The following is a 56,190-nucleotide window of genomic DNA, read 5'->3' on the forward strand; positions in this document are numbered from 1 at the left end:
AAGTTGAGGAGTGCTCATCAAACACTTATTAACAACATCCCACAGGTGGGTGCCATGATTGGGTATAAAAACAGCTTCCTAAAAAATCCTCAGTCTTTCACAAGAAAGGATGGAGCGAGGTACACCCATTTGTCCACAACTGCGTGAGCAAATAGTCAAACAGTTTAAGAACAACGTTTCTCAAAGTGCAATTACAAGAAATTTAGGGATTTCAACATCTAAGGTTCAGAGAAAACACTCCACGTAAGCCGCATGGCCGGAAACCAACATTGAATGACCGTGACTTTCGATCCCTCAGATGGCAGTATATCGAAAACTGACATCAATCTCTAAAGGATATCACAACATGGGCTCAGGAACACTTCAGAAAACCACTGTCACTAAATACAGTTCATCGCTACATCAGTAAGTGCAAGTTAAAGCTCTACTATGCAAAGCGAAAGCCATTTATCAACAACATCCTGAAACGCCGCCGGCTTCTCCGGGCCTAAGATCATCTAAGATGGACTGATGCAAAGTCGACATTGTGTCATCTGGACCAAAGGGGAAGCGAATCATCCAGACTGTTATCGACGCAAAGTTCAAAAGCCAGCATCTGTGATGGTATAGTGGTGCATTAGTGCCCAAGGCATGGGTAACTTACACATCTGTGAAGGCACCATTAATGCTGAAAGGTACATACAGGATTTGGAACAACATATGCTGCCATCTAAGCGCCGTCTTTTTCATGGACGCCCCTGCTTATTTCAGCATTTCCGGCTTCGGTGTGGAGGAGTACCGAACGAGTTCCACACGAACATATGAAGTCTTAACAAGCTGCTCCGCTCCATTCTGCCTCCGTCTCTGTCTGTACACAGCACCCTGCATTGTCCCTCCCACACAACCATCTGGTTGGTTACAACCGTAACGGTAGCAAACCAATCAGCAGTGCGTATTCAGACCGCATGTTGTCAGCGCTTCAGCGTCGAGCAGATAGGTCTTTAGCAGGGGAGCAACGGACTCTCCCCAAATTATACTAAACAAATTATACACTTCCAAGTCAACTACTTTCTAAACATCACTATGAGCCCGTTGACCTTCTAGAAACAAACTGCAGCTCAGCTCACTCGCAGTCCTGGTTTGAGGTGAAGGCTAGTTAGCTTTCAATCAATCAATCAATCAATAAATCAATCAATCAATCAATCAATGTTTATTTATATAGCCCTAAATCACAAGTGCCTCAAAGGGCTGCTTTTAGCGTAACGTTAGCTCATTTTGCAGTGTGTGCGCGTGTGTGTGCGTGTGTGTCTGTGTGTGTGTGTTACGGTCAGTGTTGATTGAGGTGTGTTGAAGCAGCAAAAAAGGATATTAAAATAAATGAAGAGTTTCTGTCTCTGATAGTGTATATAATAATGTAAGTGCATCATAAAGCCTACATGAACTCCATGGTGTTCAGCGATGAATAGTCTCTCCTATTGCTATTGTACTATTTTTTGAGCAGTAGTTACATTAATCATTAGTAATGTAGCAGCCTGGTTTTGAATGGCAGGGTCCCTGCTATCACATGTTGATACAAATATAACATTTAAATAATAAAAATCAACTACAGGCTTCCCCAATGCTATAATAAATTAAGCATGATGAGTTGACTTGAAACTGTTTAATGTTGCACTTTTTATATGTAGAAGAAAAGTTGTGTCATTTTATTTAATCTAAGCAACAACTTGAGGCTGTTCAATGTGTATTAACGTGGGCAAAATTATTATAGTGTTCCCAATGTTAAAAGGATCAAGCCATTGTTTCCAAATTTGGTAAATAAATAACCAAAAAATTTACATCTGTTGTTTTCTTACTGTACCGAAAATTAACCTAACCGTAACCTCTAAACCGAGGTACGTACAGAACCGAAATTTTTGTGTACCGTTACACCCCTAATAAATAAATAAATAAATATATATATATATATATATATATATATATATATACACACACACACAGCGTGCATATTAAACCTTGATGGAGGTGTTTGGATGTTTTTTTAAGCGATTTATAGGCAGAATAGGGCCGACTATATAAGCAGAGTTTTGTTCCCATTTATTTACTAGTTAGAATGCATAAAAAAGAAATGTGCACTTGTCTTACATAAGGATTGTGAATGATAGGCAAAATTTAAAAAAAAAGTGCAGTGCTCCTTTAGAGGCCTACTGAAATTAGATTTTCTTATTTAAACGGGGATAGCAGGTCCATTCTATGTGTCATACTTGATCATTTCGCAATATTGCCATATTTTTGTTGAATTGATTTAGTAGAGAACATCCACGATAAAGTTTGCAACTTTCGGTGCTAAGACAAATGCCCTCCCTCTACCGGAAGTCGCAGACGATGACGTCACATGTTTGATGGCTCCTCACATATTCACATTGTTTTTAATGGGAGCCTCCAACAAAAAGTGCTATTCGGGCCGAGAAAACGACAATTTCCCCATTAATTTGAGCGAGGATGAAAGATTCGTGTTTGAGGATATTGATAGCGACGGACTAGAAAAAATAAAATAAAAACGCGATTGCAATGGGACCAATTCCGATGTTTTTAGACATATTTACTAGGTTAATTCTGGGAAATCCCTTATCTTTCTATTGTGTTGCTAGTATTTTAGTGAGTTTAATATTACCTAATAGTCGGAGGGGTGCCTCCACGGGTGTATTGACGCGCAGTATCTCAGGGGAGTCGACGGCAGCTATGGACGGCACAAGCTCAGCTTTTTTCCGGTAAGAACTGACTTTTTAACCACAATTTTCTCACCGAAACCTGCTGGTTGACATGTGGTCGGGATTCATGTTATCTTGACCGCGCTCTGATTCATAGGAAAGTTTCACATCTGTGAATTTTAAACAAGGAATCACCGTGTGTTTGTGTGGCTAAAGGCTAAAGCTTCCCAACTCCATATTTCTACTGTGACTTCTCCAATAGTAATTGAACAAATTGCAAAAGATTCAGCAACACAGATGTCCAAAATACTGTATAATTATGCCGTTAAAGCAGACGACTTTTAGCTGTGTGTGTGCGCAGCGCTCATACTTCATAAAAGCCTGTGACGTTTTGCGTACACGTCATCATTAGACGACGTTTCGAAGACGAAACTCCCGGGAAATTTAAAATTGTGATTTAGTAAACTAAAAAGGCTGTATTGGCATGTGTTGCAATGTTAATATTTCATCATTGATATATAAACTATCAGACTGCGTGGTGGGTAGTAGTGGGTTTCAGTAGGCCTTTAACTCTGTAGACCGTAGCTTTGTAAGCTACCAGCCAAACGAGCTATAGTGGGTCTCGATGAGACATGCTTCCGCCCCATACAAGTTTAACCAAGGAACCCTGATTTAGTCAACTCCAATAGAGGTGAAACAAAGCACTAAGAGCACTTACTGTTACCATATAGACCTGACGAGATTCCATTGAGATGTTTCTCTTAAACACCTGCTAAATGAAGGAAAAAAGTATGATTCCAACCAACCCAGCTGAGCTTTGAATCAAGAGTCCCTGATTAAGAGGCAGCAGTGTGAACCACTGAGCAATCCGGGAACACGTTTAATAAACAAGGTTCCGAGGATTGATATATTTCTTCCGATCACCTAATAACCTTTGATAGCGGTGAAACCAAACAGAAAGTTAATCAAGCCGACTGCAATTTGAAATCAAATCCCCTTCTTTGGAGCCAAAGGTTAACCACTGAGCCATCCGGGTCTTGATCATACAAAATTCCACACCATACACAAAGTTATGAAAATAGAATGTTATTTCTGGTGAAATGTTGTGAAATCAGAATCAGAATCAAATGTATCATTTGTACGATCAAGCAATTAAGTATTCATAGAAATACAAATTGATTTGATTCATACCCAGTTATTTTTTTTGTCATTAGGAGAAACAATTATTGTCTTTCTGCACATCGTTAAATATAAACTAAACAGGTGTATAGTTTTTATCCGCAACTTAATGAATTGCACAATTTATTACCTGCCTACGACCCATACTTGCCAACCTTGAGACCTCCGATTTTGGGAGGTGGGTGTGGGGGGCGTGGTCGGGGGTCAGGCGAGGGGCGTTGTTGGGGGAGGAGTGTTGTTGGGGGCGTGGTTAAGAGGGGAGGTGTATATTTACAGCTATCCATCCATCCATTTCCTACCGGTTATTCCATTTGGGGTCGTGGGGGGCGCTGGTGCCTATCTCAGCTACAATCGAGCGGAAGGAATTGTACACCCTGGACAAGTCGCCACCTCACCGCAGTATGTGTAGAAATCTTTATTTATAATTGAATCACTTATTTATTTTTCAACAAGTTTTTAGTTATTTTTATATCTTTTTTTCCAAATAGTTCATGAAAGACCACTACAAATGAGCAATATTTTGCACTGTTATACAATTTAATAAATCAAAAACTGACGACAAAGTGCTGTATTTTACTTCTTTATCTTTTTTTTCAACCAAAAATGCTTTGCTCTGATTAGGTGGTACTTGAAGTAAAAAAATGTTCACAGGGGGTACATCTCTGAAAAAAGTTTGAGAACCACTGCTCTAAAAGCCGTAGATGTTATTGTCACATATGCATGCACAGTAGATGGCAGTATTGTCCTGTTTAAGAGTGTCACAACATTGCTGTTTACGGCAGACAAACTGCTTTATGGTAGATGAAAACGTGACTGCTGTTGTGTGTTGTTGCCGCACTGGGAGGACGTTAATGGGACTGCCTAACAATAAACCCACATAAGAAACCAAGAACTCGCCCTCGATCATTCTACAGTTATAACGTGATTGGGCGGGCTCTCTGTTTATATTGTGGGAAAGTGAACGTGAAAACAGGCTGTCGACACGTCACTCGTGTCCGCATGAAGCTGGAGGGGGCGTGGCCTCAATCTACGCCTGAATTTCGGGAGATTTTCGGGAGAAAATTTGTCCCGGGAGGTATTCGGGAGAGGCGTTGAATTTCGGGAGTCTCCCGGAAAATCCGGGAGGGTTGGCAAGTATGCTTTGACCTGCTCAGTGGTTAAAATGTCTGCCCTGAGATCGGTAGGTCGTGAGTTCAAACCCCAGCCGAGTCATACCAAAGACTACAAAAAAGGGACCCATTGCCTCCCTGCTTGGCACTCAGCATCACGGGTTGGAATTGGGGGTTAAATCACCAAAATGATTCTCCAGCGCAGCCACTGCTGCTGCTCACTGCTCCCCTCACCTCCCACGGGGTGAACAAGGGGATGGGTCAAATGCAGAGGTTAATTTCCCCAAACCTAGTGTGTGTGACTATCATTGGTACTTTAACGTTAAGGTACGAATAATGAACAATATCTTAACATAAGGTTCAGTTTTGTAGAATGTCCTGCTGTATTTTAGTACATAGCCTAAGTGTTAAAACCAAACACCATTAATAGTTATTTTTCAAGGAATAATTATTTTATGAAGGTGTGCCTATATGTTTTGGTAGGCAAGTGTCTATACACTAACTTCAGCAGTTAGCCCTTTTGATAACTGACTGGCACTTTATGTTCAAATGTGTTGACGGGTTTTTGATTGATTGATACTTTTATTAGTAGATTGCATAGGTCAGTACATATTCCGTACAATTGACCACTAAATGGTAACACCCAAATAAGTTTTTCAACTTGTTTAAGTCGGGGTCCACGTTAATCAATTCATGGTACAAATATATACTATTGGCATAATACAGTCATCACACAGGTAAATCATCATAGTATATACATTGAATTATTTACATTATTTACAATCCGGGGTGTGGGATGAGGAGCTTTGGTTGATATCAGTACTTCAGTGATCAACAATTGCATCAACAGAGAAATGGATATTGAAACAGGTAGGATATGTACAGCCAGCAGAGAACATAGTGAGTTCAGATAGCATAAGAGCAGGTAAATACATTAGAAGTACATTTGATTATTTACATTAGGTTATTTATAATCTGGGGAGATGGGATGTAAAAGAAGGGTATTAGTAAAGGGTTGAAGTTGCCTGGAGGTGTTGTTTTAGAACGGTTTTGAAGTAATATAGAGATGCACTTACTTTTATACCTGTTGGGAGTGCATTCCACATTGATGTGGCATAGAAAGGGAATGAGTTAAGACCTTTGTTAGATCGGAATCTGGGTTTAACGTGGTTTGTGGAGCTCCCCCTGGTGTTGTGGTTAGGGCGGTCATTTACATTAAGGAAGTAGTTTGACATGTACTTCGGTATCAGGGAGGTGTAGCGGATTTTATAGACTAGGCTCAGTGCAAGTTGTTTTACTCAGTCCTCCACCCTAACCAGCCCATTTTGGAGAAGTGGGTTGGAGTGAGGTGTGATCTGGGGTGGAGGTCTAAAAGTAACTAGACTAGCTTATTATGGGATGATTGGAGTCAAGATTTGAGGGTTTTGGAGGTGCTGGGGTACCAGGAGGCGCAAACGTAATCGAAAAAGGGTTGAATGAGGGTTCCCGCTAGAATCTTCAAGGTGCTTTTGTTAACCAGAGAGGAGATTCTGTAGAGCAGGGGTCACCAACGCGGTGCCCGCGGGCACCAGGTCACCCGTAAGGACCAGATGAGTAGCCTGGTGGCCTGTTCTAAAAATAGATCAAATAGCAGCACTTACCAGTGAGCTGTCTCTATTTTTTAACTTGTATTTATTTACTAGCATGCTGGTCTCGCTTTGCTCAACATTTTTAATTCTAAGAGAGACAAAACTCAAATAGAATTTGAAAATCCAAATGTTTTAAAGAGTTGGTCTTCACTTGTTTAAATAAATTCATTTATTTTTTTTACTTTGCTTCGTATTACTTTCAGAAAGACAATTTTAGAGAAAAAATACAACCTTAAAAATGATTTTAAAATTTTTAAACAAATATACCTTTTTACCTTTTAAATTCCTTCCTCTTCTTTCCTGACAATTTAAATCAATGTTCAAGTTTTTTTTATTATTGTAAAGAATAATAAATACATTCTAATTTAATTATTCATTTTAGCTTCTGTTTTTTCGACGAAGAATACTTGTGAAATATTTATCAAACTATTATGATTAAAATTAAAAAAAAAAATTCTGGCAAATTTAGAAAATCTGTAGAATCAAATTTAAATCTTATTTCAAAGTCTTTTGAATTTCTTCAAAAAAAATTTGTTCTGGAAAATCTAGAAGAAATAATGATTTGTCTTTGTTAGAAATAAGCTTCAAACCGTAAAAGGAAAAAAAAACGTACGACGGAATGACAGACAGAAATACCCGCTTTTATATATATATATATATATATATATATATATATATATATTTATTTATTAAAGGTAAATTGAGCAAATTGGCTATTTCTGGCATACTAAGTGTGTATCAAACTGGTAGCCCTTCGCATTAATCAGTACCCAAGAAGTAGCTCTTGGTTTCAAAAAGGTTGGTGACCCCTGCTGTAGAGGAATCTCGTTCTTTGGTTGACCTTTTTGATTACCTTGGTTGCCATTTTATTACAGGAAAAATTTGCCTCTGGAATGGAACCTAGGTGGGTGACCTCATCTTTCCTGGTGATAATGTCACCCACTTTTACAGTGAAGTCACTGACTTTCTTAAGGTTGATATGGGACCCAAATATGATGGATTCTGTTTTACCTAAGTAAAACTTTGGTTTTATTATAAATGTTGAATGGGAGGTTGTTTTTTTTAATGTTTTGCCTCGTGGATACTGGCACCAATTATACACGAAACTTTAACAACTGTTGGCTTCACATTGTAGCTTATGGTGGACATTTTAAAATGAAAAGCTTTTCAACCAGCCCAGTCACAATAACTGTCGTGTTGTAAAGCAAACGAGTACTCACGTATGGCACCGACCTGTGTTTAGGTGACTGGATGTTGTCGTGTAGATCTATTTTTATTCAGAAATAAGATTTACAGAATGTTTTCGACTGCAGACAAGCGACACACCTTCACCTCTGTTTACCCGCCACTCAATCAAGCGAAACGAGGACACCTGATAGACAGGACTGAACCATTTGATAAAAAAATGCGGGGTGACCTATATTAAAAACTCTCCGAATGTTTACTTCTCCGTAATAAAGACTAATATTATCACTCGGTCTATTTTTTACATAAGTAATGGTTCATTTTGTGGTAGAATTCCAAAATATTAACTGTATTTTATTTTACGACGTATTGTTAACACCCCATAGGGACAGTGTAGTGTTCCATTACATTGCTCCAATGACCAAATTGGTATTTTGATGATTTGTAAAGAAAACATTTTCATAGGGTTAGGATTTGAAATGAACATAAAACACAAACCACCATTTTAGTCAAGCAGAACAAGTGATTTAATTGGTTTGAGTGAATGCTTATGGAATGGATTGTATTATTAAATGTATCCATAAACATCTTTTTGTTGGCCTTGATGCCACTGAACACACCCGCTTTTGTAATGTATTAATGAAAATAGTTTTGAAAATTAAAAGCCAAATAAAGGAGATTTTAAAAGTCTACCTGACCTTCAGTTCTGTGCAGCATTTGATACCAAAATACAAGGTGTCTTCCTTTTTGACATCTCCCAGTGCATGAAAAACACATAAAACTGGATGCAGTGACAATGTCCTTTGAGCTCATTTGGTTTGCTGAAAAGAAAATATTTTGGCAAGTTGACAGACAGCTGGAGAGCTCATTCACAAGCAAAGACAACAAATATGCATTTGAAGGCCCGGCAGCAAGGAAGTCTACCACTGCTGGAGTCTGACAGTGGCTCAGTTACTTTAATTAAAACAATAAAACAAATGATCACCCCGCATGCACTGCTGTCGCCATTTGTGTGTAAAAGGAAGCTTCCAGGGCCTAAAAGAACATACTACAGGATGAAAGTGAAACTTGTTTTTGCATCACATAACCAAGAGTGTGTATATTATCCAATTGTTTTTTTTTTCAACACACAAAATAAGTAGAAGCAAGAAAACAAGTCTGTGGAAGAAGCAAAGAGTTACACTACAAAAAAATTGATTAGATAGTTGACATCCAGGATGAGCACAACAAGGCGCAATCACAACACACACTCTACACGCACACAGATTAAAAAGGCAAGAGAATAATCGCAAAGAGGAATTTGTCTTAGTTACCATCTCAAAACGGGACACAGCTTGTTTTAGGTGGTTTGGACGCCATCGTTCAAATGGTTGAACATTTAAAAACATGTCTATACATACAGTGAAGGAGGTGTATTTGTAAAGGGGCATTGATACATGGCAAAAGTAAACACCCTATTATTAAAATAACATTTGACATTTATTTAAAAAAAAAAGATTACAAAATATAAAATTAAATAATTTCGGAGTATAAAGGCACACATCTTGCACAGTGTAACAATGAAAACAAATCATGGTGCGGGGTGTGGGGGCTATAAGACATAGAACAGCACACATAGGGACACAAAAAAGAACCTGAACAGGCAACAACACTGACTTGAGAGATAAGGAAACTCAGTCCCGTGACATGCACATTTTTTTCCATAACTTTTTTTCTAAGCACATTGTAGAAATTCAAGCATGATAATTCTTCATTTACCACAGCACCGCCAGTCATCCCAAAGCTTGGCTCCATTTTTGTCATTCTTTTAAAATACAACTTTATTCATGACTTAAATCCAATGTAAAAATATAAAATGTGAATATAATCTGATATCTACACAAACATATTGTGATGGAAGCTTTTGGTGGGTTAAATGTAGGTCAAGGACATTACTTGTTTTAGTTGGTTATACATTACACAACGTCACACGCACAAACCACTTTTCTCACACACACACAGACACACACGCACATACAGTATATATATTGCATTTCCCTTGATAAGACCGCATTGAAATATTGGGCTTGTTGTTCGTAACATTTGGTTCCTTTCCTCTTGTGCAAAATATATAACATGGACAAAAACTAGACAAAAACTCCCGTATTATTTCACAAAAACACTTTCAAGAGAGGAGAAGGGCAATATTACTGTAACACAAATGTGTGAGGGCTGCAACCGTATTTAAAAATCACCACAACCATTGGGAGTAAACGGTTGTCTCTCACATGCATTGTCATCTGTACTGTGTTATGTAAATCAAACTATTGCAGGAGTGGATCATCAATTTTCTACTGTATTGTGTAGAGAAAAGTAGATGACAGCGTGAGTTGGGCAAAGTGCTGTACCAATCTAACTGGTACTGTTTTGTGTCATTTGTTGTGTTGCCAACAAACCTCAAATGTTTTTGCATAAAAAGTGAGCATCTTGCGAGGAGAACGCGGCCATCAATTAAGGTTTTTCCTGCTGTTAGCGAACATGCAAGGACGCAATGTCGTTATTTTGTTGACAAACGGAAACCTTCTTTTTCCAATCTAATACTTTGCTGGTTGGTCCCCACATGGAGGTAAAGCCCTTGCAGCTCTTCTACATAAGCGAGAACATGTGTATATGGACTGCAACGACAAATAAAAGTGCAAGATTTTTGTTTTGTTTTGTTTTAAGGTGCTGATGGCAAAGAGCCTGTTCAGGGCTGCAGATGACTCCCAAAAAGAATCTAGACCCAGTTACTTTTTCACGGCTAATTCCCTGTCAGAGGACTTGAAAGATACTTCCCTTAGTTCTACTTACTCAGCCCGCAAAAAAAACAAAAAACAGTTAAGGACAACATGCGTAGCGCGCGGCAAGAAGAACAAAAAGCTGGGCTGAGGTGGTGGTGTGTCAATGTTGGTTCTTGCCGAGCACCGTTTGGAAGACTGTTGCTTACTTTCTAAAATGCAGCATCGCGCTGCTTTTAACTCCCCCGCCTATCAGTCCAGACTCACACTCCACCTCCAGCCCTTTGTAGGACGAGTCTGACGTAAAAACACCCAGAATGACGTGCGAGGCGCAAAACAAATAAAAAGCCACATTTCCACAAAAACTTCCATAGAAACAAATACAACTCATAAAGAGAAGAGGTTAACTGTAAACGAACAATGTTTTTAGCTGCTGCGACGCGTGGCACCCTCACTGTTAAAGAGGGCAAGGCCCAACAGAGACGGGGGAGCAAAACGGGCAAGGACATGGCAGCACCTTAATTCCCTCACAATTTCCTTCCTCCGCCCTGAAACCCACTGCGCTTCTTCCTCCTTTCCCTGCGAAGCTGCGCGTCTCCCGGTGCTCGTGGGGGCTATGACAAAATAGTGTTGATGAAGTCGTAAAACCTCTTGGAGTACTGCTCTGGGTTCACGGTGGAGATCTCCGCTCCAGCCTGCAGAGAGAGAAAATTTGAATAAAATGATTTATCGTGTTTGTATTGTAAATTATACGAGGCAATCAGGGGCCCAAATGATAATATTTTACTTAATTGATCAAAAAAGTATTATTTATTTAGTAGAAATAATTGATCTGTTTACCAATCAGTACCCACAGAATTTTGCAATGTCACTTTGGTGCCAATTCACCCAAATTTAACCAATTTGCGCAAACTATGTGAGGCCTAACAAATTTAATGTCTGCAGCTTTCTTGCACATTTTGGACAACCGGCATCATTTTCACCAATTGAATTGGTTTCTGAGCATCGCTCAAACTCACACTTTGACTGTATGATGAAAATGCATGTTTGTTTCTTGCGTAGATGAAGAACGGACAACAACCATGTGTCTTTATTGATCAAACAACACAATTCTCATTTTATCGCGCAGGTCAATGCTAATTATTTGCCACTAATTTTATTTCTAGAAATGTTCTTATAGTTTGAAGAGCTTATTACTTATTTTAGTCATATTCGTAATTTTAGCATGAATAATTATTTTTGTCGATTGTGGTTTTAGAATTTTAATATTGAAAAAGTAACTATTCAAATAAGATATTTTTGATTTCCATCCATCCATTTTGTACCACTTGTCCCTCTGGAGGTACGGGGGGGACTGGAGCTTATCCCAGCTGCACTAGGGCGGCGTACACCCTGGACAAGTCGCCATCTCATTGCAGGGCCAACACAGATAGACAACATTCCCACTCACATTCACACACTAGGGCCAATTTTGTGTTGCCAATCAACCTTTCCCCAGGTGCATGTCTTTGGAGGTGGGAGAAGGCCGGGGGAGAATATGCAAACGCCACACGGAAAGACCCAGGATCTTCTTATTGTCAGGCACACACACAAGTTCCTGTGCCACTGTCCTGCAGCATCCCGATGATGCTTAATTTAAGAAATGCAAGTAATTGTTTTCCGAATAAAATACTTATTTATGAATATACAAATCTCAATCTAGGATGTCTTATCAAGTAAAATTAACTGGCCGCTTGGAGAGACAATTTCACTAGTTTTTAGTATTACCGTATTTCCTTGAATAGCCGCCGGGCATGTGATATGCGCCTGACTTGAATTACTGCCGAGTTTAACTCACTCCACAAATTGACAAGCACATGCTTACTTTAACCGCCGGGTCAAATTCAAGATGTCACAAGTTACGCTTCCCCTGCCATCTTTTTTAAAATGGCGGAGGAGTTCTTGTTTGCTTTTACCGTGTGTAAACCAGGGGTCTTGTTCTACAGCCATACAGATCACACTAACGGTTGTGATATAAAACAACTTTAACACTCTTAGTAATATGCACCACACTCTGTGAACCCACACCAAACACATTTCTGGAGAACATTGGCTCTGTAACACATTATAAACGCAACATAACACTTACCCAGAATGCAATGGCATCCATGACTTTTGGCTATATTATACACGCGCTAGCAACAAACTAACAAAAATTTGTTAATTTACATGTATTAGCAATTCTGACATAACAAAGAGGTAGATAGATAGATAGTACTTTATTGATTCCTTCAGGAGAGTTCCTTCAGGAAAAGAGGGAGCATTTACATCTTAAAAGATGTGTATCCATCCATCCATTTTCTACCGCTTATTCCCTTTTGGGGTTGCGGGGGGCGCTGGCGCCTATCTCAGCTACAATCGGGCGGAAGGCAGGGTACACCCTGGACAAGTCGCCACCTCATCGCAGGGCCAACACAGATAGACAGACAACATTTACACTCACATTCACAGATTAGGGCCAATTTAGTGTTGCCAATCAACCTATCCCCAGGTGCATGTCTTTGGAAGTGGGAGGAAGCCGGAGTACCCGGAGGGAACCCACGCATTCACGGGGAGAACATGCAAACTCCACACAGAAAGATCCCGAGCATGGATTTGAACCCAGGACTGCAGGAACTTTGTATTGTGAGGCAGACGCACTAACCCCTCTGCCACCGTGAAGATGTGTAATAATCTCTTATTGTCTTTCATTTATTAACAATAATTAGTGCTATAGATCACTCAAGATTTCGCAAATGCTTTTAAATGTGGTAAATGTGTTAGAACATAAATACATATTTAGATGGGCAAACACTTTTCAAGCGTAAAATACAGTTGTGGACAACACAGGAGACAGCAAATTAAAATGAAACCTTTGGTGGTGTTTATTTCTGTAATTATAATTAATTATTCTTTTGTAATTATTACCAATATCAAGTATAATTAAAAAAATACAGAAATTTGACAATGAGCTCCGAGTATGTGCTTTTACTGCTGCCCGGTGTCAACTTTATAGTCTGTGGTATAAAACAAGTAAAACATCAAGATAGTATTTGTTTACATGTTTTTGTTGAAATGATGTGCTTTTAAGGTTAGGGTTAAAAGGAACACTTAAAACATTGATATTAAATTTGAAAAATCACAAGTTGACGTAATTGTAAAGAAAACAAAATAAGCCTCAAATCAAAGCATTGCATCTTCTGCCATAAATTTCTAAAAAATTCTGGGACAACAATCCCTCGAAAGCAGTGAAATGCTAGTGGCGTATCGTGACAGGAAAGACTCAACTGCATTGTAGCTACCTTAAGTTCTGGACTGTAAGCCGCTTCTTTTTTGCTAAGCTTTGAATCCTGCTTATAAAACCGTGCTGTTAATTGGTGGATTTTTCTTTGCTGACAATCATAATGCAAGTAGTCCAAACAATACAAAGAAGCAAAAACATTGAAAAGGTGTGTTGTTTTTTGTTATTGCGCCATCTTTTGGACAGGTTTGGTCACAGCACGTGTCTTTATTTAGAGCTTTCAATCAGAAGTACAAGTGCCGTCCATCTTTTAGTCCATAGCGTTTCTACTCATATGGATTCTTCATCACTCCAAGTAACGTTTGTTAGTTTTACGATACAACAAAAACTATTTATACTTACAGAACCGTCCCATGTGTGGTATAGGAGTGTTTTAATTATTATTTGTACGTGCTATCGTAAAGTAATCGAGCGCTGCTTGCACTAGCTAATATGCAAACACGTTTTCGAGTGTCTGTGGCATTCATTTTGTATTGTTTCAGTTTCACAAATGTCTTTGTAAATTCACCAAAACGTCACCGTGGAGTAATTGAGTCGGTTTTAGCTGATTGGAGAGCTAGCTTCCGCAGATAGTAGGTCCATGATGATGACTTACATGTTACTGCTGTGTTACAGGCACCGTTTGGAAACAATCCAGGTAGGTAAATGAATATTAGTGAATTAGTGTGAGAGTCACTAAATTCAGATTTACCTAATCTTTGTGTGAAAATAACTCATTTTGCAATGTATATATATATATATATATGTGGCTTAAAGTCTGGTGCAGCTACTATATGTAAAGCTAGTTTTCCTTGTAAAAGTGTAGTGGGTGCCATACTCAACAGAAAAACACAGCACATTAAAAACAAAGGAAAATATGTGCTACAGAAAGGTTGAGATATAATGAGCTAAACAACTTGAAAATAAAAGCTTGTTGATACTAATGTTGTTGGATGTTCTGGAAACATTGGTGCTGTGTTACAAAAAAATTGTCTTACGCCATGTTTAACTGTCTTTGCGGCATGGGCAGCCTTCTTCTTGGCATCGTAATGTTGCAGGATGTCTATGATGGCCATGAAGTAAACTTCTTTCCTGGGAGCAGCTGCAGGACAAAACCATTTCATATCAGTACAGTGTCCACCAGGGGGAGCTCTACCAGCACTGTGGGAGAGGAGAGCACAGGGACACTCACTGTCGCTGCTTTTGATGGCATAGACATCAATGGTGGGATCAAACTCTCCCGGCGACAGGGGCTTAGTGCTGTCCAGGGTGTTGCTGGGACTGTCAGGGGGAGTCCCGATGACTCCCCCGTCGCTCTCCCCGCCCTCCTCTTCCGCCTCGTTGTCCTCGCTCTCCACCTCCTCCTGCTCGGCTCGCTCAACGTCGTGAATCCCGACCAGCAGGCTGTAGTCCATGAGCTTTAGCTGTGCCAAGAACTAGGGAAGGTGGAACAAGCGAGGCATCAGGGGATTAAGGATGAAAGGATCAGAAGGTATGTAGTCATTAAAAAGAAAACGCAATGTCCTCAAAGCAGGAGCTAATCGTGCAAGACATGGACAGACATACCTCCACATCTTTCCTGAGCTTTTCAAGAAACATTTTCTTGTTCTCGTCATCGATGCAGATCTTCTGCCCGTCGTTGATGAAGTCATTGTCCTTGTAGGTCGGCAGCTCCTTAGCCTAACAGTTGTAGCATGGGGGATTAGTGTGACAACAATTAGAAAAATACACTTTAATTCATGGATGCATGCAGCAGAACTGGGCGAAAACATGGCAGAATGCTGCTGCTATGGAAAGTTTAATTTTCAACATACGTTGGGATATTTTAAAGAAACCAGTTAAAAGTGACAGAAACATCAGTATTCTTGTGTTTTCCCCAGTGTTTTACAACATCACAATATCATAGTTTTGAAAACAGGTATTTCAACATGTGCATTTCTCTTTGAATGGTAACAAGAAGTGCAAAGATGGAGCATGTTGAAACACCTAGTAGCACTATAACCGAGGCTACTGTCAGTGGTTTGTAATATAGGTCTGCCCATCCAGCAGAAGCACAGGCAGTCCTATCCAACCCAAGGCTGACCTCGTTTTAAACTACATTGATTTATGCAGTGCATGCAGCATGCGCATAGGAATGTACAGATCCATCTGATGCAGTATTCTTAAAACACCACATTTTATTTTTTAAACTATGACCTCAAACAGATATACAGTAGATCCCCGCTATTTCAAAGGCTCACATTTCTTGACCTCTCCCCAAGATAGTGAAAAAAACAAACAATGTTTTTTTTACTATTCGTCTTATTTTGTAACTTCTGTAGAACCAGCATCCTATACAGTAGACATTAGTTTGTAGTTGTGGGTGTCTGGAACAGATTTATTGGTTTTATATTATTAGGGGAAATCGTTTTTGTACGATTCGGTCTTCCTAACAAAAAAACAAGGTATCATTGTATTCATTTTATGCGGTAAAGCAAATGCCGTTCTGTAAATAGGCTGGGATCTGTTGTATTCATTTAGCGATATTGTTTTGATTTTACACATTTTTAATGCATCTGTTGGATCCATACACTGTTGAAAAAATGTTGGAATCAAAGACAAGAAACGTATTTGCTATCTGCACTCTAAAATAGATAACTATTTAGGTGTCTAAAAATGGGAATACTGTTAATTGGGGACAAGCTACTGCAATCCTGCCAGGAGCCTGTAAGTGGAAGAGGTGTTTTTGTGAGAATGGGGGTCCAATATTTAGCAGGAAATGAGGTAACAAGGGTGGCAACAACAGCAGTTTGGCTACAACAGCGTTTCTATGGCAGCAGAAGAGCAGCAACACAATTGTAGCGGTAGCTCAGACATCATACAGACATACATACACACATTTATAGATTACACCTTTACACAGATGGAACACATAAAACACCGGACAAAAGAGGACATTTGAGCACATATAAACAGACATGGACCTTAAATATGCAATAAAAGTTAGGTGGATAGTTGGCTGCAATACATGCAGAAGATGCACGTTATAAGACCTCAGCAAATGACTTGAAAAACATCTGCTCAGTAAGCATCCAAGGAGTATTTTTCGTGATTTTTTTTGGCAAGACTTATACCTATAAGATCATTGCTGATGTTACATTGCAATACCGTGGAAGATATCAGACATAATTCAGTGATCATCAAAGACTAACTGTACCTCTCTATTGTTTTTTAGGCTTTTGAAACACAAAGGGCATCATTGAATGTTTTTTAAAGATCAAGAAATAAGATTTACAGCGGACACACATTTCTTGATGCCACAGCTAAGGTAAACGTTTTTGTGGCTAACTATTGTATTACACATAGTCACTGCTTTTAAAATGACCTTTGTTTGAACCCAAAAATAGGAAGAACTACACCAGCAAGGATTTGTTAACATTACCAGTAGTTATCTCTACAGGATTTCACGGGCCTTTTCTGTGATTGTTGCAGTCTAAAATGTCTGAACTTGTGGATTTTAATAAAAATTGGAAAACACAATGATAATGTTTTACTTGTTTTATTCCACACAGCCTTGAAAGCATACCTACTCAGTGGCCTAGTGGTTAGAGCAGGGGTCTCAAACATGCGGCCCGCGAGACGTTATCATGCGGCCCGCACTTTGATATGACAATTTAATATTGGTGCGGCCCGCGAGTTTAATATGAAGGCCGCTTGACAGCGTCACAAATCTTAATTTACAATTGAATCACTTGTTTATTCTTCAACAAGTTTCTTAGTTATTTTTATATCTTTTTTACAAAATAGTTCAAGAAAGACCACTACAAATTAGCAATATTTTGCACTGTTATACAATTTAATAAATCAGAAACTAAAGACATAGTGCTGTATTTCACTTTTTATCTCTTTTTTTCAACCAAAAATGCTTTGCTCTGATTAGGGGGTACTTGAATTGAAAAAATGTTCACACTGAAAAAAGGTTGAGAACCACTGTTGTAGAGGACGTTAAAGGCAGTGCAGTCACGGCAGCCCTTAATGTCGGCCGGGTGAAAATTGGGACAAATTCGGGAGAATACTTTCACCGGGAGATTGACGGGAGGTGCACTGAAATTCAGGAGTCTCCCGGAAAAATCGTGGGGGTTGGCAAGTATGTTGCTAGGGCGGGAAAGCCATTCATAGAAGGTGATTTCATTAAAAAGTGCATGTTACATTTTTTAAGAAATCTTTTCTTGCTGCCCAACCTCACCCAGTTTCTGTATCCAGTGGCCCCCAGGTAAATTGAGTTTGAGACCCCTGGGTTAGAGTGTCCGCCCTGAGATCGGTAGGTTGTGAGTTCAAATCCCGGCCGAGTCATACCAAAGACTAAAAAAATGGGACCCATTGCCTCCCTGCTTGGCACTCAGCATCAAGGGGTTGGAATGGGGGGTTAAATCTCCATAAATGATTCCCGTGCGCGACACCGCTGCTGCCCACTGCTCCCCTCACTTCCCAGGGAGTGATCAAGGGGATGGGTCAAATGCAGAGGACAAATTTCACCACACCTAGTGTGTGTGACAATCATTGGTACTTTATTAGTAATAATTAATTGTAAATTAAAGAGAAACACCCCCATAAGCTTCCTTATTGTTGTCCACAAGTTGCAGACATTCTCTGTGTTTATTTTACGCTTGAAAAGTGTTTGTCCATCTTAAATAGTCAATTATGTTAAATAAAAATACTCTTGCATGTGAAGAACTTTTGCGAACTGTTGAGAATGAACTATAGCAAACATTTTTCTTGGCAAATGACGATGAGAGGTTATCATCACACTTCACCATCTTCTAACTTGTAAAGCCTGATTGTTAGGTCAGCATTGGGAATGAAAATGTGTTTAATTGTCTTACGACGGTGAATAAAGGTTGAATAAATATATAACACCTGTAAACTAGGAAGTAAATGTTTATATACAACATTGGAAGTATGTCTGAGCTATGTAAGAGGACAATTGTGCCTTTTGAGCAATAAAGAGTTGATATATTGTTACACTTTGTGGATTCTGTTTTGTCTACACAAGGAAAACATACGTTTTTATTAGACAGTTGACGTGCGTGATGTCACAAATTCCTGGAGGGACTGTACGGTTAATATGTTTTACGAAGGGTTTAATCATGTAACAGATGATCTTGGATGCAATTGTGTGCCATTAAGTTCCACAACATTTCCAGAGTTAGCGAAACTATTAGTAACTGTACATTCTGTCACTGTGTTACAGCACATGTATATGTTACCTTCAAACTGGGGAGCTAGTAAACGAGATGCTGTCAGTAAACGAGGAGGTAGTAGAGGACAGAATGCGAAGCGGAGCTGCTTCAGATGATGAGCACATGCCGTATTTAGAAAAAAAAAGTGTCTATTCAGAGTCATCACTTGAATTGCCTTTTAACTACCTAGGGCAAATACTTGTCTGGGTGCCAAGGCCCCTTACCTTCCCACTACAAAATGAAGCGGTTTGCCAGCAGTGAGGCAAGGAGCCAGTAAATCTCATTCTCTCCATCCTAGTGTCGTCTCTATGACTCTATGTATTTCTGACTCAAGAAATGCACTCTACTGAGAGGGCGGCAAAGGTTTACATTTTAACCATTTTGAAAAAAAAAAACTGGCTGAGAAATTGGTCAAAAGCTGATGAAAAGTGTGCAAAGTAACGTTCTTTAAATAACAGTGCATCCTGGAGAAGAAAGAGCCGTACAATAATAACTGGTTAGATAGATCATGCCTGGTATATGAGCCCTGGTTGTCTTACATCTCTTACGTGTTTCATGGCGCAGTAAAAGCGCGTAGCAATCCGCAGTGTTTGCAGCCTTTGCTGAACGTTACCAGATTTGGGCCGCGGGGGCACATCCTCTGGTGGGGGCGGCTGCTAGAAAAAGGGGGGGAGCGGAGGGAGGGGCGGTCGGGGTGGAGGAAAGGAAAGGAGAGAAGAAAGGAAGGGAGGAAGGAAGGAAGTTGGAAGTAAAAGCAAAGTATTGAAAATGTAAAAGAATACAAGTGGTTTTTTTCTTCTTCTTCTGACACTGGAGGAGGATTGGAGAGGGTATTCACGCGGAAAAATATGGAAGTTCAAAGAAAAATCCCTGACCAAGAAAGGAGGCTTGTAACTAAGCAAACAAATAAACAACTGAATGTTCTTCAGGTGTGGCGCTACATCTATGCCCTTACAATTACGCTTGGCTAAAATAACATTAAGCAGTCCACACAACAGTCATACCAGCATGTGTGTGTGTGTACATGTGCCCTACCTAGCTTACCTGTCCTAAATCATGGACAGGTGAAGAGAAAACTCCTTGGTTGAAAAAAACAACAATGTGCAACAAAATAGACACACACTAGAATGTGTTAGGAACAACATAACTACAAACCCCGTTTCCATATGAGTTGGGAAATTGTGTTGGATGTAAATATAAACGGAATAAAATGATTTGCAAATCCTTTTCAACCCATATTCAGTTGAATGCACTACAAAGACAAGATATTTGATGTTCAAACTCATAAACGTTATTTTTTTTTGCAAATAATAATTAACTTACAATTTCATGGCTGCCACACGTGCCAAAGTAGTTGGGAAAGGGCATGTTCACCACTGTGTTACATCACCTTTTTTAATTTAACAATACTCAATAAACATTTGGGAACTGAGGAAACTAATTGTTGAAGCTTAGAAAGTGGAATTCTTTCCCATTCTTGTTTTATGTAGAGCTTCAGTCGTTCAACACTCCGGGGTCTCCGCTGTCCTATTTCACGCTTCATAATGTGCCACACATTTTCGATGGGAGAAAGGTCTGGACTGCAGGCGAGCCAGGAAAGTACCCGCACTCTTTTTTTACGAAGCCACGCTGTTGTTAACGCGTGGATTGGCATTGTCTCGCTGAAATAAGCAGGGCGTCCATGATAACGTTGCTTGGATGACAACATATGTTGCCCCAAAACCTGTATGGACCTTTCAGCATTAATGGTGCCTTCACAGATGTGTAAGTTACCCATGCCTTGGGCACTAATACACCCCCATACCATCACAGATGCTGGCTTTTGAACTTTGCGTCTCTAACAATCCGAATGGTTATTTTCCTCTTGGTTCCGGAGGACACCACGTCCTCTGTTTCCAAATATAATTTGAAATGTGGACTCGTCAGACCACAGAACACCTTTCCACTTTGCATCAGTCCATCTTAGGTGAGCTCCGGCCCAGCGAAGCCGGCGGCGTTTCAGGGTGTTCTTGATAAATGGGTTTTGCTTTGCATAGTAGAGTTTTAACTTGCACTTACAGATGTAGCAACCAACTGGAGTTACTGACAGTGGTTTTATGAAGTGTTTCTGAGCCCATGTGGGGATATCCTTTACACACTGATGTCAGTTTTTGATGCAGTACCGCCTGAGGGATCCAAAGTCCGTAATATCATCGCTTACGTGCATTGATTTCTCCAGATTTTTTGAACAATTTGCTTACAAAGTGGTGACCCTCGCCCCATCCTTGTTTGTGAATTACTTAGCATTTCATGGAAGCTGCTTTTATACTCAATCATGGCACCCATCTGTTCCCAATTAGCCTGCACACCTGTGGGATGTTCCATATAAGTGTTTGATGAGCATTCCTCAGCTTTATCAGTATTTATTGCCATCTTTCCCAACTTCTTTGTCACGTGTTGCTGGCATCAAATTCTAAAGTTAATGGTTATTTGCAAAAAAAAAAATGTTTACCAGTTTGAACATCAAATATGTTGTCTTTGTAGCATATTCAACTGAATATGGGTTGAAAATGATATCCAAATCATTGTATTCCGTTTATATTTACATCTAACACAAATTCCCAACTCATATGGAAACGGGGTTTGTATGAAAAACATGCAGAAAAACACTTTATTGCATGCAGATAAGATGCATGCATGAAAGGGAGACAGTCATGCAGTCAGGGGAGAACCCTGCCATGCTCATGTATTTGAAGCCATTTTATAAACCCTCTTGTGAACATAGGCGTTTTTTGTTTGCTTCATTAATGAAAAATTGCCAGTTAACACAGTGGCTCTGTTAACAGTAGCTTGACTAACATAATGTCCACATAAACATATCTCACAAAAACTACAAGTGCAGGGTTGCAGATGACAACAACAGATCTGTTCCAAACACTTGACATTTCATGCTGAATATGTGATAAACATCTGTAATTATCGAGACTCACGACAACTGACAAACCATTGCAAACACTTATGGTGTTTCATGTAAGAGCCAATACATATCATTTAAAATCTTACACTTTTGCATTTTTGTGCATTCACCCGCATCTTTGACCCCAGACACAAGGCTAAATTTAGTTGAGGGAGTCCCTGAAAGTCTGTCATACCTCACTGCACCATAAACACAAACGGAAAATCCTTCTGAGACAAAAAATGTCTCATATTTTAGGCTTAACCGGAAAGACCTGGATTTAAACAAAACAAAAAGGCCTAAAAGGCTGGATGATTACTGCAATGGTTATTGTCGGACATTGCATTTCTAACTAATGCAACAGTAATTAGTGGTCTGCACCAAACAAGAAAAATGCTTCACTTTGACTGGACTCTCGGGCAATGGAAAAAAAAGGGTCATTGGTCTGACGAGTCCAGAGTGATGGATGCATCAGGGATTAAGTGATGCAGCCAGCATGTCTAGTGTGGAACGTACAAGGCTAGAGGGGTTCTGTTTTGATCTGGACTTGCTTCACTTGATCACATCTGGGTTCAGCAATGTGCCCAAGGAAATTAAAGCTAGCTGAAAATACTGAATGAGCTTTTTTCTCTCTGTTTTTCCTGATGGCACAAGCATCCTCCCAGATGACAATGCCAGGATTCATAGTGTTCAAGTCGTGAAAAGAGCGGTTGAGGAAGCATGACACATAATTTTCATACATGGATTAGTCATCACAAATCTGACTCAAATGACAATATTTTCAAAACCACTATCTGATTCTCCTATCATCAACACCATTGTTCATTACATTTTTAGGAATGGAGCAAAAATTCACAAAAAAATCATATTGAAACTGCATTAACTCATGACAAAAACAGACATTTGGTTTTGCTATACTTGGCCAAGTTGGTGCAAACAAACAAGATGAGCAGTTTTCTGGTTTTGCCGAGTGGACACTACAGGCAAAACAAATAGCACCGCAAAGTCAAGGCGTTTAAGAATTCTTCTGTATGCTACTTCCTTCATTCACAAAGTCAAAGCACTATATAACTGATGATACAAACAAGTTTTGACTGACACATACACACAAATCAGTCAGACAGAATAAAAATAATATATGATCACTTAATAAATAGCACTCAAAAAGCACATGTACAAAAAAACCCAAGTGTTTCACACACACACGCGCACATACAGAGAGCAAGCAGGGAAACTAATGGAGCAGCAGAAGCAAGGTTAGAAGGAATTAATCAAACTAAAACATATATGGCGTGCAGGGGACGGATGGAAGAGGTGTAAACTAAAGGAGTGAATCTTTATTCGTGTCATGATCATCTGAAGGGACAGCAGCCCTCAATTTGGAGTTTGTTTTGGGTTATCATGGACTGGGGACTAAATTAATTGGAATTACAGTTTCTTCTCTATTGCGTATTAGTTAAATGTCTATTTTATAAATAGTTTGTGTTCCTGCGCTCTATACCTTTCAAAACATATCAACATTGGAACTTCATTAGTGAACCGGTGAGTCAAGCAGAAATGGTCGTAGAACCAAAAGAACATGCTGGTAGGGTATGAAATCGTTGACTATGAATTAAATTTGTCAGTACAGTTTGTGTGTAGAAGCCGAACCAGATTCTCGACGGAAGACTGTACCTTCTCCTTGTCGCTAGCCTCTCGTGCCACAGTCGAACCCTAAACAAAAGCAAAAAAATAAAATGAAAACATTGGACAGCTGTTTTTTTTTTCTTCTGCAGTGCATTTCTTCATGGTCCCCTCATACCTTGAGATCATATTTTTTGAAGACAGAAAGGCGGTGTGAGAAGACGTTGCGCGTAACAATCATGTAAGTAGCGTCTCCGTCCACGGTGAGGCGGTACATCCCCAGAAACTGAGGGAGCAGCGTGTTGCCGTGGCACTCCACGATAAACTGCAAACATCATGTTTGAAATACATAAATGAATAAAAACAACTGTAAATATTCTAGCAACTACTCTGAGAAATAAATCAATGTAAATATATAGCATCTCACAACCCTGACATTTCAGCAACCATTTTTTATGATAATATATTTTATAGTACAGTGGTATAGTATTCATACAGTATAGAAAATACTGAAAAAATGTCAACACAGAGCCATTTTTGCAGGGCTACTCAATTTGCTTCCAGGGTGCAAAATCTGGCCAGAAAATGCCACTATAACGGTGCTGGAGTTCAATTCAAAACTTGTGAGACAAACATTTTTGCAGCAGATTCCTAAAACTCTACAGTGCTTCTGTTGCGTAGAGGAACCACTGTAAACAAATTGGCAGATCCTGACATTGACATTTTGACCCTGCTAGTAAACATAGATAACTGGAGTTGAAACTTGTGCTATACTGAGGTGTTCCTTATGGACCCCCTCAAGTCCTCTCCTTTTTTGTGTTTTTTGTAATGTGATTTATGGAATTAAGGTTTTGATGGATTTTTGGGAAGTTTAAGTGGTGTCCACCAGCGAGTTCAGTTAAAAAAATTGTGAGAAACTCACATTTTTACAGTGGATTCTTAAAAAAGACTAAAATGCTGTGTCAAATATCTTTGACTAGATATTTTTTTTTTTTTACAGAAAGTCTTTAAAAATGCTTCTGTATTTGGCCAAAATAGACCATAATCAAATGTCTAATGTAGAGTTCCATAGAATATACAAAATAAGACTAATAGGGACTAATAGCTTTCTGGACATTTGGTCCCCAAAATAATTTAGTTGAATATCTCTACATTATTGTGTAAAGAGCAGACGTACGAGTACCAAAATACTTGTATCTTGCCTACAGTAAGGCATGGTGGTGGTCATGGGCACTGAGGAGCTACGGTTCATAGAGTTAAACATTAATAGCAATAAAGACTGTGTTTCAAGTTTTTTCAAAGTACAGTAAATATAGACTGCTATACAAGCTGTACACTGACACAACTATCTTAAGATGGTGGCTGATATGTTGGGAGTGTTCCCTTATATGAGATACTCCATTGTTACAGTATTGTCACCTGATGGTACTTCTTGAGAATGTTGTGCATTTCCGCCACATCTTCGCTGCTGATGGTCTTGATGACGTAGCGCTTGTCATAGGAGGTATGGAAACGGGCCCCACTTCTTCCCTGGGCGTCAGTGTTCAAGGGAGCGCTACGTGTCAGGGAGTTCTAAGAAAATGAGATTTGACAAATCGTGTGCCAAAATATTTAAGGTTGAACAATGCTGACAGTGCATTATTTTTTGTACAAATTGTATTGTTTCTGATATGCTTTTTCTACTACTCAGCATAATCAGTACTGCAAAGGTAAGCATGCATATGAGCACATAAACATTTGATTTAGCAGGTTCTTAAATCGATTCTAATTTAACATTTGGCTGTTTTGACTCACTATCTTTACATTTTCCAACTATACAAAGCAGTATTTGGACCAGATGGTAACGTTGGAAAAAGAAGGGTCCCTGTGGCTGCAACTTGTCAAGTTACCTAAAATGGCTATTTTGCTTTTGGCAGTGCAGCTCGGTAAACATTCACAAAAAGAATGAGGGAAAAATGGATGTCAAATCATCATCATAAAAAAAGAAGAGACTGTTGATTTAACCTCATGAGACCCCACATTCACTGCAGTGGACATTTGTTTTTGTCAAAGTTGCAAATAAGCCAATTTATGCGAAACACAAATGTCCACTGCAGAAGACACTGGTTTTCAGGAGGATAAACTGAAACCGAAAGTTAATCCAGACAAATAAATCCACAAGAAAAAGTCTGTAACCATAGAACCATGCAAGTATTCTGAGCCCACACATTGTGCCTGTCCAAACCTATCTGTAGACACGAACAGCTGCTATCCAGACTTCGGGAGCTCAAAAGTAACATGATCCCATCATCCTGCCTCGATGCCTCATTCTCCAAGAATTCCTGATGTCCTATGCCCTTGGTTACATCTTACCTTGTCAACTATTGAGCATCTTTTGCGGCTGAGGAATAACCTTTGGAGCGCACATGCATTAACGTGCTGCGCAGCGGGATCTAAAAAAGTTGCTTCTTGAAGTGCATAAAAAGGCAGAACGACAATTCAGTTCCCTCCTTTTATCATCTAGATTTGATCTGACCATTACGATATATGAGCATAAACTGATGAAGCCGATTTGGACGAGAAGCAAAACATCTTCTAAGACAAACCAAACAATCCAGTTTCGATCGGATGAAAGCCCTGAGATCACAATGACCTAGATGAATGAGAACGACTCCTTTTCTCAGTATTGAGGATGTTTCTAAGCTTGCAAACAGGGGTCAAAATTAGGGATGGTCTCATCAGGGTCTGCCCATTCCAATAGCGAGTATCTATGAATGACATGGGCCAAGTCCGATACCAATCACATGTGTTAACTGTAATTTTTTAAATATATGTATAGTGAGTCCTATTGACATTGTAACACTATCAACAATATTTAAACTAGTTCCTTATTTTCTTTTATTACATATAATTGTTTGATTGAAATTAAAGTCAATGGTACACAATAACTAAACAAACGTAAAAACTACTATCTCACTATAGGCCCTAAAGTAATAAACTAGAGTGGATGAACTTAATAGATAAACTACTATCACTATCTACTCGAAGGTTTCCTAGCTTGAAATCTACATGTGGCAGCGTGGGGATGGCCAGTGAAACGTCATATAATTTACACATGGTTGATTATATACATAGTTTAATGCTAAAAATTAGTAAAATACACTCAAAAACAAGTCTGTGTTAATAGTCATTAGTATTAACAAATTTTTGTAGTATCGTTTTGCTCTAGTTTTATAATTGTTATTGCACAATGTAACAACAGTAAGCTTCAGTACAGTCTCCAAAAACTGGAACAAAGAAATCCAAATATCAACAGGAACAATGGAATGAAAGTTGAAAAATGCCTTGGCAGTGTTTTATGTTTCAGGATTGTTTATTTGATCATTTTGCTGCCAATCAAAAAGAGATTCAGCCCAGCCAGTGCATCTAAAAATCATGCGAAAGCCCGGCAACTCCTTTTCAAATACTCTTAGTCATTGGCTCATTGTCCGTGGGCGGGACAAATCAAGTATGCATCCACCGATTGTTTACAAAACTGCGACGCTACCACATAAATTTAAAAAGTCGCGCCAAATGTCGCCAAAGGAGCTGATTCTAAACAAAAGTTAAACGTATTCTAACACATTTAGTCAATGAATTGCAAACACAAAATAACATATTTGACAACACTACTTTAATTTTAGGGCAAGCTGAACTTCTCATGGTGCGATGAGGTGGCGACTTGTCCAGGGTGTAAACGCATTCCGCCCGATTGTAGCTGAGATAGGCTCCAGCGCCCCCCGCTACCCCGAAAGAAATAAGCAGTAGAAAATGGATGGATGAACTTCTTATGCAGTCTTTAGTAATCGCCACTGCTGTATATCTGGCATCACATAGAACATAACGGGTTGAAGTCGGCAAGTCAGATCCAAAACTTCAGGACAACGATTGACTCTAAGGGCTGGGTGGGTCTGGCTGGAGTACAAATCAAGGCTGTGTACGTCCCGCCGCGAGGACAGCACTTCGTTTTATCGCCGAGGCTCCACATACTCGCATGCGTTTAACTTACGGTTAATCAAAGTTTTTTAGTGGCTAAACTTTTTGCGCATCGCTAAATAAAAGTACGTAAATAATATAGGCTGTATATCCATTCATACAATATATTACTTTAATTTTTTTTTCACGTAAAAAAAAGTCAAGCTTCAATTTCGCTGCGACGCCGCGCCACGATCAGATACAAACCATTTACTCATTTAAATATTTTGGGTTTTGCCCTCAAAGTCCTCTGTGTGTGAGTTTTATAAAACTATATATATATAAAAGAAAACATCTAAATATACACCGAATCACTCCAGTATCGACTATATACTGATACCACTCTTGGTATCGACCCCATCAATTCACTGATTGATCCCAGCTCCTCTTACGTGTCGTGCAGTGACTGTTATAATGCTGCACAGTTGTTGTTATATTATCATCTTAATAATATACTGACATTTCCTGTTACTAAGCATTTACTTTTTGGGGTTGTTCAAGCTAGCTTAGTGGAGTGGTTCTCAAATGGGTGGTACGCGTACCCCTGGGGGTACTTGAAGGTATGCCAAGGGGTACGTGAGATTTTTTTCAAATATTCTAAAAATAACAACAATTAAAAAAACCTTTATAAATATAATAATTGAATAATACTTCAACAAAATATGAATGTAAATTCATAAACTGTGAAAAGAAATGCAACAATGCAATATTCAGTATTGACAGTTAGATTTTTTGTGGACATGTTCCATAAATATTGATGTTAAAGATTTCTTTTTTTGTGAAGAAATGTATAGAATCCAGATGGATCTTTATTACAATCCCCAAAGAGCGCACTTTAAGTTGATGATTACTATTGTTTTTTTTATCCTGCACTAACTACCAAGAGCTAATGCAACAAAATGTCGTTCTTCTTTGTACTGTAAAGTTCAAATTTGAATGAAAATAAAAAGGACGTCTCAGTCTAAGTCTTCTATGTGTAGAAATCTGTATTTATAATTGAATCACATGTTTATTTTTCAACAAGTTTTTAGTTATTTTTATATCTTTTTTTCCAAATAGTTCAAGAAAGACCACTACAAATGAGCAATATTTTGCAGTTATTCAATTTAATAAATCACAAACTGATGACATAGTGCTGTATTTTACTACTTTATCTCTTTTCTTCAACCAAAAATGCTTTGCTCTGATTAGGGGGTACTTGAATTTAAAAAAATTTCACAGGGGCTACAGCAATGAAAAAAGGTTGAGAACCACTGGCTTAGTGGATAGGATGCCTGCTTCTGGCTTGCTCTGGCGTGTAACATATTTAACCCCGTCCTCCAGTGATAATGTACGTGATAAGGATAATAAGAAATGCAGTTCATTTGCCGTAAAGGAGATGATTATTAGTAATTTAGAGGAGTGGTTCCACTCTGTGAATAGAGATACATAATTAGCTGCTGACTTAAAATAAATAACGTATCAGCTAGAGGGGATAGCATTTGTGATCGGCATTAAAAAGGCATTAATCGGCCAATAGACAGCACAATGGAAAAGTGGTTAGCGCGTGTGCCGCACAATAAGAAGGTCCTGGGTTCGATGCCCAGGTTCGGGGTCTTTCTGTGTGGCGTTTGCATGTTCTCCTCATGACTGCGTGGGTTCCCTCTGGTCAGTCCGGCTTTCTCCCACCTCCAAAGACATGCTCCTGGGGATAGGTTGATTGGCAACATTAAATTGGCCCTAGTGTGTGAATGTGAGTGTGGATGTTGTCTGTCTATCTGTGTTGACCCAGCGTTGAGGTAGCGACTTGTCCAGGGTGTACCCCGCCCTCCGCCTGAGTGTACGTAGGGTTTGGTTCCAGCACGCCCGCGATCCAGAAAGGGACAAGCGGTGGAAAATGTATGAATGGAAGGATTAATTGGCCGATAGTGATTGGAACATCCCTAGTCAAAACAATTATTGTTTTTGAGGGTATTGGTGCAAAATGGCTAATATTGTACAATTAAAACTAATGCAAAGAGGAAAAATATGACAACTAAAACATGTCGGATTAAAACTTGAGTAGTGCTTCAGTAGGCTGGGAATGTCATGACATTCGTTTGCACTCACCGGAGTCTTAACACCCCCAACTGCCCACTTACTGCAGCACGCTAAACCCCAATATAAACATATGAGATGGACAGCTGCACCGAGCTGGGACACAATGACCTTCAAGCTGTGCCAGCTCACTGTGTGCACGGGCAGAAGGGAGTTTTCTTCAAGAAAACGAGCTGTATGACCGAAAGAAGCAAACTGCTTCTGTATAAATAAACGAGACAAAAGTTGAGTCTTTACTGTGCCAACAAAGTAATTAATAAATAGACATTTTCCTACCAAGAAATCCTGGTCGTCGATGCCGAACCGCTCCCTTAGATTTCGAAACACCAGGGGGCAGTACTCCTTGAATTTGAAATGGCTAGGCATGTTTTCTCTGCATAAGAAAAAACACAAACCACAGGGTTATGAAATCAGCAATCAGCATATAATATACACACACAAAAAAGACCTTACTTATTGAATAGATGGTTGTCCACTTTAATCTTAGAATAGGCCTTGAAGTCATCTGGCATGAGCATGATGGGAATCTGGACATGGCTCAACTCATTTATCTGCAAGGGGAAACAGGAAAGGATAGTTTATAGATGGAAAAGGGAATCTAAAACAGGCAAACAAATGCACTTGTAGCTTTAAATCACCCACATTTTTATGACTAATTTACAATGCAAGTCCTCTCTGTACTGCAAAGCCCATTGATGTCAGAATACGTGGCAACATGAGCACTTTACAGATAAGCTGATGCAATGTACAGATTTGAAGGGCAGCTGTAGGTGGGGTGGGGGGTGATCAGAGTGTTGCCAGAACTCCAGATGTCCAACACAGGTTTATAAAAAGCAAGGTTATTCAGTCCCCCTAATGTTGATATCAAATTAAGTCCACAAAATGGGATAGTGAATGTGGAATATTAGAATACAGACATTCTGTAGTATTTATTTACGTGACATGCATGAGAGTCCTATACCAGAAAATGTACCCATAGTGCTGAATAAACAGCATGCCTTCAAGCGCATAAGGTGCCTTGCATGAGCTGCCATTTGGAGACAGCTTGCATCACACTGCTGCAATACGTAGATCAGACATTTATTATGACTCAGACACAGCTTGGGATAAATGTGTGTGTGTGTTTGCACGTTTGTTGTTGGCTTCAGGAACAAGCTCTGGCTGGACTCTTGAGTCTATTAATAACCTTCAATTCCACCACAACCTTAATTGTAATGTGGACTGAACAGCGCCTCAAAAGGCACAAAATTTGAGCAAACTGGAACTCTGGAAAATATAATGATGAAAAGGTATTCCATATGGTTTAGACTTGGTACAATTGGTGACATGATGATGCAGGCTCGCCAATATTTCAACTACTAGGCAACAATGACTATAGCCATGAATATTGGAGGGACTGTTGGAGCAGATGGTGAATGGCCTCAGCATGACTGACTGAAATACATTTGGCATAGCTTAGGTGGTCACAAAGAGGTGCACTTTCTAGTCAGTGTGTCTGAATCTAACTTACAAGGAATAATTTTTATGTCGCTTGCAAGAAGTCCTCATATTGGTTGAGGAAAACTGATGCGTATGGCTCAAGAACAGCTTCTCAGATTTCCCAACAATTTAAAAGTTAGCTAGGAATGGGTCACTACTTCTCTTTTGTTAGTGGTAATATACATAAAATATAACAATATCATTATTGTGACTTCATATTTTGCGTTCCTCACCACTGCATAAACAAAATAAAACAATACAATTCAGGCGGGAGGATTTTAATGAAACGGATGATATTAGCATATTTCTGCACACTAATGTGACAAGCACTGACTAGAATCACGTCATTGAACCAGATGCATCCTGGGTAACAAGTGTGGCGACGTCAGCGAACAAAAAAAGGGCTCACAAGGCCTCCTCTGATTCAACACGAACACACATCTGTAAGGACACTTGCACAATGGATGTTCATTTAGGTCACAGCCATACGCAATCTACAAATGGGCTAATACTACATACTTTTTCTTTTGAAGGTTTTAGATCATAGACATTATCTATAAAAAGCCATTGTGCTACTCAGCCTGTAATACAGTTATTATATAATATACTTGAAGTGTGGAGTTTCTCCAATTTCATCTGTCAGGCTTGTCATAGTTTTCTTTTTTAAAGCAACTACCTTTTTTTAACTGATGCTCCCAAGCACACATCGTTGCCTTACTATAACTATCACACTTACAAGACCAATTTCAAACCACCACGTCCTGTTTGTCTCCATGGTGATGCAAACTGGTTTTCCGGCCGAGGGTGAAGCAAGTATGCGCAAGTATTGCTCCATTGGACAGGAAGCGAGCGAGGCAGAGTGTGCTCTGTCAGCAGCATGGCACAGTGTTATCTGTGGACTTTGTCAAAAATGATGACTGCGGCTCCTAGCTGATGGCAAGACCCAGAATCGTGTTGACGGAAGACAAGAAAGTTGATACTAGCTAGCCTTTGGTGAAAACAGTTTCAGAGCATCTGTAATTTCCTCATAAAATATGGGATTGTTTCTTTGCAATAAACAGCATCTCGAGAGTTCTACACAACTGTAAGCAATATGACAATCTAGGGCTGGGCGATATTACCTTTTTTTAATACCGCAATATTTTTATGCCATATTGCGATATACGATATATATTACGATATTTTGCCTTAGCCTTGAATGAACACTGGATACATATAATCACAGCAGTATGGTGATTCTATGTGTCTACATTAAAACATTCTTGTTCTAATATATGCTACTTTTAAACTTTCATGCAGGGAAGGAAATCACAACTAAGTCAATTTACCAAAACTGTATTTATTAAAGTTATTAGTAGGTGACTTCTCAAATGATGCTACATATTAGCAGTAAAGCTACTTTTGGTAGCAACGCTTGTGCCCCACACATGACAAATTAAAGTTGTCTATTCAACATATTCCCACTTGAAACCGAACCACCGCCAGACGATTCTTGGGAATTAATACTTCCTTCATTTGTTACAAGATTCGCACCTTCTTTCTCTCGCAACAACCCGCTAGCATCACAGCTAACGTTAGCCACGCCGCTACCTCTCCGCTGGGCGAGGGCGTACACGTATGACGTGACAGTAAGTGACGTATGAATGTGCGCCTGCTTGTCTGTGAAAAGACACAGGAAAGAGCAAGGAGAGTGTAATGCCCGCACCTGCGTGAGAACGTCTACTCATATATTACGATATAGTCATTTTCTATATCGCACAGAGACAAACCCGCGATATCTATCGTTAATCGATACATCGCCCAGACCTATGACCATTTTTAAAGCTCTCAACTGCAGATTTCCGTTAGTAAGCGGAGAACCCGGAAAAGCACATGCTCTGTATAGCGCATCTGAGGGAAGCAAATGTGTAATACAGTTTAGCAATCAACTTTAAAGCCAAACTGTATCTGTAAAGTGACAGCCTCCATACTCCAAACCCCTCAGATTGGAGAGATGGGGGACATGCTTGATTGATGCATCATGATTGTGACATGGACTATTCTAAATAAGGTTGGCCTTTGCATGAATATGGAGGATTACTGTTCTGGTTGCAATTCCCAACGATTCTAATCTCTGATTCTTTAAAGACGCAATGTCATAAATGTACTATTCTAAAAGAGCTATTTTCAAGCAGTATACAAATATACATTCTTTGAAATTGAATATAAATGTTATGAAGTTTTACACAGGATTAAACTTTCAGAAAACCTCATAGAAAAACATTTACACATATCCTGAGACTCTTTGATCAGGGTTTTATTTTGCCGATTCCGATCACTCATGAGTAAAATTGGCTGATACCAATCACTTGTATTTACTGTACTTTTTTAAAATTAATTTGTGGTGAATTCTATTGACAGTGTAACAATATTAAAACAATAATTTAACTATTCCCTTATTTTATTTTCCTATTCAAGTGTTTGAATAAAACAAAGTCAATATCAGATATGAACTAATCAAAAGAAAAAACTACTATCTTTCTGAATTATTCTCTGAATTTGTAAACTTGAAAAAAAACAACCAAAAAAGATTTGCAGAAAATAAAAGTATAAATCAAATTACTCGAGTAATCACCTTGATATGAACACTGTCGCTAATGGATATATCTGTCATCATTTTTACATGTATGCCTGAGATTGAATGCTAAACAACACAGCAACAAAACAGATACTGTAATATTATCCTCTATCAAGTCTAGTCTCTTATTAATCTACTAATTTCCTGTTAATAGGTACTTTTTTCTGATGTAAGGCGCTTCCATCTACACTTTTTAAACTTCACTAAGCACATAATTCTACTGTTGTTTCAAGCTATCTTAACGGCTAATTTAGCGATTAACTTGCCTTATTTTGCTTGCTCTTCCTCTGTGTGTAAAATGTTTAGCCTCGCCCTTCAGTCTTCCAGTGATAGTAAAACTTAACTGTCGTCTGTTTGCCGAAATGGAGGATTGCTGATTTAGAGTAGGGGCGCTGAATCAACTCTGTAGCATCTACAAACAGAGGTGGGACCAAGTAATTGTTTTGCAAGTCACAAGTAAGTCTCAAGTCTTTGCCCTTAAGTCCGAGTCAAGTCTCGGGTCAAGACAGGCAAGTCTCGAGTCAAGTCCAAGTCAAAACTGAAAAGTCTCAAGTCAAGTCCCAAGTCCTGCATTTTGAGTTTCGAGTCATTTCAAGTCATTTTAACCACAGACTAATATATTTACACAGATTGTGTATGCTTTTAAAACGCTGTATGTATTTATTATAAAAGAAAATAGTTCGGACATTGCACTTCATAATAGCACCATTAACCAGTTATTTTAAACATGTAACTCATTCCTTTACAGAATAAACACATTTGAAAAAACAAGTGCAACTGTAATTATTTGCACAAAAGTGTTATCATTGTATTTCCATGGCATATTGCATTGGAACTAGTTCTACAGCAGTTTCCATCCTGTTTTTACCTTATCTCATTGATCTCATCTCAAACTGTATGTGTTTTTAAGTGTGCGTACACATGAAAACCATAAATACATGAACATAACAATGAACAGAGTTGTACTTTTTAGATGTCAGGGCCCTATGGAATTTGTACACATATTCTTAATATAGTATACATTTTAACTGACCTTTATTTGACTATGTTTGTCTTTTTGTAGGTGGCTAAAATACGCGGTGCTCCTGACCGCCGTCTAACGTTACGTTACTGTGTGTGATACATTCACTAACGTAACATTATGTGTAGGTACCTCATGCAGCTCTGCTTAAAAAAAAATCACTTGACAAAAAGTATGAACAAGGTAGCGAACTGCAGTGGACGCAACAGATTGTACTGTTTGCAACGACGTTATAACCATAGACATATTATACTGTAAGTAAACCCAGCATTGGCTGCTGTGACACGAGCAATTTGGCCACCATCTTAAATTGGTAATGAGGAGCTGGAGAGCAGCCTAAACTGACAGTTGAGAGGTAGAAAACAAAGATGCCAGGCTGGTGTTCAGCGTTTTCCTGCTTAAATGAGTGGACTGTTGAAAATAGGAACCGGGGGATTACTTTTCACAAGTAAGATTTAACATTAACATACTATTGGTAGTATTTTGTGAAAAGAATATTATCACAGAGTTCTGAAGGAGCAAAGATCTTCAATATTTGTATATGAAAATCACAAAGAAATCTTCTGGAGGATGACCCCCCTAATGGTATTTGGTTTACAAACTTTCAGCCCCACCTAAAACAAAATTCACCAGCCACCACTGATTATGATGCATTCATCATTTTAGGCAAAACACAAGACAATACTCTCTTAACAGTATAACTGTAACCAGGAATAAGTCTTCAAGTAACAATATTCAAATACTAACTTTGTTGGGTAAGAGAGAATTTGGCTTGATTCTGAATCCAATGAAACAGATTGGTGGCTTTAGAAAATACAAAGACTTTCAAGTATTTATACTGTATATGTTTAAGTATTTGGCAGACACTTTTATCCAAAGCAACATACATAAAAATACATATAAAACAATCACTGTGAACATGATCGTTTACGGGAAGAATATAATAGAAAATATCAATACAAAGTGTCAAAACAGAATAAACTCTCTGCTGTTGCAGCAACAGAGATAAAGTCTATTGGTCCGTAAGATATATAGATATCTACTATATTCATACATTGTTAATGTAGGATATACACACGTATATATAACCTAATCATATTGTTTCTTCAATTTAAAAATAGCTGACCGTTTTTTTCCCCTTCTCTGAGATTATTATTCCCAGTTTTGATCTTGGACATCTGGTCATTTGTAGCATATAAGAATATTCTATTATTGTTAAGCAAACTATGAACACGCCAAAACATGTGTCCTTTATCATAGTTACACGTATGACAAAAAGCGTGTGAAAATCAGTGGTATTCAGTGAGATACAATGCGCTGACAGTTCATTGCTCCTGCCAAAAGAATTGCACTGAGTGGAGTGGATCACCACTCCAAGATGGCGGTCGCGCGTCTCGTCTCGTCAGCGCCAGTAGCGCTCGATGCTGCGTACCCTTATAAGATGTATATGGTTCTAACGTTAGCAGTGAGTTTACAGTCTCACTGATTTAACTACACAGCAAATAAAAGTTACGTTACTCAGCCAATAAACGTTAGCTTAAATTCAAAACTTACCCGTCTTTGTGCATCTTCAAATGTCGAACGAAGTTGGAAGTTGTTGCGTCTCCGTCTGTAATCTTCCAACCGCATGTTTGCATACGGTAATTCGTTATTTGTTGACCATGTTGTTGTTTTAATACCCAAACAAAACTATTTTTGGCATAACTTTTCCTCACTGGCGCTTTGTTTAAGAGCTCTTCTGTGTTGGTTTTCCTGCAATTTGATTGGATGAATGCTGTGTGACGAAAATAACGTGAATGTAATTTGATTGGCTGTTGTACTGACAGGTAGCGCACACACTGTCATCGCACACATGTTGACAGACACGCGTACAAAATGAAAGATACGGAGCACTCCTGAATAACTTTTTGATTGTTGGGTTTTGGGGAAAGTAGCAAGTCATGTCAAGTCAAATGGCTCAAGTCCAAGTCAAGTCACAAGTCATTGATGTTAAAGTCTAAGTCGAGTTGCAAGACTTTTTACATTTTGTCAAGTCGAGTCTAAAGTCATCAAGTTCATGACTCGAGTCTGACTCGAGTCCAAGTCATGTGACTCGAGTCCACACCTCTGTCTACAAACCCCGTTTCCATATGAGTAGGGGAATTGTGTAAGATGTAAATATAAATGGAATACAATGATTTGCAAATCATTTTCAACCCATATTCAGTTGAATATGCTACAAAGACATATTTGATGTTCAAACTGATAAACATTTTTTTGTTGTTGCAAATAATCATTAACTTTCGAATTTGATGCCAGCAACACGTGACAAAGAAGTTGGGAAAGGTGGCAATAAATACTGATAAAGTTGAGGAATGCTCATCAAACACTTATATGGAACATGACACAGGTGTGCAGGCTAATTGGAAACAGGTGGGTGCCATGATTGAGTATAAAAGCAGTTTACATGAAATGCTAAATAATTCACAAACAAGGATGGGGTGAGGGTCACCACTTTGTAAGCGAATTGTCGAATAGTTTTAGAACATTTCTCAATGAGCTATTGCAAGGAATTTAGGGATTTTACCATCTACGGTCTGTAAAATCATCAAAAAGTTCAGAGAATCTGGAGAAATCACTGCACGTAAGCGATGATATTACGGACTTTTGATCCCTCAGGTGGTACTGCATCAAAAACCGACATCAGTGTGTAAAGGATATCACCACATGGGCTCAGGAACACTTCATAAAACCACTGTCAGTAACTACAGTTGGTTGCTACATCTGTAAGTGCAAGTTAAAACTCTACTATGCAAAGCAAAACCCATTTATCAACAATATGCTGAAACGCCGACGGCTTGGCTGGGCCCGAGCTCACCTAAGATGGACTGATGCAAAGTGGAAAGGTGTTTTGTGGTCTGACGAGTCCACTTTTCAAATTCTATTTGAAAACTGAGGACGTGGTGTCCTCCAGAACAAGAGGAAAATAACCATTCGGATTGTTATAGGTGCAAAGTTCAAAAGCCATCATCTGTGATGGTATGGGGGTGTATTAGTGCCCAAGGCATGGGTAACTTACACATCTGTGAAGGCACCATCAATGCTGAAAGGTCCATACAGGTTTTGGAACAACATATGTTGTCATCCAAGCAACGTTATCATGGACGCCCCTTCTTATTTCAGCAAGACAAGTGTTACAACAGCGTGGCTTTGTAAAAAAAGAGTGCGGGTACTTTCCTGGCCCATCTGCAGTCCAGACCTGTCTCCCATGGAAAATGTGTGGTGCATTACGAAGCGTAAAATACGACAGCGGAGACCCCGGACTGTTGAACGACTGGAGCTCTAAATAAAACAAGAATGGGAAAGATTTCCACTTTCAAAGCTTCAACAATTAGTTTCCTCAGTTCCCAAACGTTTATTGAGTGTTGTTAAAGGAAAAGGTGATGTAACACAGTGGTCCTTTCCAAACTACTTTGGCACGTGTGGCAGCCATGAAATTGTAAGTTAATTATTATTTGCAAAAAAAAAACAAAGTTTATGAGTTTGAACATCAAATATCTTGTCTTTGTAGTGCATTCAATTGAATATGGGTTGAAAAGGATTTGCAAATCATTGTATTCCGTTTACTGTACATTTACATCCAAGACAATTTCCCAACTCATATGGAAACGGGGTTTGTACATCTTCCAGTCGGCAGAGTGAGCATCAAAATAAGGGATCTACATTTAAAAATGTGGACCATTCCAGGAAAATCCGGATGACCCGGTTCCAATTGATGCCCAGTGCTCGCAAATGGGGAACTTGCATGGAAACACACGAAGCAAAACTCAGGCAGTTACTCAGCTAGCTTCATCGTGAAGTAGTGAAACAATATAATAAGAGCTTTGTAAAATTCAACATATGTCTAAATGGAACAGCGTTACAACAGAGAGTAACCAGCTAAGCAAAAGAAATTAGCAGGAATATTAATAAGTCAGGTGGGACAATACTATCCACACAGTGCGACAACATTGTCAGCCATATGTTGTGCGCGACTACATCCAAAAACCGGAAAAAATGTAATACAGTACGGAACCGTATGTCAGCAGCCCTCGGAGCCTTAAATATATACATACTGTTAAGAATTAAATATAACAATAGATGCATAGTATAATAGTATATGATATAATAATGAAAGATGCAAATATAATCTATTTATAATCGAATCGTGGGGGACCCAAAGATTCCCATCCCTACCAGATGGCGGATCTTTAGCCGACACAACAGCATCAAAAGGTCACAAACAACTCCACCGGATTGTAAATGTGTTTACTTAACCTTACGCCAACTGATTATATAGCTATTACATCATTGCCCACATGGCTTTGAATCCAAAACACATTAATCAAGGCTGACAATTAAATACAATAATCAAGTTAAGGACTTGGAGCGTAAAAATATTAGTGCCATGTGTTCTTTAAAAAAGGGTTTCCGGTTTGTATTGGCTACCTTGTAAAAGAAAAAACCAAACACAATGAATCAGTTTGAAATTTTTGATGGACGAAGCACCAAAGATGCAGTTACTTTTGATTTAGGTGCTTTTTTTTCCCCCCACCAAATTCTTGGAATTTCGACTGCTTGTCCTTTTGAAAACACGTCGCCCTAAACTCAAGAGTCTGCAGGATCAGTGACTGTGCATCACCAAGGCATCGTTACTCATTGAGGCAGTAATGTTAACAAGTTAGAGCAGCCATACAAGCACTGGGAGGACATAAACAACAAGAAGATGACACCAGTACTTTGTTATTAATTGGGCCATTCCACCAGCACTGGAATGTAAAATATTATCAATATGTGATCTGTTATGGTCAAAACGACACACCTGCCCCCTCCATTGCAATAAGTGACACTGAAGTGGTTTGCTTGAACTATTCACACAATTTGACGACCACGACTTGCCACTTGTGCACCAAACTTGACTACAAGTTGCCACATTTTCAATCTGTAGGAAACACCCCTGTGTTGCTGGTCTTTTCCTTTTGTGTCAGGCAACCTTCTGCTTGTAACCACAGGGTTCACACATAAGGAGGACATGGATAAAAATAGAGTGCTGGCACATGTAGAAAAAGCACAATTAAAAAGGTAGTCGCTTCTACCTGAAATGTGAATATTGAAATACAGTACTCATACCACATTCTAACTTCAACTAAGGAGTTATCTATTAATTATGATCCAAAAATGCATGCAAAAGTATTTATTTCAAACGCGAAGTCAGTAATGCAGAACCAAATATAAGACAATTTTTTCCTGAAACGCAAGCATTAAAGACGTCCTATATGTGGGGTCTCGGGATGTAACAATAAAAACATTTCCTATTATGGATATTGTGACCCAAGTTATCGTTACTACCAAGGTTCTGTTGAAATGTGCTTAAAAAGTAGGGCAGAAACGAATATTCAATTAAATCGATTATTTTTATTATTAAAAAAAAATCACTGATGTATATTCTATTGCTTTGATAAATTGTTGCATGAGTGTAACAAATATAAATTGATACAATCAGGACTGTAAGGAGTGCCTGGAACTTTACAGAATATATATGTGGACAGAATTTCTGCATGGCCACTGAATTTGAGCGTTCATGAGAGGTGTGGTGTTTGGGTGCCGTGATGTGTGACTACGATTTTTATGTACTGTATTTCCTTGAATTGCCGCCGGTTATATAGTATGCGCCTGCCTAGAATTACTGCCGGGTCAAACTCGTTTCGCAAAATAATTAGCGCATGCTTAGCATCACCGCTGGCTCAGGATTAACGCCGGGTCAAACTCGTTTCGCAAAATATTATTTTTATTAGCGCATGTCTAGAATTTCCGCCGGGTCAAACTCGTCACGTCACGAGTGACACTTCACCTGTCATCATTTTCAAAATGGAGGAGGCTGATTTCAATAATTTAAAATCGCATAAAGGGAAGAAGATTAAGAGCTATTCAGTAGGATTTAAGGTCCAAGCTATTGAATATGCTAAAAAGAACAGTAAGCAGCTATGTTTTCTTAATATACCGTAGCTGCGTGTGACAAATATGTGTCATTAAAAGACTCCCGCCTCCTGGTGGTAGAGGGCGCTAGTGATCCTTCTTGCGACTACTCGGCTGCAAAAGAAGTGACAACAAGCAGCAAGAGTGAGCAGCAATCGTTTATTTTTTCCACTCGCTTACACTAAACATGGAGGATTACATATCTAAAATATAACAGTTTTCTAAACTGGACTTTCAATCGAAGCAGGAGGTAATAACCCCTTTGAAATTGTGATAATGTTCCCCTTTAAAGTTGATGTGGTAAAAGAAAATAGAGCAACCCCAACTACAACCCAATCCCATCTTTACAATATTTAGGGTAGAAATGGACAAAGCAATTGAGACATATAAATACAATATGAAATAAAAGGAAAACCACAAATTATTAAAAGACACGGAATCAATAATAACAATATCAATAATAGTTGTTTAATGTTTTCAATCCCAAAATATATATTTTTAAATGCACAAGAAAAATGTTTTATTGTATTCAAAAATGATGGATCGATTAGGAATAGGCATAAATAAAAATCGTGATTTGGATGTAAATACATTTTTTTAACCCCTCTATAATTTTATTAGATACTGAAAACACTGAATTAATTTGTGAAACAAAAGTGTTGTCTTATATTCGGCGTAATACGGCAATACTAAAAAGCAACAAGAATTGGATTGAGTCACATTTATAAATTGTTCTTTTTATTGGAAGAGCAGCAGAATAATAAAAAGTGAGGGATGAGCCATACTGTGCATAGACCAGATATTTAATTTTCACACGATTTTCCTGAACAGACTTGGGAGTTATTGTTGGAGCTTCTAGCTGTGGGCTATGAATCTACAACTTGGTTTTTAGGAGGAGCCAAAGTGGATGGATTTGATTGATAGGTCTCAGTGGATATGCGGGGGCGGGGGTTACATTTAGCAAAAATGTGAGTGAGAAGAGTGCACGTGTGTGTGCATGTTAGTCTGGTTACATTATAATGTCTACTCCATTTATTCCTTCATAGTGTCCTGTCATTTATTTACACATTTCCTTCTGTTGCGTGTGTCATAGCTCACACCAACAACCTGGTAAAGTGATATGTTTTTTTTCCTGCAGACAATGGTATAAACGCAGCTAAGAAAAACAGGCATGGGCTGGCCTAATATACAGTGACTCAGATGACATATAGTACACACACAAAAATGTGTGTACTATTTGTGATTTGTGCCTGTTAAGCAATCAACGTACACCCCATTAACAAACACATTGAGTGCATCCAATGTACACAACCAGTGATGTGCGGTCAGGGGAGGCAGTGCCTCGCCTGTGATCACGCAAAAAAATAAAATATATAATGATAAAATAATTGTAATTGTTAGTTTTTAATTTTCATTTAGCTTCACCAATTTGGATATTTTTTTCTTTAAAATTGCTGAATTTTCACAATCCCTCGTAAACTTCTCTGTCTGTCGTGCGGCCAGAGCGTTCAAAACGGCAGAGAAAAAAGTCTGAGGTGAGGCAAACAGTTCTCACAAACAACCAATATGGATACAGAGCCATCATTTCAATATCAATGGCATTAATCAAAATAACGGAATATATTACCAATGCAATAGATAGTAAACATTGCAGAGTGGCAATGTACAAAAATTTAACAAAAACATTTCACACAATCCATCATAATATCTTAGTAAACACATTAGAATGGTAAGACATCAGAGTATTGGTCTTGAACAGGGTATAGCGCTACTTAACCAACAAGAAGCAATATGTGAAAATAGGAGAACGAACATCTACAGAGCTGAAAATATATTGTGGCGTACCTCAAAGATCAATAGTGAGACCTAAATTGTTCATTCTCAATATAAACGACATATGTAAATTTACAAAGGACTCAAAGTTAGTACTATTTGCAGATGACACAACTGTGTTTTGTTCAGAAGACAACACACAGAAGCTAATACAAATAAATGAACAAATTAAAAAGATGGTTTGACCGAAACAGACGATTTTTGAATCTCAGCAAAACTAAAATAATGCTTTTCAGTAACAGTAGAAGGAAAAGTCAAACACAAATACAAAAAGACGGAGTAGATATTCAAAGGATACAAGAAAACACATTTTTGAGTCTAATGATAGATGATAAAATGAACTGGAAACCTCATGCAAAAATATACAACATTAAGTAGCAAGAAACGCATCAATATTGAATAAAACAAAACATGCTTTGGAACAAAAATCACTCCATATTTTCTACTGCTCCTAGTGTTACCATATCTGAGTTGTTGTTTAGAAATAGGGGGAAACAACTACATATCTGCGCTTCATTCACTAATGGTGTTACAAAAAGCATCAATTAGAATAATAAATATTGTTGGATATAGAGAACAAACAAACCCTATATTTAATGAAACAAAAATATTAAAATTCAACGAAAATTATGTACAAAGCAAACTATAACCTGCTACCCAAGAATGTACAACAATTATTCGCAACAAAAGAGGACAAATATAACCTGCTGAGGGCATTAATATACAGGCGTTTCTCACTCCTCCTCGTCTCTCCTTCTCACAGAGACGGAAAACAAGCCCGCCTTCTTACATACGTCACATACTGTCGCGCTTCTAGCGTCATACGATTTCGCCGACCAGAGAGGTAGCAGCATGGGTAACGTTAGGTGAGAGGTCGTACAAGCAGAGCGTAGCGGAGCTTGTGACAATACAAGAGAGAGAAGGTGCGAAACTGATCACAAATGGAGGAATAGCGCTTTTCTACCTTCAAAGTTCTCAAAGCGCTTTGACACTATTTAGAACATTGAATGTCCAAAATGAAGAGCAGGAGATCTGTCATCTGGTGGTTGGGCTTCAAGTGGGAAGATATTCAGCAGACAACCGCAACATGCAAAGTATGCAGCAGAAGTGTTACTACAAAAAGGTAGCAACACTATTAATTTGTTCTTTCATTTAAAAAGTCACCCGTGAGAGAATGAAGAGTATTTAATAAATACAGTTTTGGTCAATTGATTTAGTTGTGATTTCCCTCTCTGTATGAAAGTTTAAAAGTAGCATATGTTAATGCAATATGAAGAAGAATGTTTTAATGTAGACACATAGAATCATCATACTGCTGTGATTTTATACATCAAGTGTTCATTCAAGGCCAAGGCAAAATATCGTAATATATATCTTATATCGCAATATGGCATAAAAGTATTGCGATATTAATAAAAGCCAATATTGCCCAGCCCTAATTGAAGTTTAATAATCGATTTTAAAATCGTCTATGTCCGAATTGCAATGCATCTAAAAATCGATTTCCCCCACCTCTATGAGAGACTGTTAAAACTACAAGTGTTCACAAAGTACAAGGAAGAAAAATATTTATATATATATTTATATTTATAAATATTTATATTATATTATATTCATAAATATATTTATAAATATTTTGAAAGCTTTTTTTCTTTTTTTTTTAAAGATTAGATTATGTATGTATTTAATATTTGTTTGATTATTTATGGTATATTAATTAATTTATTTACTGTACTGTTACAAACACAAAACGGGAGAATGGTGTAAAACTGCTTTGATATGAATAGGGGTATGATTATATCAGCTCTGCTTCTTCCTACTCCTTTTCAGACATGCTGTAATTAAACAACTGGATATATGTGATGCATTACATTATAATTGTTTTCGATGCATGTTCAGAATGAATTGAACTGAACTGAATATCTGGTTACTTTCTGTAGAAGGAAGATGACAAAGGAGGACAATGTGGATCAACTTAAGAATTAACTGTCAATGTCTTAATACGAGTAACGTCAGATGATGATATTGTCTCGACTTTTTTAGGGAGTTTCGTATGACGCCTTTTTGGAAACCTACCTGTCATACAAACCATAAGTTCCCTTTCAGTGAATTATTATTATAATAATAAAATCAATTACAGTGGAACCTCGATTTACAAACCCCACAACATTTTTTGGGGGGATAGAGCCTTTCACGTCGCTTTCTGCGCAGTACACAACTAGTCACTTCTCTGCCCTTCAGCATGTGTGCCATTTTTGGGGTTTTTCGCCTTCTGACAATCTTTGACCATTTTGAGGACTTAATATGAGTCCCAATAAAAATAACGACCTGCAGGGAAAGGTAGGAATTGCTGTGGACTGTCAATTGTAGCTGAGATAGGCACCAGTTCCCCCCGCGACTCCATAGGGGAATAAGCAGAAGAAATGAATGGATGGATGTAGAGTTAAAAAAAATAAATATATATATTTTTTTGCGAGGGTTACAATAATGGTGCTCACAAGTATGCAAGAATCGACAAAGTAGGCTTCGTAGCACATCAAGTTTTAATTGTGATGAAACCGGACTTTCCTGGAAAAATATGCCTAAGCGGACTTATTTCACAGTGGAAGATAAGGGCTACCTCTCGTTCAGCGAATTTATTCCAAAGTAAACACACACACACGCGGTCCCTATCCCTGCCGAACGCTCCCTTCTCTCTCTCTGTCGGTCTGCTCGTCAGCGCCTCTTTTGCCGATGTTAATGTAAGTGGATGTTACCTTTTTAAAAGTTTATTATTGTAACAAAATGGTTGTTAAAGTTAGGGATTTTTGTGATTTTCCGATCGTTTGTGAGGGCACCAAAGGGACTTCTGTGTGTGTGTGTGTGTGTGTGTTTTGGCAGAGCAGTGCATACAGAGGAACGCAGCTGGTTTTTGTTTTGGTTTGTTAACAAAAACTAAATTGATCCATCATCCCCTTAGTTAGGTTTAATATCCAGTGCGGTATGGCACTTGATATTGTGTTCAAACTGTACAAACCTTCACCAAAATATGAACATTTGTAGAGACTGGGGCCCATTATTCATATTTACAAAGTGTCTAATGGACAAATTTGCATCAGTATACAAACTTTTCACTTGGCATGTGAGCACCCTTTGAGAGAAAAAGAAACATTTATAATAACATGAAGTGTTGCCACGCAAACCGCAAAATACCTTTTTGAAAATTAGGACTACGTTTCCTGCAATTGGGTGCATTTCTACACTATATTTTACCTTTACGTTTACGCTCATCTACCAACCTCTATTGGCTGTTTTGGACACTTACATGTCCCATTATATGTGCCACACATTATTTGTTTTTTTAGTCGATAATTTACTAACATAATAATCATAGAAAATTTATCATACAACTCTATGACATGCATGCAAAGAACTCACAAAACGTTTCCTATTTAGCAACTCTATCTCATGTCACCCCTCCTCTGCAAATATACTTCCACCGGTTTACATCCGTTACGTCAAAAATATACCTTCTCGCTGGCTACTAATAAATACTCTAGAACAGGGGTGTCAAACTCATTTAAGATCGGGGGCCACATGGAGAAAAATCTACTCCCAAGTGGGCCAAACTGGTAAAATCTCGGCATGATAACTTAAGACAAGTTCAAATGGTTTTCTTTGTTTAAAAATAGAACTAACACATTCTGAAAATGTAAAAATAATAATGTTTTTTATTTTTACACTTACATGTTGCGGTTATCTATCTTTATTTGTTGTTATAATACTTTTTTGGAATACATTTTGTGATAATGTTAATCAGTCAACTCATTGGTGTTAATTTTGAATCTATACAGATAACGAAATTATATCAAAATCAAATAAACAGTATGTTATTTATGTACTTTGACCATTTTCCTCGACTGATGATGTACTAACATCATGTGGTTTATTTTCATCAAAATACAAATAACTGCTATTGCGACATCCTGTGGACACATTTAGAACAGAAGTTTCTTCCATTCAAACATTTCAGGTTAATTTTTATACTTAGCAAACTTATCCCGCGGGCCGGAAAAAAAACTGTTTGCAGGCCTGATTCGACCCTTGGGCCGTACGTTCGACACCCCTGCTCTAGAACTACAACTGGTTCGGAACTAACAGTGATAGGATTGTAATCATCCGAATATGATTCGCACCAAAAAGAACAGCCGTCAATGCTGTGGCTCGGATAGAGAACGGCGGCAACAACAAGTAAGCTAGCTAGATGGTTAAGTTAACGAGCGCAAGCTTATTTCGGTGCTCCTGATCGTCTCCCCGTCCTGCAACTCAGTGCGGCGTTTAGGGAAGAGGAACAGCAAGTACCTGCGGCTGGGGCCAGCATTCAACACAGGGACGGCGTGGCGCAGTGGTAGAGTGGCCGTGCGCAACCCGAGCGTCCCTGGTTCAATTCCCACCTAGTACCAACCTCGTCACGTCCGTTGTGTCCTGAGCAAGACACTTCACCCTTGCTCCTGATGGGTGCTGGTTGGCGCCTTGCATGGCAGCTCCCTCCATCAGTGTGTGAATGTGTGTGTGAATGGGTAAATGTGGAAGTAGTGTCAAAAGCGCTTTGAGTACCTTGAAGGTAGAAAAGCGCTATACAAGTACAACCCATTTATTTATTTATTTTTATTGATACTTCAATTTAAAAAACCCAAAAGGGATACTTTTAAGTGAAAATTAATGTTTAAAAAGACAGATTTTCATTGACATTTCACAAGCTTGAAATTTACGAACCCTGTTAAAAAACTAATCAGGTTTAAAAAACGAGGTCCCACTGTATTTTAGACCAGTGTCATTTTTAACCACTGTGCTGTGGCACACGAGTGTACAATGAGATATTGTTTGGTGTACCGTGGGAAATTATGCAATTTCACCTAATTGGTCAGAAAAAATATTTTTGACAACCAATTAGGTCTGTGCGATATATCAATATACACAATATATTGTGGGTTTGTCCCTGTGCGATATAGAAAATGACAATATCGTGATATTTGAGTATACGTTCTCACGCAGTTGCTTTTAGCTGCGGGCATTACACTACAGGCTCTTCTCTCTCTTTCCTGTCTCTCCTTCTCACAGACAAGCGCAGCTTCTTACATACGTCATATACTGTCACGTCATACGTCATACGTCACATACATATACGCCATCGCGGAGCAGAGAGGTAGCAGAATGGGTAATGTTAGCTGTGATCCTAGCAGAGCCGTGCGAGTGGTAATACGAGAGAAAGAAGGTGCGAATGAAGGAAGAATTCCCAAGAAAAACAGCATTGGGGTCCATCGTCTGGCGGTGGTTTGGATTCAAGTGGGAATATGTCGAACAAACAGCCAAATTTGTCAAGCATGCGGCAAAAGTAGCATTACTGCTAAAATGTGGCATCATTTGAAAAGTCACCTGCTAGAGAATGAAGAGTGCTTGAAACTCCGCATTTCAACATCTCCGTTCGGTGCCACACACCCACACCATCGAAATGCCGAGGCAAACAATTTCAGATCAACACCGTATGAAAAAAATAGTCAACAACAGAATTTAATAACGTCCGTAGTAACCTACCACAGAGCAAGGACGAATATTTTATTTACTATTATGTAGCTCATTTTTATTTGACACTTAAAATGTCTCTGGTTTGTGCCACTGCTTAATAACTGTTTAATAAATATAGTTTTGGTCAATTGACTAAGTTGTGATTTCCCTCTCTGCATGAAAGTTTAAAATTAGCATATATTAATGAGGTATGAACAAGAATGTTTCAATGTATACAAACAGACTCATTATATTACTGTAATTATGTGCATCAAGTGTTCATTCAAGGCTAAGGCAAAATATCGAGATATATATATCGTGTATCGCGATATGGCCGAAAAATATCGAGATATTAAAAAAAGGCCATATCACCCAGCCCTACAACCAATAATTAAAATCTGCTAACAATGTGCTGTTGTAGAGTGTCTGTGTTGTCTAGAAATCAGCAGAGTAACCATGTAATACTCAGTAAGTGGCAGCGGGTAACTAATTGCTTTGTAAGCCGACTTTGAAACAAGAGAATTAATGATGATTAATGATTATGATTAATGATGATTAATGATGGTTATTGTTTGAAGTCATATCCAACAACTGCGCGAAGTATTTGATGAGAATGACTTTATATTGTCACTGTTGGCTATTGAGTTTCGTTTTGTAAATATTCTGTCGGTAGTGAAAAAATTGTAACCTGACTCTCGCCATATCCTTGCAGCTCGCTGAGCTCCACACAAGGATCTGGGACTTCTCAATAGGTGATGTATTTCAGAAGGCAGGGCCTTGTAAAAAAAAAAAAACATTGTATGTGATTGGATAAACCACTTGTCCATTATCTTGAATGATGTGCTACTTCAACCACTCACATCGAAATCAACCCGTGACGCTTATGAGAGCGACGCTGGGAAATCCCAAAAAATCGACTTATTGGATAACTAAAGAGCGAAAAGTTATATTGAAGTTATATTAGGAAGGTGTTTAGGGCACGTCCAACCGGTAGTAGGCCACGGGGAAGACCCAGGACACGTTGGGAAGACTATGTCTCCCGGCTGGCCTGGGAACGCCTCGGGATCCCCCAGGAAGAGCTAGACGAAGTGGCTGGGGAGAGGGAAGTCTGGTTTTCCCTGCTTAGGCTGCTGCCCCTGCGACCAGACCTCGGATAAGCAGAAGAAGATGGATGGATGGACAAATAATCAAAATTAACATCCAAATATGATTCAGCGCTACCTGTTACGTTATGCTCATTAAACACATCATAACGGGACTGTCGGAATGTAACTTGAAGTCATTATAACTCTGTACAGTAGATGCAATTGTGACTCTGCTTCTTAACACACCTCATAAGCACCTTGTCTGTCAGACCAGGATCAGTTGCCAACTTAGCGACTTAGCCTCAATTGCTTTAACACATCGTTAGTAAATGTTGTTAGCATTTCACCAATCTTGCGCACTTTGCAAATTATACATAATTTCCATTGTGCGCAAGCAATTTGCATATCGCAAGACGAGATTTAAAATGAGATTTTGTGGATGGTTTTGTCAGTAACCCTACATTATTATATATTTATAAATAGCAAACCAAGTTGTGGCAGTAGTTTATTCAGTAGTTTAGTTGTGGATGTACACTGTATAGTGGTTAGGGTTGGACTGATTTGAGGGCAATACTAAGTTATATTGTCCCGACTACAAATGAATAGATTTACATAAGTATTTAAAGGTGTACTGAAATGAGATTTTCTTATTCAAACGGGGATAGCAGGTCCATTCTATGTGTCATACTTGATCATTTCCCGATATTGCCATATTTTTGCTGAAAGGATTTAGTAGAGAACATCCACGATAAAGTTTGCAACTTTTGCTTGCTAACAAAAAAGCCCTGCCTCTACCGGAAGTCGCAGACGATGACATCACATGTTGATGGCTCCTCACATCTTCACATTGTTTTTAATGGGAGCCTCCAACAAAAACAGCTTTTCAGACGGAGAAAACGACAATGTCCCCATTAATTTGAACGAGGATGAAAGATTCGTGTTTGAGGTTATTGATAGCGACAGACTAGAAAAAAAAACACAAAAAAAACACGATTGCATTGGGATGGATTCGGATGTTTTTAGACACATTTACTAGGATAATTCTGGGAAACCCCTTATCTTTCTATTGTGTTGCTAGTGTTTTAGTGAGTTTAATAGTACCTGATAGTTGGAGATGTGTGTCCACGGGTGTGTTGACGCGCAGTGTCTCAGGGAAGTTGACGGCAGCTTTGTGGGCGGCACAAGCTCAGCTGATCTCCGGTAAGAAGAGATTTTTTACCACTATTTTCTCACCGAAACCTGCTGGTTGACATTCGGTCGGGATCCATGTTCGCTTTACCGCTGTGATCCATAGTAAAGTTTCACCTCCGTGAATTTAAAACAAGGAATCACCGTGTGTTTGTGTGGCTAAAGGCTAAAGCTTCCCAACTCCATCTTTCTACTTTGACTTCTCCAATATTAATTGAAAAAATTGCAAAGGATTCAGCAACACAGATCTCCAAAATACTGTGTAATTATGCGGTTAAAGCAGACCACTTTTAGGTGTGTGTGTGTGCGCAGCGCACATATTTCCTAACAGCTCGTGACGTCAAGCGTACACGTCATCATTACGCGACGTTTTCAAGAAAAAACTCCGGGGAAATTTAAAATTGCAATTTAGTAAACTATAAAGGCCATATTGGCATGTGTTGCAATGTTAATATTTCATCATTGATATATAAACTATCAGACTGTGTGGTGGGTAGTAGTGGGTTTCAGTAGGCCTTAATAAATTATTTTGACACCAAAAACATGTATTTGCGCCCATTGATTTGCAAAATGTGCACCACACATTATTCAAATATATAGCTGGAAGCAATTTGCAAAAAGATTGCGCAATTTGCAAATTGCTCACATTGGTATTGTGCCTACAACATCAACAACAACTAACTTGCAATGATGGACGGATGAATGAATGGTTCTGCTCACACCCATGGGGGGCAATGATCCAATGCAAATATTCAGCTAAGGAAGCGGTCTTGCATGGGAAGATGTACGCTCTCATGGTATAAAATAAAAGTCTTTGCAGCTTTTTCTACTATTGCACAACAGGAAACCACATGGGAAATAGCAGCTCACACACATTTCCTTTCTCCGTGCAAATAAGTGCATGTCATGCCCATCATCAGCAATATGGATACTCACAGAATGGTTGACTCCCCACATAACCACGCTGAGTAGAGGGTCGCTCGCACGGAACAGCTTGACTTTCTGAGCGACGAAGTGTTTCTTCTTGGTCTTGGTTTTGCTCGCAATTGATGCGGCAATGCTGCTCGCCGATGCCATATTTTTTTATGAAAACAGTTATGGATATTGCAGTGAGAATCCTCCAAAAAAATGCACTCCCCTTCAAACTGGCACAGCGGCCACCGCCACCTCACGACTCAGTGGATAACAGCGCTATTCATTTGTCCAGTGTCCTAATCAAATGTCCAACACGGCCCTGATTAAACGCATAAAGCCCGATCCGGAGGACTAAAGGTGGGGAGGATGCGACGCTGAAGCTAACAGTCCATCAGTCCGCATTATCGGCTCGCCCCTGCGACGTCAAGCCTCACTGAGGTGGCGTTAGCATAGCCGTAGCATGCTAACGAGCCGCGATGCCAGGCTAAATAAACGCAGCATGGGGGAAAATGTGGAGGAAAAAAACGGATGATTTTAATGTAATGACGCTGAACGTTCGCCGCTGCCGTGCCGAACACCTGCTAATAAACCCAGTCAGCCCGCAAGCTAGCTGGCTAGCGTTAGCAGCCCGATTAGCAGTCGGCTAAAGCCCCTTTTCCTCCTCCTCCTCCTACGTGCTCGGTCACTTGGGATGCCGAAAGCTGTCGTCCTTTAATGTCGCCGCCCCGTTGGAGACGCAATGAAAGAGGATGCCTTTAACGTCAAGTCGACGGGTGAGTTCAATCCGTGCACGGCGCTGTCTGCGCTGCCTCTTCATGGAGCCGCCTGCGCTGTCAGAGACGCAGCTCGACAGTCACAGAGGGGAGTTGACAGGCAAGCTTTGGGCTTTGCAGGGTCCTCATTCGCTGGATCGTGCTGCGTTCTCCCGGTGCACGTTTTACAACTCAAATAGATCTTTTGTTTTAATTATTAGCAGAAGAAAATAGCGGACGTTATTCATCTTTTTGTGGCAGTTATTATTTTTCTACACAGAAGTACTGACAAAAAGCTATCCATATACTTAGGTCAGTGGTTCTCAAATGGGGGTAAGAGTACCCCTGGGGCTACTTGAAGGTATGCCAAGGGGTACCTGAGATATTTTAGAAATATTCTAAAAATAGCAACAATTCAAAAAATCCTTTATAAATATATTTATTGAATATTACTTCAACAAAATATGAATGTAAGTTAATAAACTGTGAAAATAAATGCAACAATGCAATATTCTGTGTTGACAACTGAATATTTTTTGTGGACATGTTCCATAAATATTGATGTTAAAGTTTTCTATTTTTGTGAAGAAATTTTTAGAATTAAGTTCATGAATCCAATTGGATCTCTATTACAATCCCCAAAGAGGGCACTTTAAGTTGATGATTACTTCTATGTGTAGACATCCTTATTTATAATTGAATCACTTGTTTATTTTTCAACATGTTTTTAGTTATTTTTATATCTTTTTTTCCCCAAATAGTTCAAGAAAGACCACTATAAATTAGCAATATTTTGCACCGTAATACAATTTAATAAATCAGAAACTGATGACATAATGCTGTATTTTACTTCTTTATCTCTTTTTTTCAACCAAAAATGCTTTGCTCTGATTAGGGGGTACTTGAATTAAAAACATGTTCACAGGGGGTACATCACTGAAAAAAGGTTGAGAACCACTGACTTAGGTAAAACAGAATCCATCCTATTTGGGTCCCATATCAACCTTAACACTTCACTATAAAAGTGGGTGACATTGTTATCACCAGGAAAGATGAGATCACCTACCTAGGTTCCATTCTAGAGGCTAATCTTTCCTGTGATAAAATGGCAACCAAGGTAATCAAAAAGGTCAACCAAAGAACGAGATTCCTCTACAGCAGTGGTTCTCAACCTTTTTCAGTGTTGTACCCACTGTGAATTTTTTTTTTTTAATTCAAGTACCCCCTAATCAGAGCAAAGCATTTTTGGTTGAAAAAAAGAGATAAAGTAGTAAAATACAGCACTATGTCATCAGTTTGTGATTTATTAAATTGTATAACTGCAAAATATTGCTCATTTGTAGTGGTCTTTCTTGAACTATTTAGAAGCATTTAAGTCTCACCTTAAAACTCATTTGTATACTCTAGCCTTTAAATTGACCTCCTTTTTAGACCAGTTGATCTGCCGCTTCTTTTCTTTTTCTCCTCTGTCCCCCCCTCCCTTGTGGTAGGGGTCCGGTCCAATGGCCATGGATGAAGTACTGGCTGTCCTGAGTCGGGACCCAGGATGGACCGCTCGCCTGTGTATCGGTTGGGGACATCTCTACGATGCTGAGCCGACTCCGCTTGGGATGGTTTCCTGTGGACGGGACTCTCGCTGCTGTCTTGGATCCGCTTTGAACTGAACTCTCGCGGCTGTGTTGGAGCCACTATGGATTGAACTTTCACAGTATCATGTTAGACCCGCTCGACATCCATTGCTTTCGGTCCCCTAGAGCGGGGGGGGCGGGGGGGGGGGGGGGGGGGGGTCCTCTCATAGTCATCAATGTCACTGGCGTCCCACTGGGTGTGAATTCTCCTTGCCCACTGGGTGTGAGTTTTCCTTGCCCTAATGTGGGTTCTTCCGAGGATGTCGTAGTCGTAGTGGTTTGTACAGTCCTTTGAGACATTTGTGATTTAGGGCTATATAAATAAACATCAATTGATTGATTGATTGATTGATTGATTGATTGATTTGGAAAAAAAGATACAAAAATAACTAAAAACTTGTTGAAAAATAATCATGTGATTCAATTATAAATACAGATTTCTACACATAGAAGACTTACACTGAGACTTCCTTTTTATTGTCATTCAAATTTGAAATTTACAGTACAAAGAAGAACGACATTTTGTTGCATTAGCTCTTGGTAGTAAAGGATAAAAAAAAGCAATAATAATCATCAACTTAAAGTGCCCTCTTTGGGGATTGTAATAGAGATCCATCTGGATTCATGAACTTAATTCTATACATTTCTTCACAAAAAAAGAAATCTTTAACATCAATATTTATGGAACATGTCCACAAAAAAGCAAACTGTCAACACTAAATATTGCATTGTTGCATTTTTTTTCACAGTTTATGAACTTACATTCATATTTTGTTCAAGTATTATTCAATAAATATATTTATAAAGGATTTTTTAATTGTTGCTATTTTTAGAATATTTGAACAAAATCTCACGTACCCCTTGGCATATCTTCAAGTACCCCCAGGGGTACGCGTACCCCCATTTGAGAACCACTGATCTACAGAATCTCCTCTCTGGTCAACAAAAGCACCTTGAAGATTCTAGTGGGAACTCTCATTCAACCCTTTTTCGATTACGCTTGCACCTCCTGGTACCCCAGCACCTCCAAAACCCTCAAATCTAGACTCCAACCATCCCAGAATAAGATAGTCCGGTTACTTTTAGACCTCCACCCCAGATCACACCTCACTCCGACCCACTTCTCCAAATTGGGCTGGCTCAGGGTGGATGACAGAATAAATCAACTTGCACTGAGCCTAATCTATAAAATCCGCTACACCTCCCTGATACCGAAGTACATGTCAAACTACCGCCATAACCACAACACCAGGGGGAGCTCCACAAACCACGTTAAACCCAGATTCCAATCTAACAAAGGTCTTAACTCATTCTCTTTCTATGCCACATCAATGTGGAATGCACTCCCAACAGGTATAAAAGTAAGTGCATCTCTATATTCCTTCAAAACCGCTCTAAAACAACACCTCCAGGCAACTTCAACACTTTACTAATACCCTCCTCCATTCACATCCCATCTCCCCGGATTATAAATAACCTAATGTAAATAATCAAATGTACTTCTAATGTATTTACCTGCTCTTATGCTATTTGAACTCACTATGTTCTCTGCTGGCTGTACATATCCTACCAAGTAAGACCTACACTGTTTCAATGTCCATTTCTCTGTTGATGCAATTGTTGATGACTGAAGTACTGATATCAACCAAAGCTCCTCATCCCACCCTCCGGATTGTAAATAATGTAAATAATTAATTGTATATACAATGATGATTAACCTGTGTGATGACTGTATTATGCTGATAGTATAAATGTGTACCATGAATTGATTAACATGGATCCCGACTTAAACAAGTTGAAAAACTTATTCGGGTGTTACCATTTAGTGGTCAATTGTACGGAATATGTACTGAACTGTGCAATCTACTGCTAAAAGTATCAATCAATCAATCACAACTGTGTTATGCCAACTAAAAATGCAGAATGCAGTGTCCAAACAATCTATTATTACAATCTACAATATGGGACAAGAAGTAGAAAATAGATGGATGGATGGAATATAATCCACAGCAATTTATTCACATCTTGGACCTAAGAAGGTGAAATTATTGGTTATTTTCAACATTTTAACACATTTTCCATGCGCAGTGATGTCACACAGCGGACAGACCCCCCTCTAGTGGTCAAACCCTTTAACTACAATTAGATTAGATCAGGGGTCTCAAACTCAATTTACCTGGGGGCCACGGGATGCAGAAACTTAAAAAAATCTAACATGCACTTTTTAATGAATACACCTTCTATGAATGGCTTTCCCGCCCCAGCAACATACTTGCCAACCCTCATGATTTTCCGGGAGACTCCTGAATTTCAGTGCACCTTCCGACAATCTCCCGGTGAAACCATTCTCCAGAATTTGTCCCAATTTTCACCCGGCCGACATTATTAGGGGCTGCCGTGACTGCTCTGCCTTTAACGTCCTCTACAACAGTGGTTCTCAACCTTT

At 38.9% G+C, this 56,190-nt stretch overlaps 1 protein-coding gene and 1 long non-coding RNA gene across 6 annotated transcripts; one reads left to right on the forward strand and one right to left on the reverse strand.

The window, feature by feature from the left end:
- Nucleotides 1-8,291: 8,291 nt before the first annotated feature.
- Nucleotides 8,292-52,239, reverse strand: pip4k2aa (phosphatidylinositol-5-phosphate 4-kinase, type II, alpha a). 5 transcript variants are annotated; one of them, XM_061921954.1, is made up of 11 exons: nucleotides 51,386-52,239; nucleotides 30,142-30,239; nucleotides 29,965-30,061; nucleotides 25,039-25,191; nucleotides 23,798-23,944; nucleotides 23,671-23,709; nucleotides 19,610-19,714; nucleotides 15,409-15,522; nucleotides 15,035-15,278; nucleotides 14,841-14,944; nucleotides 8,292-11,239 (listed from the first exon to the last, which is right to left on the reverse strand). In XM_061921954.1, the coding sequence occupies exons 1-11, from the start codon at nucleotides 51,524-51,526 to the stop codon at nucleotides 11,159-11,161; spliced, it is 1,323 nt and encodes a 440-aa protein (XP_061777938.1). In that variant the 5' UTR covers nucleotides 51,527-52,239; the 3' UTR covers nucleotides 8,292-11,158. The 5 variants fall into 5 exon arrangements, with proteins under 5 accessions (XP_061777938.1, XP_061777936.1, XP_061777937.1 ...); XM_061921952.1 differs by having other exon boundaries at nucleotides 19,601-19,714; XM_061921953.1 differs by having other exon boundaries at nucleotides 19,610-19,717.
- Nucleotides 15,049-17,361, forward strand: LOC133569542 (uncharacterized). Its single transcript, XR_009809827.1, has 3 exons — nucleotides 15,049-15,334; nucleotides 17,057-17,149; nucleotides 17,229-17,361. It is a non-coding gene; the product is annotated as an uncharacterized LOC133569542 (long non-coding RNA).
- Nucleotides 52,240-56,190: the final 3,951 nt, after the last annotated feature.

The sequence above is a fragment of the Nerophis ophidion genome, linkage group LG15, assembly GCF_033978795.1.
Source record: "Nerophis ophidion isolate RoL-2023_Sa linkage group LG15, RoL_Noph_v1.0, whole genome shotgun sequence".
Taxonomy (NCBI): domain Eukaryota; kingdom Metazoa; phylum Chordata; class Actinopteri; order Syngnathiformes; family Syngnathidae; genus Nerophis; species Nerophis ophidion.

What these genes read in the sequence shown, in the direction of transcription:
- pip4k2aa (XM_061921951.1), bottom strand. Translation starts at nt 51,526, where the DNA reads ATGGCATCGGCGAGCAGCATTGCCGCATCAATTGCGAGCAAAACCAAG. An exon ending in GACAACCATCTATTCAATAA is followed by an intron (nt 30,062 to 30,141) that starts GTAAGGTCTTTT and finishes TTTCTTATGCAG; the next exon opens with AGAAAACATGCCTAGCCATT. An exon ending in TTCTCAAGAAGTACCATCAG is followed by an intron (nt 23,945 to 25,038) that starts GTGACAATACTG and finishes TGATGTTTGCAG; the next exon opens with TTTATCGTGGAGTGCCACGG.